This window comes from Mytilus californianus, unplaced genomic scaffold (assembly GCF_021869535.1).
Source record: "Mytilus californianus isolate M0D057914Y unplaced genomic scaffold, xbMytCali1.0.p SCAF_2, whole genome shotgun sequence".
NCBI lineage: Eukaryota > Metazoa > Mollusca > Bivalvia > Mytilida > Mytilidae > Mytilus > Mytilus californianus.
Genome location: NW_026262668.1, coordinates 58,458,642 through 58,530,730, shown reverse-complemented (window position 1 = coordinate 58,530,730; position 72,089 = coordinate 58,458,642). Strand labels below are relative to the sequence as shown.

General features: G+C 32.6%; 2 protein-coding genes across 3 annotated transcripts; one reads left to right on the top strand and one right to left on the bottom strand.

Moving 5' to 3' along the window:
* Nucleotides 1-11,138: 11,138 nt before the first annotated feature.
* On the top strand, nt 11,139-25,281 carry LOC127730117 (alpha-(1,3)-fucosyltransferase fut-5-like). The gene is made up of 3 exons (XM_052238251.1): nt 11,139-11,188; nt 20,226-20,282; nt 23,920-25,281. The coding sequence occupies exons 2-3, from the start codon at nt 20,249-20,251 to the stop codon at nt 25,026-25,028; spliced, it is 1,143 nt and encodes a 380-aa protein (XP_052094211.1). The 5' UTR covers nt 11,139-11,188; nt 20,226-20,248; the 3' UTR covers nt 25,029-25,281.
* Nucleotides 25,282-35,084: 9,803 nt separating this feature from the next.
* On the bottom strand, nt 35,085-71,230 carry LOC127730115 (pyruvate dehydrogenase (acetyl-transferring) kinase isozyme 2, mitochondrial-like). 2 transcript variants are annotated; one of them, XM_052238248.1, is made up of 12 exons: nt 70,903-71,230; nt 63,500-63,641; nt 62,283-62,354; nt 58,553-58,616; nt 57,816-57,930; nt 56,993-57,079; nt 55,349-55,426; nt 54,392-54,468; nt 53,822-53,920; nt 52,945-53,055; nt 40,324-40,437; nt 35,085-39,559 (listed from the first exon to the last, which is right to left on the bottom strand). In XM_052238248.1, the coding sequence occupies exons 1-12, from the start codon at nt 71,003-71,005 to the stop codon at nt 39,395-39,397; spliced, it is 1,227 nt and encodes a 408-aa protein (XP_052094208.1). In that variant the 5' UTR covers nt 71,006-71,230; the 3' UTR covers nt 35,085-39,394. The 2 variants fall into 2 exon arrangements, with proteins under 2 accessions (XP_052094208.1, XP_052094207.1); XM_052238247.1 differs by lacking the exon at nt 70,903-71,230 and adding an exon at nt 70,407-70,631.
* Nucleotides 71,231-72,089: the final 859 nt, after the last annotated feature.

The window sequence follows — 72,089 nt, the reverse complement described above, 5'->3', positions numbered from 1 at the left end:
CGAACGAGTTGGGATATATAAACACCGTGAGACGATGCCAAAGGAACAGCACCGTCCAAAAAAAGGAAAATTAACAATAGGGAAAGAAAAATCATCCCTTTTGTTGTAAATATTTGTGTAGAGTTTCTGGTGTAACACTGAAATATCTAAATCTAGGAAAGGACAGTTATTGCTGTTAATATTTGATTAGTAAGTTTCCTTTGGGTAAATTTCAGCAGTATATTTAGAGAATTCCTGATTATTCAACGAAAAAATATCATCAAGATAACAGTAAGTGTTGTTGAATTTATCAATTAAATGGAATTTAGACGGTCCTTTACTAGTCATAAACTGTGATTCATAACAGTATAGGAACAAGTCTGCTATTTAATGAGCACAATTGGTGCCCAAAGGAATACCAACAACCTGTCGATAAACCTTATTTTCGAAACGTACATAAATTTTGTCACGGAGAAAATTTACGGTCCAAGTTGACTTGTGTATAAAAATATGGTTGAAAGGACTTTTCACATACCGTATGATTCCTAGTGAGGTGGGAGGGATCGGTTTAGCTGTGCCAGATGTATAAATACGCAGTCAGGTCTGATCGAAATGGAATCATTACATCTAATGCTTTGTGTTGGGAGGGGCCACTCGTTCTACTAGTTAAAGAATCCTTGCAACAACTTTTAAAGGGTCAGCAGATGGTCTGTTGCAATGCAAAACTAATTCTTCTTCCCAACATACGCTCTTTTTCAGTGGAAGTAATATTCCCATCTTCTACCCCGATCAATTTAATTTCCGAAACTGCTTATATGCTTCATAAATTTGTCTAAAAGTGCATCAGCTATTTGTCACTGGACGTTAAGCATGCAATCATCAATCAATTGCCATTTCATACCTGTTATAGCACATAGTGACATCCTTGCTAAATTGTTCAAAATTTTGTAATCAATAACTTTTTTCTAATTTTACTAGGAAGACCCTTTTATATGATATAGCGGTCATATAGTTCGGGCAAGAAACACTGAACATTCTCTAATTTAAACCTCTTTCATTATGCTAATAGCAGCGTGTCTGACCCTGCAATCAACCAACGTTCTATGGAGACAGCCGAGCTTATTCAGAAACGAATACAGTATTCCTTCTGTCAACAAATATGGCCACCATCGTACTACGATTTCTGCAAAATTAAAGATACTAATACATCGCTAGATTTGAAAGTAGATCATCGAAGTCAGTTGAAAAAAAAACAATCGTCCAGGTACAAACAGAGAAACAAAAACATGAAAATTTATGAAATTTACAAATGAAGAAATATAGTAAAACAATGGCTTCAGAAATGCTGTGAATAACTGCACTCTACTAGGGCAACAAGACAGGCGACACATGTGAAGCAGGATCTGCTTAACCTTTCAGAGCACCTGAGATTAACCCCAGTTTTTGGTGGGGTTAGTATTTCTCAGTCTTTAGTTTTCTATGTTGTGTTTTGTAGACTTGTTTGTCTTCTGGTCGTTTTTCGTTTTTTTTGCCATGGCATTGTCATTTCATTTTTGACTTGGTATCTTCCGTCTTTCTTTTCCAACTCCCTCATGCGAAGACCTTAGATGAATTTGAGTATTCTTCTTATGTCCGTTTTTGTCTTTTAGGTCTTCGAGCATTATGCATCTTTGGCTTTCAATTTTGGATTTGAGCGTTCCTTGTGAAAGTTAACTGAGAAAAGCGACTTGGGCACACAACATTTATAAAATGATTTGCAGTAATTATAATTTTGCGACAATAGCTTGTCTACACTCTACACTACTCTACCGTATTCGCAATTGTAAGGTCGTCTACATCTTTTACAAGAATGTCAAACGAAGATAACGAATATATGCACATATATAAAGTTGAGAACAAAATGATTTTAGTTTAAAAAGAGAAACACGCTGATTTCAATTACAATACACCGAAGTAGAAATTGAAAAAAACATGTTGGACTTTTTGATTGACAACACATGCATTTAGATGGACTGATATTCAGAGAAAATGAAAATACACTTAACTCTATGATACCGGTATAAAAGAAAACAAAAAGACAAATTTGTGGGGTTCGTGCTGCCCAGTCTTATTGTGTTTTATATAGAGTTTTGTGGACTGTTGTTTGTCTTTTCGTCGTTTTTCGTTTTTTTTGTGCCATGACTTTGTCCGTCTCTCTTCGTTGATTCTCCCCTTGGTATCGTCCGGCTCTTTTTTTCAAACACAATAACTATACAGTACAGAGGAATAGTCGCAATTACTGGAAGCAAGTTAAAGTATTTAACCAGTAGTACCGAAATTAACCGATTGCGACATTTTGACCGATTGCGGATTCGTGCATGACTGTGGGCGTCCATATTGGGACAGTACCGACCATAGCCTTGTTCTGAATTCAATAGCGGGTTTTATGAATATTCATTGAAAAGGAAATATGTCAAAATAATCAATACTCTTACATGTAACATATTTCAGGATTATATAAGAAGGCGTACTAAATTCTTCCATAGATACAAAGATTTGGTTTGGAAGTTTGACTGTACCTGTAGAAAACTTATTACAAACGGGATAGCATATCCTAATTTTTAAGGTGATGTTGTTTACCGAAACCGTAAATTTAAATACGATCCGGTTAAACTTATCGATCTTTTAAATAAACTTATTCTAAAAGGTTACCAATTCAACACTGTAATTAGACCTTTAAATATCGTTTTAATAGGTGTCAATATTGATTTTGTTATCAGTAAATCAAAACCAAGCTAAATATTCTTGTTAAACACATATGTGCATTTAGTATTCTACAATCTTTCGATACCTATAAGATATTATTTTGACATTGCACATCTATGTCTTTCTCTTACTGCCAGTAATGACGTCTTTACACTAAATCCATTGGATGTTGGACGTACGCTGATTGATAGTTTAGTCTTAGACACATGATTTTTATTAGTTGTTGTTGGCTTTGAACTTGCGTTTAGTAACTGCTTGTACTCTCAGATCTGTACTTTGTGTCTTTTGTGTTTTTGTTACGGTTTTAATGTGCTTTGTATCCATGTGATGAGTTAAGACCTTTCCAACTGAATTTTAAAGTTTGTTCTTATGTTGTATTATTACACCACTGTCTCAGCAAACATGTTTAACCCCGCCTATTATGTATGTACCTGTCCCAAGTCAGGCGCCTGTTATTCGTTGGTTGTCGTTTGTTGCTGTAAATCATATATGTTTTTCGTTTATTGTTTTGTACATAAATTAGGCCGTTAGTTTTCTCGTTCGAATTGTTTTACATTTGTGGTTTCGGGACCTTTTATAGCTTTCTATGCGGTATGGGTTTTGTTCAATGTTGAAGGCCATACGGTGACCTATAGTTGTTAATTTCTATGTCATTTGGTCTTTGGTGGAGTGTTGTCTAATTGGCAATCATACCACATCTTATTATTTTTCTTTTCATATGGCCACTGGAATTCCAAAAATAGCGAATCTTTAATCTTTAATCTTTTCGAACTATTATATTGTTTATAATTATAATATAGACACTTTAGAAAAAATATGGTGTCTTTGCAACGTCATAAGTATGTAGAAATTGGCATATTTGACCTGTTTCCATTTGACACAAAACAATAGCAAAATAAGATATAAGACAACGGCTCACCCAAATAGATGTCTTAACGACATTAACAACGTTTGTATATATGACTTTGTGTGCCTTTGATTAAGACCTTGGCTAACATCTAAATGTTAATTAAAAGGTCTCAAAACGAGGCTTGTTTTTGAAGTTTGGCAGTGCAAGCATGAAGTTTGAAGCTCTGAACAAATGAGTAAAAAAATATCCTAAAAATATAAAAATAAAGGATATATGGTATGTTTATCAATGAGACAATTATCCAGAAAATAGCTAAATGTAAGCTACAGGTCACCGTACGGCCTTCAACGATGAGGAAAACCAATGCATACCGTACAGAAAGCTATTAAGGCCCCGGAAAACCATATAAAACAATTTTAAAAATCACATACCGAGAAATGCTGACAGTTATTTTCGTTATAAGCACGCATAACCTAACAACTTTACATTTTCTAATGATAGAACATTAATGTTATACATTCTTTTCAATTATTTAGGATAAGACAACGAATACAGCATTCCTTGTTGCACTATAACAGTCAATTCATTTAACGGTAGCTTAACTGTAACTACATCACGCAACTGACAAATAGTAAACTTCATGCATATATTATATGTAAGATAAATAAAAAGTATGTTTCCAAGAAAAATAAAGCTGTAGACAGAACAAACATCCGACATTTTCTGCTTCTGTCGTCTGATGGCCGACATCATTTCTGAATATTTTGCAACTTTTGGTCAAACAACGGTGTGCGCAAACGCCTAATTACAAGGAATTTATAAAAAAAAATAACAAACAGACACAAAAAGGGCTGTTCAGATCAAAACATGCAAGTATAAACAACTGATTTATATTAATCAAGTAACTGAGCCTTGAATGATTCAAGACTTTTAACCATTTTATCAGCGGGTAGTGCATTCCAGTCTCGAATTGTCCTTGGATATAATGATTCCCTTCGAGCAACTATGCTGTAAGATGGTACTGGGAAGAATTAAATTGCTATGCATATTTCGACTATAATCGTGTTGGTGTGATTAGTCTATCAGATGCATTTATGTGGTTAAGTCAATTTATGATTTTGTACATTAGTACTAAGCTTGATTTTTTTTTCTTCGTTCTTCGAGTGGTGTCTATTCTTACTTCTCTAGCATGTCTGTGACGTATGTCAACCGATTAGTCCAAAAGAACAAGTAAGTAATGAATTACTGACATTGATGCAAGCGCGACAACTAAGATTTGATAGTGACCTGCACTTTAAGTCTCATTTATTAAAATTTTTTTTTAATTTAATCTTTAATACCATGTTTCTATGATGATATTTTAATTAGCATAATATTTATCAATCGAATATTTTCCGTTTATGTTCCATTTTTACTGGGACATCATATTCATTATATATATTTACATTATTTTTTTTGTATTAGCGACAAAAAATATGCACATTTTACATTAGGACGTCGCTTGCAAAGACAAAATAATTCAAATCAGTGCTATAATGTTTAAGAAAAAACGCTCGTGATAAGATCGAATATCACAGCCCATGCTATGTGTAAATTTCCAAAAAAATTTTATGGCTTCAATGAATTATTTCGATTCTAATAGGACAAATACGGTAATTTAAAAAACTGAAGCGAGGTTGGGTGTGCCGTGTGAGGGACATTTGTCATTTCGGGGCCTTTTATAGCTGATGTTGCGGTATGGGTTTTGCTCATTGTTGACGGCCGTACGGTGACCTATAGTAACTGTTGTTTTTTTATAAATTTACTGTTTGCAAAAGTATGAATTATTCTAAATACTAAGGATTTTCTTATCCCAGACATATAACCTTAGCCGTATTTGGCACTACTTTTTGGAGCTTATGGTCCTCAATGCTCTTCAACTTTGTACTTGTTTTGGCTTTCGAACTTTTTTGATCTGAGCGTCACTGGTTAGTCTTGTGTGGACGAAACGCGCGTCTTGCGTATTAAATTTTAAACCTGGTACCTTTTGTAAGCTATTATTCGTATGTTTCTCTGTCCTATATGTTCTCCCATTTATTTGTATTGTAGTCCTGTCATGTAATGTTGTCATTTTAATGTTAAATTTAACATTGCCATAAAAGCGGGAGGTTTGGCTAGCCACAAAACCAGGTTCAACCTACCATTTTTTTCTTAAAATGTCCTTTTATCAAGTCAGGAAAATGGTCATTGTTATATTATATTTCTTTTCTATGTGTGTTACATTTTAATGTTGTGTTTCTGTTGTGTCGTAGTTCTCCTCTTATATTTGATGTGTTTCACTGAGTTTTAGTTTGTAACCCGGATTTGTTTTTTACTCAATCGATTTATGAATTTCGAACAGCGGTATACTACTGTTGCCTTTATTTGTTAACTTCTATGTCATTTGGTCTCTGGTGGAGAGTTTTCTCATAGGCAATTATACCACGTACATCTTATTTTTATAGAATGTATTAAGAATTAATAGTAATAGACTTGCGTTTCCCGGCAGATAGCTATCACGCACGATCAGCAAGATTTAAAAAAGCTCAATCCAGGTACTTTCAACCGTTTTATAGAAATCCAATTCATTAACTGATTGATTTATTTTTATTTGTTAACATTTTGTCAGAGTCCAAACGTAATTATGAGTCTGGAATTGTTTGTTCGTATATTGTTAAATGAAATCATTAATAATTAATTTGAATTCCATTTGTTCCCGACAACGACCTATTGAAGCAAATAAAACACAAAATACTAGTAAGAGGCCTATCGTATAAACAGGATTTCATCAACTCAACTTCGTAAATCGTATAATCATTTCTTGTGAAGTAAGAAATAGGATAACTTAACTTGTTTGGATTTGTAGCATGGGCTGGAAGAGAATACTTCAAATAAGGCAGGTTCACAGTGTTATGTGTGTGTAAGAAAATTGACTTATAAACTTCATTCGGCATCAGTCATTACACATCACAATTTAAAACAGTACATTAGTTGTAATATATTTAAGGTGTTTTTAACTGTTTTACAACATATCTATTAAAGTTTACCGATGGATAAATCTCATAGATCGATTAAGAAGACAAATCAAGGTAAAAATAAAATCTGAGGAAATCGAATGAACTACATATGAAGCGAGATCGGGTGTATCGACAGGGTAAGCATCTCCCGGGTTGCGTTCAATATCGTAGCAGTACCGCCGCTATGTCTTAGATATCTATCTATGATGAACGGTATGCTACGTATAGATAGCCTATCAAAATGACATCATGAGTAATAACTTTTCTGACGCCATTTATTTTGGATTCTCTAGATAGCATGAGTATTTGGGGCTATCCAGATCTGTTTAGCGAAAAGGCTATCCAGATCGGTTTAGCGAAAAGGCTATCCAGATCTGTTTAGCGAAAAGGCTATCCAGATCGGTTTAGCGAATAGGCTAGTCAAATTCTACGTAGCCCTACGTAGCAGCTACGATACTGAACGCAACCGAGGTGCTATGCGGCATGCTGCATCACCCGCCATGAGAATCCACACAGTCTAGATCAAAATGTCACAATCAGGAATAGGACAGAATCGGTAAATTTACAGAGTATTCTACCTTTTAAGAATTTAATTGGCTACTTAGCATACCTGTGATGTCACAATCCGTTGTATAGATGATGTCCACGCATTGAAAAGTTAACTATTTAATGAACATGGAAAAGATAATGCCAAAAATTCAATAAAGTCTGCTCGGTATCTTAAAATTCATCTAAAATTGACAGTGAGAATTACTTGAGAACTAAACATTACGACAAAAGAGATTACTTATAAACTAAGGGTTTAATCAAGTCACTTTAATGTCTTCAGGCAAAGTTGAGGTTATATGAATTTGTCTATTCTTTTTATGTCCTTTTTGGTGTAGTATCTCTTTACATGTCTATGTTTTTGTATTCCCGGCTTTCACATGTTTATGTTTGAGCGTTCCTGGTGATGGTAAATCCAGAAAAGTTCTGAAGACGCATGCATTAATAAAGTGTGATTTACATTTAATTTTCCCTTCGTGACCCATCAATTTTATGTAGCAACACTCCAGCAGCTCCTGCATACAGAAAACATATCTTCGAGTTATTTACATTATTCATATGAATTTCATTTCCGATTATGAATAAATTTGCCTTGATAGATTTTTGTCGTTTTGAAGCTACAAAACCATAGGTTAGTGAATGGTATTGTTGTTGAAAAAGTCTTTTCGAAAGTTTTACCGACTTAATCATGCGTTTGGTTGACCGTTATTGATATATCGTCGTATGAATCGTATAAAGATGTTTTTCCCATTTGGTAATGGTGGTAAAAATCTAAATTAAAGTATGAAAGCGCAATATCATAAATAGCTGACTGAGAAATAAAAAGTTATATAAGAATCAAATTTACGTACATGATGACAAACTCCTTGTTCGATTGTTTTTTTTTAATAGACTTTCAACTTAGCTAAATAAAGCATCCCCTTTTTTGGAGATAAAATTGAGAATGGAAATGGGGAATGTGTCAAAGAGACAACAACCCGACCAAATAGCAGAAAACAGCCGAAGGCCACCAATGGGTCTTCAACACAGCGAGAAAATCCCGCACCCGGAGGCGGGCTTCAGCTGTCCCCTAAACAAAAATGTGTACTAGCTCATTGAAAATGGACGTCATATTTAACTCCAAAACATATAAATGAACTAATAAAAATTAAAAATAATACAAGACTAACAAAGGCCAGAGGCTCCTGACTTGGGACAGGCGCAAAAATGCGGTGGGGTTAAACATGTTTAGTGAGATCTCAACCCTCACCCTATACCTCTAGCCAATGGAGAAAAAAACAAACACACAGCAATACGCACAATAAAATTCAGTTCAAAAGAAGTCCGTGGCCTATGTTAGAATAGGTAACAGAAGAAATTAAACAAAATGATAATAAGCTATTATAATCCAATGGGAGTGAGGAGATGGAACAGTGTACTTCTGACAAAAACTCATAGAGTGTAGAAATCGCGTATTATAGTTGTATAAGGAGATAGACCATTGCACTTTGATATCAAATATATAGCTGTCTCCATTTTTATAAAAAAAGAATGAACATTTAACACTATAAGATTCACATGACGATATGCGTCTCATATATGACCCCGCGGAATTGTTCAATTGTCGTAGCCAAAATCCCGTCTTCCTTCCCGTGTCACCAAATGTGGCTTATCACTAGAGTAAATGCTTTTCCTTCAGGGGCAACGAGTTGAATCGATTTTTGCTTTGAAATTGTGGTTCGGCGATAGTATATTTTTTTTGAAATTTTCATAAACTCTTACTCCTATCGTTTAAATTAAAAAAAAATGAAATTTAAATGCTACTGAATAGTGGGATATTGCCTATTATTATACTTCATGTCAAAATGCGGGATTCTGATTGGTTAATACGAGGGAGATAATTTACTCTAACCCATGGAAAAAACTCTTTTACCCTTCGCGGAGACGCTTGATCATTTGTGCGCTTTACTAAATAGGGATGGTTATTATGTACAAGAGGTCTTATTTTATTACTTTGAATTGGAAATTTAACAGACAGTATTAACAGAACATTCAGTATTATAAGTAAATAATACATAGCTGAGAGGGTGATAGAGCAGATTGTTACCCCTCGAAATACATTGTCAACCTTGGCTTCGTCGCGGATGACAATGTTTTCTCGGGGTAACAATCTATTCTATCACCCTCTCAGCTATGTGTTATTTATATAGTGAAAACTGGCTATATATCGTTTGCATCCCTTTCAGTATAATCCAAACTCATCACATTTTCAATACCTTCTATAAGTTTCTAGCGATCCTTCATATGATTTATTAATTATTAAGATAAAACTATATACATTTGATAAACATAAAAGTTAGGGCAGAAAATAAGGACCAGAGAAGATTCTGGAAATATATTTATCAGGGTGAAAACGCATAAGCCAGTCCCGCTCCCATCTACCGACTGCTTCTAATTCAGACTGTAATTTATGATTGTCAACTGGTTTCTTTCTTCTTGTAAATAATGCTACCGTCTGTAAATGCTTTTAATGTGCTCTGTTTGATATATTCTGCTAAATCGTTTATATAAATTGAAAATAAGAATGGTCCTAGTATTGTTCCTTGAGGTACTCCGGATGTTATTTTATGTTTCTCCTTCAAGACCTACTGTTTGTTTGTTCTGTTTGTTAGTAAATCTCGAATCCATTGCAATGCATTGCAATTCATACCATACAAAAAAGTCGATTTTATACATGAGATGAGAGTGTGAAACTTTCTCAAATGCTTTGCAAAATGAATTAAAATGACATCAGTTTGAATTAGTTTTATTAATAGAATTGGCAGGGTCTTGAATAAATCGAGCATATCAACTGTGTTTCACAAAAAGGGATGATCGAAAATTATGTTGAAAATTATATAGAATAATTTTTTCTATGTGCTTCATTATTACTAGTTACAACATGTTCCAAAAGTTTGAAGCAGATAGAAGTTAACGAAAGTTTTATTTTATAGAATCGTGTTTGTTACCTTTTTTATGCAGGACAATACTTGCATGACGCCAGTCATCTTGGATTTACCCAGTGTTAAGTGATGTTTTGAAAAATGATTGACAAAATTGGAGTGAAAGATGTCCTGTACTCTTTTAAGATTTTGTCATGTATGAGATCAGACCCAACTGCTTTGTTTATTTCAATATTGTTAAGAAGCTGTTCTATGCCTTGGTCTCTCACTTTAATATCAGGCATCTGTGGACTTCCTTTCTGGGCATGTGTCATCTGTTACAGGACTAAATTTACATAATATATAAAGTTAAAACAGTCTAACAGTAAACACTGTAATCATGGTTATAACCTTTCACGTTGTTGTGATTGTATCTAAATACTTTTGGTTTGTTTTCTATGCTACCAATATCTATTTTGTAACCTAAGAGGGGAACATTTTTATACCAGTATACTGGAAGATACAGAAATGCTCCTGTTTAGATTTTTCTTCGCTTTGTTACTTCTTTATATTGTTTGTTTTCTTAAGACTTGCTAAAAATAAAATTTTCCTTCGAGAAATATAAGTGAACGCATTCAGACCCCCTAATGGTTTTATTTTATAAGAATCCGTGTCGGATACATTACAGTTATAATTCCTTAAATGCTGAGATCCAATACAGGTGTGGATCTGGGATTGTTGCTGGAGAGGGGTGCAAGAGCCTAGTATTGATAATAATAATAATTATGCAAATAAAGTAGCTACTCCCTTTGAATCCGCTCCTGCATATGATTTAATACATGTCAACCCAGCTACAATGCAGTAGATAGTATCTATAAGAAAATAGAATGTAACATTATTTAGTTATTCCATCATAATTCCATATTTCAGTTATACAAAATACTTTTTTGTTTTATTTGAAAATGTTCCATTGTCGTGTCGGAAGGCAACACTTCATAGAATGAAGGAAGGAAATAACATTTATCAGTGAACTTGACATTAATTGCATTGCTTGAAAATAATATTCTAGGGAAAACACATTTGTCAATATTCACATCATATCTAATCAAGGAGAGCATGCTATAAATTGTTAGGTGAGGATTTTTTTTTATCAATAGCCTTATAATATGCATGAAATATTATCCACTGGGCGTTACGCAAACAACACTAAATCAATAAATCTTAAATCATTAATTTTTATAAGGAACAGAAATATAATTTCGAAAGTGTTAGAAAAATTAATAGTGATTTATTTATACATTGATATATAAGTACATGTACATGTTAATATATTAGTAAAATGTGTTTATTTTACGGAAGTATTTTTCTACACTTTTGGATTAAACTTATTAAAGTGCTATTGCACTCATCTTTTTCTCCGCGGTTACAAAGCTCGTTGTCGAAATCAGCATTATTTTGAATTTTGAATAAGTAGTCCACAACTCCGACAATAAAGTACATAACTCTTTGATGTTGATACAAATACATATACCTGTAACAACAGTGTCCTAAAACTATGACAATGTCATTTTATAAATTACATTGTTTAAAGCATCACCGTACGTCAATCTATGTGCGATAGAACAGTTGATTGGATACTAGCATAAGTCCATTACTAGAACTTCCGATACTAGTGACAGTTTGACATGCCTACAAAGAATGATGAATTATCATGCAGCGACATGTCGACGTACTCTTAATATGCTTATTATAATATGTTGTAATATAGGTCTTTCTTCGAAAAACAAAATTTCAAATGAGTTCGTAAAAATATTATAAAGAATCAGATCACTGTGTGTGTAAATGAAGCTGTGCGAAATTGGACTACGTATTTTCACGTCAAACAATCTTCCTCTTCCATGTACTTCATATTCGATTTAGTATTTTCAAAAGGGAGTGGAATGCCCATCGATAGATAAAGTGGGACAATAAAAATTATAAAATTAGTCCATTACATAACGCGATCTCGGATGCAATTATCTTTCTCTAAACATGATCATGATATTTAGGATATATGTAAATGAGTAGAAAACAGAATTTTCTTACAAGAACACAATCAAAGGTTGATAACTACGCTTTTAATGAAGTAAAAAATAAAGTAATGAAAATAGTTGGCAAACGCATAAAGTACTATGAAGATAACTATGTAGAGACAGAAAATCAAAAGCTCTCTTTATCTAAATTTTAAAATATCTAAACAAAGAGAATTTAATAGTAAATATGTCATTGTACCAGCTGATAACGCAGCTTACAATGTTGTGATTTTTACATCGGATGTGACCTTGAGAGGTCATACCGGTGTTATGTTGCCGCAGAAATTTCCTTGCCGTTTGACTGATAACCGAACGTATTTCGTATAATTGCGCGGATATTATCGAGTGCAAAATAACATTCCTTATCGCTTGTTATATATTAATTTCTTCAATAAGTATTCAAGAAGATAATTTTTAAGAACATAGATAAATGTATGAAAATGTTTTGTCGTGAGAAATATAGGAATCTGATTACAGTAGTTGTCGTCTGTTTATGTAGTTCATACGTGTTTCTCGTTTCTCGTTTTTATATAGATTAGACCGTTGGTTTTTCCGTTTGAATGGTTTTACACTAGTAATTTTTTGGGGCCCTTTATAGCTTGCTGTTCGGTGTGAGCCAATGCTCCGTGTTGAAGGCCGTACCTTGACCTATAATGGTTTACTTTTATAAATTGTAACTTGGATGGAGAGTTGTCTCATTGGCACTCATACCACATCTTCCTATATCTATATCAATAACAAATCATGGATACCGAAAATTTGTGTTAACACACGTGGAAGAATATCTCGATAACGTTTTGCAACAAAAGCGGGAAAATATGAATGCCTACTCAAATCCAATCTATTAGAAAAACGAATTATTACAGAAGAGTGTCCACCGTGCACTTGCACTGCACTATCATTAGAATAGTAGAAGAGAATGATATATAAATGGATAAAAATTTGCCTGTAGAGTTATTAAAATTATCTGCTATATATATAACTGGTAAACAAATATTATTCTAACATTACGTTCAGGGGCGTAGCTACCCGGAGGCACGACAGCACGTGCATCCTCGTCGTTTTCACACAAAAAAAAAAAAAAAAAAAAAAAAAAAAAAAAAAAAAAAAAACAGAAAGAGAGATAGAGAGAGAGGGACAAAGTTAACATATAGGAATTGGTCTTTCTATGTAAGCATTTTAAAAACTACCCAAAGAATAAAAGCCAGAGGAATACACATGCAGCGAAATTTTTAATCCTGTAAGACATGTATACATACAACTGGTGTAAACGTAGCGGAACTTTTTATATTACGGGGCATTGTTTAGAAAATACCAGCTACATAGTTGTCGGTACCACCACCATAACGTATATACTCGCCTTGAGGGCAAAAAAAAGCATAATCCTTTTAGGGTTAACAAAAAAAACCTTTTAACATTATTATTTTCTGCTTCGCCCCAAAGCACACGTCTTACTAGAACGAAGACTCTTCAACTCGTTTCGATCCGGGAATAATGACTGTTACCTTGTGAACTAGTTCAAAATTTACTAAGTATGTAGGTTTTGACAACACGAATAGTTCATTTTCACATCACGTCAACGAATTCTCGTCCTGGTGTGCATGTAATATTTGTTACCGGACATTAATAACCATTCAATCAATCAATAGTTTCTAGTAGATGAGAAGTTGGAACTGCTGTTATAAAAAAGTACACGTACATGTATTACGTTTTTATTTATTTTACGAAAGAAGCATTTTGTATATAGATTCGTAATTCGACATATGGGCCGGTGTCTATATGGCCGGTAATACAAATGGTTGATTGTAAAAGGATTTAAATAAATTGTTAATTCTAACTCGTTTTACTGGACTATTTGGTCATTCGATTTTATAATGAATTCTCTGTCCGAGTCTGACACTAAACTTGATTTTTGTTCGAAAGATACACCAAACTTTTAATACACGTATCTTTACTGTTACCATCTAGATATTGCCTGTTAATTAACAAACTCAGATCATGAAAAAGATCGTGGTCAATATAAAGTACCATTCCCTCTGAAAAAGTTCATTAAGTTCAACTTCGAGAATTCCTAACTGCGTAAAATTAGAAATTCCCTTTTCTCTCTCTTGTAGAGTTTACCCACAAATGTTTTAAACATCTAAATACATATGTTAAGCAAACTTTTGGAGAATATGTCCACCAAGTATTTGGTATCCAATGGGTTTATGCTAACAGAAACTCCACATATAGTATTGTGTTTATGTTTATTGTTTGTTTTTTTATACAGCTACTTTGCTCAATACAAAAACTAGCATGTGGAACAAATCTCCGTGATTTTAAAAGCTCTCACGGCGTATAATAAACACAAACGGCAATGTCTAGTTTTCATTCGAAGTTAAACAAATAGATGACAAAAAAACCACAACAAAAATGTACAAGTTTTATTACGGTTGTTATTGTTTTGAAACACTATATACTAGTATGGGGAGCTTCCAGAGGGGGGGGGGGGTTCGCCCCCTACCCCCTACAAGGGCTTTGCCCTGGACTTACTGGGGGCCTTAAGCGACCCCAGTCCCCTCGCCCTTCAGTTTGTGACTCCACTTTATTAAGAAGGTAGTTACGCCCCTGACGTTCTTCAAATGCTTTGAGTACACACCCGTGGTAAAATATAAATATATTGTTTGGGCTGTTCCGATCGTACTCCCGCGTCATATGCTTTTTTATGAATGAGCTACCCGACGTCATAGTACGATGACGTAAGAATATAAGCATTTTACGGGAAAATACACGCTTGCGAAACCGAAAATCATTACAACAAGGAAACGTAAACAAACGATGCTAAATAAAAATGTTTTATATAAGCCATTTTTTGTATACATATAAGACATATAAGTACAATTATCATTTAGATTCATCCAAACCTATCTAAATATGTTATTGCAAATAGTTTAAGCATGTCATTTATTCAGTTTGCTCCGGTCTTTTACGTCAATTTAATAGTGCGTTTATTTATGGGAACGGCAAATAATGCCTTCATCTAGAGCACTTCGATCCAAAACATGCCGTATTTGTCCTATTAGAATCAAAATAATACATGGGGGCTTGAATTTATCGTGATTTTACCACGGGTTGTCCCTTTATGCCGATATTTTACCCCTCGCTATCGCTCAGGGTAAAACATTTGTCATAAAGGGCCAACCCGTGGTAAAATCACGATATATTCAAGCCCCCATGAATTATTTCTTAAATATAATATGTAACAACAAACCAGGGTATACTGATAACAAATGATTATATCACTACAATATAATAATTATTACGGTGAGGTTGAATTCCCTGTCATTTATTCATCATCCACACAGGAACTTGTCTCAGAAAAAATATATCTATGTACCTTAACCTAACTTTCAGGTATAGAGATGTGATTTTTTTTCTGAGACAAGTGCTTGTGACCATCCACCAGAACTTGTGGTCATCAGGGGCGTTTCCAGGATATTTGAAAGAGGGGGCGTAAACTACATTCTTCCGCCGTGCGGAGCGAGGCGAAAATTTTTTTGGACCTTTTTTTGGCTAAAAAACATAAAATAATTGTGAAATGCACTAATGTAACGGTTCCCGCGGAGTGACTTGGAGCATGTATATTCTATAGTTAAAGTGTCAGGGTTTGATATTTTTTATGCCGAATTCTCTCCATTAATTGTCTATGGTATATTAAAATGATTGGATGGATCTTAACAGCAGTAGACCAATAACGAGAAATTCCAAATTCTAGGGTATAGGGCGTTTACTTACTTTACATTTCAATAGTCCTAGGCCAGGATTTTATGAACGGGAGGTGTAATTCCGGTTGCCCTGGTATAGGGTCCATGGGGAAGGTCAGAAGCTCCTGGATTTCAACAATTTAGCATCAAATTATGAAGTATTATAACAGACTCCATGATAGACAAATTGGTGAAAATAGTCTGCCTTCGGATCATTCAAATTATGTATTGATTAACATGTGGATATCAAATCTTTGGAAGAAGTTGTAAATTCAGTTTAAAAGTTAAATGAAATGGGCATGATAAATGAAAAATAAATCTTTAACGATAGCTTTTTCTGAACTTTTGATATATATATTTATCCATACCCGACCGTTTTTTTAAAATATTCCTTTTCACTGTTTTGGTCTTTTGGAAAATTTTGTTTGTGCTGTATTTAGACCCCTTTACCAAGAAATTTGTTTTGCATGCACACGTATAAAGATTGCGGTTTTTATCCAACTCAATCATAGGTTTGAACGTTGTTTTCAATTTAGTAGATATAAAAAGATGTGCTATGAGTGCCAATGAGACAACTATCCATCCAAGTCACAATTTATAAAAGTAAACCATTATAGGTCAAAGTACGGTCTTCAACACGGAGCCTTGGCTCACACCGAACAGCAAGTTATAAATGGCCCCAAAAATTACTAGTGTAAAACCATTCAAACGGGAAAACCAACGGTCTAATCTATATAAGAAACGAGAAACACTTATGAACCACATCAACAAACGACAACTACTGAACATCAGATTCCTGACTTAGGACAGGTGCAAACAGTTGCAGCGGGTTTAAACGTTTTAATGGTACCAAACATTCACCCTTATCTGAAACAATAGTGTAACATTGTATTTATAATACCCGTTCTAGATAGTCAAATCTGACCCTTTCCAATGCAAGGCGAAAAAAACATAACCCCATTTCAGACAATTTAGCTGAAAATGCAACCCCGTTTGTCGGAACATACCCGGTATCATATGTATAGCGAATATCCCCCGGGTAGATGTAGAATGGCCATTGGGGAAGTGTCACACAAAACAACCATTTCATGTATAGATTTGCTTACTGCTTTGGTTGTTTAAAAAAGGTGTCCAAGTCACTGTGACCCATCGGATGGGGGAATCAGTATAAAAAGAAATCAGAGTATGTGTTTAATTAATGAATATGATAAATTGCCATATTCAATACAATATAAGCAGATAACGATAGTTTTTTTTTTTTTTTTTTTATTTTTTTTTTTTGAAAAGGGGGGGCGTACGCCCATTACGCCCTTACCTGGACCCGCCCCTGGTCATCCGATGTTCAGTACTTCAGTACTTTGATTAAGTCAGTATTACGTGAAGGTTTTCAAAATTCTTGTAGTAATTATAATATATGGTTACTATGCGGTGTGGGTTTTCCTCGTTGTTGCGGAAGGCCGTACGGCGACCTATAGCAGTCGGAAAGCAAGCCCTTAGAAACAACCGTTGTTGCTACTTTCGTAAGACAACAATGGGACTGATATTAAAGCCTGCCATTAATTTCGCGGAAAAAATAATTTGGCGGCAATTTGGAAAATTTTCTATTTTCTGTTTCTTACTTGCCATTGGGGGCAGAAATAGATTTCTTTCTATCTTTTAAGCATGTGTCTTATTATTAAAGAAAATAATACCTAAATTGGCCGTCTTTTAACAATTACGTTAATAGATTATGCGAAATTGTCTGTTATTTTTTCTTCTTTTTTTTCACAGATAAACAAAGATTATACTATATAACAAATCAATAAAATGTATCTTAAAGTTAAAAAAAATTCAAGTCTCACGTTCTGTCACCCCTTAGGAAACCCCGTTTGAACTAAATTCCAAAAGAAAGACATTTTTTGACATTGTAGTTTTTTTGGTCTTACACATCGATGTCAACATGCATCTGAACATAATGTACACACATTTAGTGTGTTTGTTTGAAAAGAAATGGCGAGTTCAGCTGTGAATTTGACTGGATTAATTATTCTCTTTAAGTTAAATGTTTGACGTTAACTAAAACAATACACCTTATCGCTATTTGTCCGCCATTACTGGCCATCACACAGGTTCCCGTAAAATTTTGACGTCACAATACAAAATATCTGACGCCACAATGGAAAAGTGATTGTTGTATGACGTCAATAGTTCAAGCGTGACAGATTCTCGGGTCAGCCGGGAATAGCGATAAGGTGTATAAGGTAAGGAAGTTTTATACTGTCTGTGCACAACCTTAAGGTGACAAAAAAAAACTCATTCACAGTACTGCTAAGTTTTCATGAAGCAAAAAATTGTAAAGATCAAAGAGAAAAAAACAATAGATCAAGAGAAAATGCCGCCAAATATGCATGAAAATGCGTGAGTCTCACGCTAAAAATTGCGTGAGACTTGGCAGCCCTGCATGATTCATTGTTAGTATTTTTTTTTGTTATGAAGGAATCCTGCAAAAGTAAATGCAAAAGTCTTGTCCTTTGAACTTAAAACAATCTCTTTCAGACTTGCATTTTAATCACTCTATTCAACGCATTTTCATAATATACATGAAGCGTGACTTACATATGACTTGTGATCTAAAACATAATTGTTGACTTAGCACTCAGAAACTGCTCTGAAATACTTTTTAATATGCAAAGTTATTTATTTTTTTAAATAGAAGAAGAAAAATATGAGACCGAGCTTATTTATTCGCAAGTTCATGATTAGGCTATAAACCATTTAAATTATTATCCATTGGTTTAGGCTTTTTTTTATAATTTGAGTCCATTCATTAGATCTAGAATTGCATGGAATCAATGAGACAAAATGTATTGTTATATTTAGTTTAATCATACAAGGATTGCAAACCAATTTCCTTTTATTTCAAATAATGAAGAATTTACATTGAGAATACTTTGATTATTATTTCTTTTAAATGTAACTTAAATGAAAAAGGTAGGATCAAGTATCAATATTGAAACAGAATTCCTGTTTGTGATCAATTTAACCCTGTCTATAGGTCAAGTATTCATGCATATTTTGGCTACCCTTTGTCTTTATGTAGTAGAAATTTATTTCTGTGTTGATATAATTTGGTTACAGCAGTAAAAATATTTACCAAAATATAAATATTAAAGTTACCATGGTTACCCTTGTAATAATATATTATGGCACAGAGTAATATCAAAGCCCTATTTCAGTTCTGAAATTGTTGTAAAAGTGATAAAATGTGTTTACCTAATTGTTTTACATATGTCTTTAGTATCAAAATATATTTAGTAAAATTATTTTAATAATATCCACTTATAATTTAATTTTGGATGTAACGCGTCTTCCGATTGGCTGATGTTGTTTTGTTTATCAGCACATGGACATAATTTTGTCATGTGACCTTGACGTCATCAACGTTTTTTCATGATTTACTCCGGTTTAAAATGGAATTAAGAATTAAATTATAAGAAATGACTGTACTGTAATATTTTTTCTGTCTATTCGAAATAAAATAAAAAATGTGGTGCACACTGAATAACCCGCGTAGCGGGTTATTTTAAAGTGTGCACCACATTTTTTATATTACAGTCATTCCTTAAGTATATAACAGCATATGGTGCTTAATATAATAATAAATAAAGGCAACAGTAGTATACCGCTGTTCGAAACTCATAAATCGATAGAGATAAAAACAAATCCGGGTTACAAACTAAAATTGAGGGAAACGATAGATAGTACCCATAAGATTGTTCATGAAAAGTGTCAACAAAGGGACGTAACTCGTAAATTACTATCGGCACCGCTTCGTCGGAAATATCGACACATCGAAGTGGCACATTTGCGTATTACAGCGTATTAAGTGGCACAAATTTGACACAGGCCAGTTTATAAAAAGCCTCATCGCATATTTTAAATTCAGCATAGGTTCCCTAGAAGTTAAGAAAGAAATTTCAACTGATGTGTTGAAAAAACTTGACGCGACGAGTGACGACCTTTGATTTGAAGGCTTTGTATTTTAATTCAGTACCTTTAATCAAAACAATTTTTATGTGAGAACTTCTAAAAAGTATACACAATTGGCATTTGTAACGTACAGCATGCTTTGATTTCATTTGATATGACTTTTTGGAGGAAACAGAGTCGTTTCAGTTGTGGAAAAAATGACCAAAAAAATGCCCAAATATGGTAGTCACATGACTTCCATTGTTGCTTTAAGAAATGGGGTCAAACCGGGGTCAGCTTTCCGACTGATAGTTGTAAACTTCTATGTCATTTGGTCTCTAGTGGAGAGCTGTCTCCTTGCCAATCATACCACATCTTCTTATTTCTGTATTAATTAAATTTTCCAGAGTTGGTGCGAATAGAATTTAGAATGGAACATCTGGATACAGGAATGGCCAAAATAGGTAACAAATAATATTTTAAGTTTGCTTGTATCTCTTTTTCATATGTCTAACATAATACACCTTATCGCTATTTGTCCGCCATTACTGGACATCACACAGGTTCCCGTAAAATACTGACGTCATAATACAAAATATCTGACGCCACAATGGAAAAGTGATTGTTGTATGACGTCAATAGTTCAAGCGGGACAGATTCTCGGGTCAGCCGGGAATAGCGATAAGGTCACGGTATCAGATGACTATTTGAATAGGAGTAAAATACTCAAAACATTGGTAATAAATTATCTGCAAGCACTATGAGCAGTGGCAAATTTCCAAAATGTAATCATTTGTTAAACGATGTCCAGAGCATAATATAATTACGTATCTTATATTTTTCCAACGTTAAATGAACGTTCATTTCATTATAATTTAATTTTGGATGTAACGCGTCTTCTGATTGGCTGACGTTGTTTTGTTTATCAGCTCATAGACATAATTTTGTCATGTGACCGTGACGTCATCAACGTTTTTTCATGGTTTACTCCGGTTTAAAATAGAATTTAGAATTAAATTATAAGAAATGACTGTAATATTTTTTCTGTCTATTCGAAATAACATAAAAAATGTGGTGCACACTTTAAGATAACCCGCTACGCGTGTTATTCAGTGTGTACCACATTTTTTATGTTATTTAATGAATGACTATTATTTATTTTGAATTTATTGAACCATAAAATTAATTTTTGACTCTTCACAATGAAAATAAAGGTAATACTTTTAACCAATCAGAAGACAGTAAATACCCCAAATTTATTTATTTTTTCATAGACAGAAAAAATATTACAGTCATTCCTTAAATAATATAAAAATAAGGAAATGCGGTATGATTGCCACAACTATCCACTAGAGTTAAAATGACGTGGATATAACCAATTATAGGTCACAGTACGGTTTTCAACTTTGAGAAAATACCTTACCGTATACTAGTAGCTATAAAAGTGCCCGACATGAAAAATATGAAATAATTCAAACGAGAAAACTAATAGCCTTATCTATAACAATACAATATACGAAAAACAAATATGACAGACACGAAACAACGACTAAATTACAGGCTCCTGACTTGGGACAGGCATATGAAGAATGTGTTTGTGAGCGCTCAACCCTCCCCTAACCTTGGACAATGGTTTAACAGCACAGCATAAGAACAAAAAGTAAAAGTTTTAATTAATTTGTGGTAACGAATCCCCGACTTAATCATTTATCGGTTATGCATACATTACGTTCATTGAAATCTCGACTACAGATACAAGTAGAGCATTTGTTTCATTCTATTTATTCTTTTCATTTATTCATTTAGTTCATTTAATTCATTTTATTCATTTTATTCATTTTATTCATTTTATTCATTTTATTCATTTTATTTCATCCATTCGTTTATTTGTCTATTTATAATTCATTTTTGATTACGCTTATAGTTGTTTCTATAGACTGGTCACGTATTTCTTAATTATTTGCTTATAGTCGGCATAGTATTGGATATGATAGTTTGATGTATTTATCAAAATAAAATATCAATAAAATGTTTTTCAGTACATATTTTGATTTTATTTGGTTTATTTCCACGTCGGAAAGCAAAACTTAACTATTCAAGGAAGTGAACTTCAAATTATGATTTTTTTTCAGTTTCGGTCTATTATGAAAAATGTTATAGAATTAATAAGCACCGTAGTTCATCAAGAACTTCAAGTCCGTATAACACGATGCGATGTATAAAAGCAAATATCTTAAAGGATGTTTTTTCAAGAATTCACGCGAACAGTCATTAGTCCAAAAAAAAATACATATCTAAGCGTCGTGCTTTTTCGTTTTTTTTTTTTTAATTTGAAAAAAAAAAAAAAACAACAACAAAAAAATAAACAACATTTCGTTTTGGAAATTAAATCTATATTAAATCTCTCTCTATATATATATATTATCGTTTTTAATTGGGAGTGTACAATGCAAACACTGTTTCTATGTCCACTTATGATGGCAGGGCATTGTATTTTCTCCTGTCCGTTCGTCCGCCCGTCTGTCCAATATAAGATTAAAGTTTTTGCTTAAGGTAGTTGACTATGAAATTGTGGTCACGTAAGCTTGAAACATAGTGCACATGCTGTATATGGTGTAAACTTTTTAATATATATGCCGAAATAGGGTTTGATGCATGATGTTTTATCAGTTGTTATTGGCTTTGAACTAGCTGTCAGTAACTGCGAGTACTCTCAGATCTGTACTTTTTTTTGTTGTGTGGATGTATAAGTACCCTGTCACGTCCACTCTGTGTTTTTGTTAGATGAATTTCTGCTTTGTATCCAACTGATGAGTTAAACCCTTTTCAACTGATTTCTATAATTTGTTCTTAAGTTGTACTGTTACACCACTGTCCCAGGTTAGGGGGAGGGTTGGAGCCTTCAAATTAGTTTAACCCCGGCACATTCTGTATGTGCCTGTCCCAAGTCAGGGGCCTGTAATTCAATGGTTGTCGTTTGTTGCTGTATATCATATTTGTTTTTCGTTCATTATTTTGTACATAAATCAGGCCTTTAGTTTTCTTGTTTGAATTGTTTTACATTTTTTCTTGTTTGAATTGTTTTACATTTTTTCTTGTTTGAATTGTTTTACATTTTTTCTTGTTTGAATTGTATTACATTTTTTCTTGTTTGAATTGTTTTACATTTGTCATTCCGGGGCCTTTTATATAACTGATTATGCTGTATAAGTTTTACTCATTTTTGAAGGCCGTACGGTGACCTATAGTTATCAATTTTCTGTGTCATTTGGTCTCTTGTGAAGAGTTGTCTCATTGGCAATCATACCACGTCTTCTTATTTTTATGTTTGACTCAGATTTCACCGTACAATGTTCAGGTTAAAGTTTTGATTCAAGATAGGTTAACATTTGGTTTGAGAGTAGTTTTCCAAAACGTCGTGGTCGCATCAGCTTGAAATTTAGTAAATATGTGCATTATGATGTTAACTTTTATTATTTTATGCCAAATTGGGCAATTAACCCAGATTTTGTGGTTCTTTGAACATGGAAATGTGATGGTGCGACAAGGGAATAGTATTTTAGGGACACATTTCTTGCTTTTTTAGGCGAAGCGCAAATACACACCAACATAAACTGCATTGATTATCTAATGCTAAATAAAGTAAATTGTGTGGGCTTCTTTTGTAATTTCCATATGTGAAAGTTTAGAATTTATAACAAAATTCTATCGGCGCGTATTCCGCTGCCAATTTTTTTCAGGTACTTGTTTCACATCTTAACTTGCGATAACTACATGTAGCATTTATGAAATTATTAGTTATGACACTTGGTATATTTGTACTGCGCTTATTCGTTTAATAGGTAATATATTACGATTTAACATATATATATATATAAGTGCAAAAAGATATATGCGTGCGTGATATGGACTTTTAACATAATAAACACGTTTGTTTTGGTTAGTATTGACGAATACCCTACACCTCTGTTTATTCATACTTGAAGGTCAGTTTTTAAAAGTCTGAGCGAATTCTACTTATGGATTATGTAATTTTCGTTGGTGAAAATGTTATAGTTTATTGGATGCGTATAGTTATCAATTTTATTATTCTGTTTTCAGCGATTTGTATGAAGAAGAAAAAGTTTTTCGGATTGTTTTGCTTTGTATGTTTAGTTGCGTTAGTTATAGTTTGCATTATAACTGGACATCAGACAACATTTTATTATCTCCGATCATACCTCCAGGTTGTTGGAAGTTTTTATGTTGATAGTTCTACACTTAGTTCAAATTCCAGTAAGAATATTCCAACAATATTTATTCTTTGGTATGCTAAGCAAGGATATTTTAGTGGAAATGTAAATTTGACTGGATGTAGATTCTCAAACTGTATTCTAACAGAAGATAAGACAGTTCTTAATAAGAGTGCAGCTGTTTTATTTGCCTACCGTGATATGTGGAACAACGTGCCGTTTAAGAAACATGGTCAGATTTGGATAATTGTTAATATTGAAAGTCCTGCTTACGATATGGACTTAAATCATATTTGGGATAATAAATTTGACTGGAGCATGACATATAGACAGGATGGTGAAATTTTCTTGAACTACAAAACTTTTAGAAGAACTATTCCTTTAAAGAAAAACTACAGTGTAATTTTCAAAAATAAAACGAAATTTGTTGCATGGGCGGTAGGTAATTGTTATACACGATCAAAACGTGAACTGTACGTCAGAAAACTGCAAAAATATATAGATGTTGATATTTATGGTCAATGCGGTAAAACACTTTGTCCGAACCGGACCTTGCCTGGCTGCCATGAAGTGTTATCGCAAAAGTATAAATTTTATCTTGGATTTGAAAATAGTTTGTGCAAAGATTATGTTACTGAAAAGATATTTCATACATTCCTCGATAACAGTAATGCTGTATATGTGTATAGAGGTGCTCCGAACGTAAAATCCATTTTACCGCCAAAAACGTACATAGATGTTAATGATTATGAAAACCCAAAACTTCTTGCGGAATATTTATTAAGACTAGGGTCAAATGAAAGCGAATACATATCATACTTGAAAGAATCAGATAAATACCATATAGACAATGAAAACAATTACTATAGAAGTTTGTGTGATTTGTGTGAGTTATTGAATACTTATAAAACAAAAGACTTGAAATGGACTGGAAAAACTTTTAATAGTTGGTACCGTCAAAATGTCTGTGTTTCATAGAATGATATGGAGATTTTTTTTAACAAAGCTGACGTTTAAAAACTCGAATATTGTTTAATAATTTAAACCCAAATGTCGCGCGCATACCATTTGACAATAAAGATTGTTATACTTCACGTCAAAATGCCAGATTTTGATTGGTTAATACGAGGAAGACAATTAACTCTATCCTATGGCAAATACTCTATTACCCTTCACGGAGACGCTTGCTCAAGTGTGTGCTTGAATAAATACGGATGATTGTTATGTACAAGACGACATAGTTTATTACTTTGAATTTGAAATTTAATAGACAGTAATAACAGAACATTCAGTATAATAAATTAAATAACACATATCTGAGAGGGTGATAGAGCAGATTGTTACCCCTCGAAAAAAACATTGTCAACCTTGGCTTCGCCTCCGTTGACACAATTTTCTCGGGGTAACAATCTGCTCTATCACCCTCTCAGCTATGTGTTATTTATATACTGGTATGTTATCGGGCGTAAAGCAGCAATTCCTGTGAAACCGCTTCATCAGAACTCATTTTATCTGTTATACTGAAAACTGATATCTTATTTTTCTTAGCCAATCTCTCTCGCCTTAATATGATCAACTCATTGTGCCAAAATACTCGGGCGTTTGGGGGAGTAGACCTCCCCCCTTTTTTTGTGTTTTATCTTTTATTTAGCGAATAGATTGATAAGAGCAAGAACATTTTTATTATTGAAAATAGGTTAAAATTTTATAGAATATTTACTAATTAAAATTACAAGGGGGATCCATTCCCCATGCGCCCGAGTCAAAATAGTGATCACAGCAGTCGTCGTCTGTTTGTATATAATTTAAAACCAAAACAGTATATTACACGTAACAGCTCCAGCTGACATACTTAAACTGATGTCGCAAATAAATGTTGACACAATAATGATACTATTTTTAAAATGTGGCCTTACAGGTCAGCCAACATTGATACAAAAAATAATTCCATCGTTGCAACTGAAATATTCTATGCAATAATCAATTTTTGTAGCGATTTTAACGCTGAAGAGGACAACTGATACAGTCATTTGATTCAATAAACTATGAAACAAAAACAAATGTAAGAGGTTACCAAGTGTGCAATCAATCAGGTAAAATTAGGACAGACAAAACCAAGACCACCGATCCCCAACAAAAAAATACAACAAACAAACAAGCAAAAAACCCGAGTCCACAGGCTTAAATGTCTCGTCTTCTTTACTGACCATGATTGATTTTATTTCGATAAAGTTTGACTACAAGTATCACATTAATTCAACGTTATCAATGATACATGGCAATGAGGTCAAGGTCAGATAAAACCAAGACAGACGGACATGTACGCCTTAGGGAGCTACCATTTGATTTTTAGGGGGGCTAGGATGAAATTTGAAAAAAAGGCAGGACAGGAGTTTTGAGTAAAAAAAGAGGCAGGATGAGCAACTTTGCCAAAATAAAGGATGACAATTTATGTAAAAAAAAAGTCAGGATAAACTAATAAAAAAAAAGCAGGGCCGAATAGAGTGAAAAATAAAAAGGCAGGACAGAGATTACAACTAAAAAAAATGCAGGACAAACTTTTTCATCCTAGCCCCCCATAAAAATCAAATGGTAGCCCTTACAATCATTCCATACATTAAATATAGCTCACCTAGTGCTTATAGTATACAAGTAACAGACCAAGTCACGAAAACTATTAAATATTAATTAATGAACCATGAAAATGGGGTCAATGTTATTAATACAAATATTGCTGACGTATTGTTTATAGTATCTAAGAAAAAGACTTAACTATGAAAACTTAACATGGACCAATGAACAATGAAAATGAGGTCACGGTCAGATGATACATGCCAGACAGACAAGTACACCATACAATTATTCAATGCACTAATGGTAGTTGACCTGTAGTCGCAGGCGAGACAAAAAAAAAACCCGAAAAATATATGAACATGTATAAATCAAGTCCACAAAAAATCACACAGGCAACTATTACATAAACAAAATCGTGGAGTGAATTTGTAATAGGTATGACACATGATTTTTTTAACACATTCCTTCCATAATATAAATGCTTTCAACTTACAGAGCTCATAAAAACAAAGAAAATGGTGTTTAAAATGTGAAGATACCTTTAGCGGTTCAAAAGTTATGACCAAAACAAATTTAAAAAATAGCGATATTTTCTGCCACTTTTGCTATATTTGATACAAAAATGATAAAATCTCTATTTTTAGAAGGCTTTTATCTCCACATTTGTTGCTAACAAAACCTAAATAATCTCTAAATCTTCTAATTAGGGATATATTAGACTGGTATGGTCTTTACTAGTTACATAAACCCAAAGTTTCCAAAAATATAAACACCACAAATAGGTCTTCAAGCACCCTCGGAAACGTGTCCGAACTGCAGAAACGACAGAGTCCAGCATTTTTTCTCTTGAATTGGCTGTAATTCCTTTACTATTTGCATTACCTCCTTACAAATTTGGCTACCAGGGTAATTTGGCATGCTCTTTCATTTGGCATTGTCAAAATTGCAATATCTTAAGTGGAAATTTGAGTTTTGTTACCATGGTTACCATTTTTTTCAATGATCTAATTTGAAGCAACCATCGTACAACCCGTTAAATATTCAATTTCCAAATTATCTTTGCACACATTTGTTTTCTGAGACTTTTTGGCATGCTTTTTCTTTTATCAATGTTAAAGATATATTTACTGGTCAGGACATGATAGTTTTGTTATCCTTAATTAGTCAATTACCATAGCAACAATTAACTACAACTTTCCACAAAATATATTGGATACTTTGAAATTAAAAAATTACTGTTTTGTTTCAATGTTTTTTTTAAAGGAAGACCATGTAATTTCTAAAATGTATATGGTGTATCCTTTCAGGGAAAAACAACCAAATGTGTTTATTTCAAATATGTCTGCAGTCATGGTAATGTGAATCTTTAAAAGGTTGGTTTGGCCAAAAATGATATAAAACAGTGGAATATGTAATAATTTAAGTAACAAGATAAAATAACAATTAACAGTTACATGTAACATTGAAAATAAACATTTTCAGAACAGATTAACAATTTTCAAAGTATTTTTCCACAAATTGTTTATGAAATATTTCAATTTCATCCATGTCGGGAATGAGCCAATGTCTAAGCCCCGGAGAGGGCATTATTTCAAAATCAGAATAAATTATAAATTTTTCATTAATACTATCTATATCGTCTTTGTTTGGCCAAATAAAAGTATTTCCTCTCATACTTTTTCGTTTTAAAAACTTTACAATGTATGCATTGTCAATTATATCAATAATTTCCCCTGGATACCAATTATCCTCGTAGGATACTGCAACCCATATCCCTTTTTCTAAAACTTTCTGTTTGTCAATTTTCAAAGTTAGTGTTAAAACATCTTTCATTTGGTTAACAGTGTTTTTCCACATTATGCCTTTTTTATCAACATCTAAATTCATAAAATGTTTACAATAAAGTAACTGATTTCTGAGTTTTTCTTTCTTTAATCTGATTGTTTTAGACGATTGTAAAAGACAGTCAACATCCTTCCTAGATCGCACTATACCACCCATTAGCCTCACATTTAGTTCAATTTTGTTTATTTCCATCTTTTTCTTTTGTTCAAGCTGTTGTTTTTTCTTCTTTATTTGCTGTAAATGTGTTTTCCTAGCTTCCATAACACTCTTTTCATATGCAATTTCTTTTGACTTTAAAGATTTAGCACTTTTTCTAGCTTTTAAAAGTAAAACTTTCCTGGAATTTTTAGTTTTAGTTTTTAGCCATTGTATTGTTTTATTTCGTTTGAGCATACTTATTGCAGAATGATGTCTTAAAGTTGCATTTGGTTTTCTTTTGAAATAAAAGTCTAGATCTCCAAACAAATTTTCCGCGGGTATATTTGTTAACTTGCTATGTGATGTTCTTGATTTCAGATCTGGATCAGGGAGCGATCCATATACTCCATTTTCAAGGTGGTCATTAAGTTGTCTTTTTACAATTGTCAACATGGATGAACATATAATTTTAAGAATGTCATTAGTTTTAGGTTGTATCTTTGCCTTGTTGAATACCTGTTGAATTATGTCATGTGGATATTGTTCATACAAACTAGGAATTTCGTCATAATTAAAATCAAAAACATTGAAATCATTTGAGCTCCAATCAACCAATCTATCTCGTAAAGGTATAATAAATTTGTAAAGATCTAAGTAATGTTCATCACTGTTAATTACATTCCAGAATGGTTCAGCTAAAATCATAGATGCTATGGCAATGGCGGAAACATGGGAGAGAACATCAGGACATTTAATGTCAGCAAGAACAGATTGCAATTTATCATTTGGGTTTTCTCTATAGTTCGAAATAAAGTCAATTATGTCTTCAGAATGGTTCAAAATAGAAACAGCACCTGTAAACAAATTGTTGAACCTATTCCCCCTGTAATTTATAATCATGGAAGATTTTTGTTTTAGAGCTAAAAAAGCAAGCCACTCCTGTCTTGCACCGTTCTTCTCGTCACCCCTTGGACCTAAAACTTCTGAAGCCATACGAATTAATCTGATGGATGATGGCTCAGAATTGTGTTTGAAACGAGCAAATTTTGGCAATGAATCTCTTCCAATAGGTGGAGTCTGTTTTGCTAATTCTTTAAGTGATTTTGTTATTTCATTGTGGAAGCCTAAAAGTACATGTGCACTGCAATAAAAGAAATTAAGTTTTGATATGTCGTTCTCATTTAAATCTTCTGTCAATTTTAATTTTCTCCATTCATCAATAATTTCATTTGTTTTTTTCATCACGCTTGAACGATCACTCATCATAGCTGTAAGTTGCAACAATAATTTATTAATAGATATGCTTTGAAGATCAGCAAACTCATTTAGAGAGTCTTTAATTGTTTGAGCAACAGTATCTGAATCCTCCCTTGCCACTGATTTATATCCTAATGATAATGTACCGGTTTTTGTATGTACTCCTAAATCTATTATTTTTTTTCCTTCACGACCGGTGCCATCTGAGAAAATGTCAAATTGCTGACAGTTTGCCAATGTTTCACTCACATGATGTTTAGCTAAAACATGTCCTTCATCACATATATTTGAACTTGTCGATCTACATGGCAAATCTGATGGTACAGAGTCAAACAAGTTGTTGCTTACAATATTTATAACTTTAGAAATTTTGTTTGCAGAAATATCACTGCCATGGAGATCCATAATGCATGTTCGCATGCTATCAGTGTATCTGAAACCTTCCTTTGTAGATACTTTTTTATTTTGATTTTCTGCCTCAATTATATCTAACTGATCATTTGCAACACTTAACTCTCTCTTTAGATTTAATGTTTCAATTTTTTTATTTTCTAAATCAACATTTTGGCTGTGTAATTTCTGTTTGAGTTTGATATTAAATTTCTTCGCATGAGATAATCGGTTTGACAATCTGTGAATTTTTATTTTTTTTTCATTCTTTTTTTTGGCAAAATCTGATTCAATAGCTCTTATTCTTGCATTTAGACCACTGTTTTCTCTGTTTAAAGCTTTATTCTTCTCTATTATTTTTCTTTCTTTCTTTTCAAGCTTTTTCTGTTTTCGCCTTAATCTCTTACAAAAATTTTCCTTTTTCAAAGAAGTCAAATTTTCTTTTAAAGATTTATTTTCTTCTTTTAAGTTTACATTTGCCTCCTTTGTCAACCTTAGTTTTCTAAGTTCCTGGTTTCTTTTCACTGATTCAGATTCATTATTCCTGATGTTTTTCTTTTGTTCAACAATTTGTTCTTTTAACACTTCATTTTCAAAACACAACTCTTGATTTTCAGTCAAAACTTCTCTCTGATTTGCTACAAGTTTTAAACACTGCCTTTTTAATGAACTATCATTTTTCTGCATATCTGTTTGTAATTTTGGTTGTAAAGTACTATTAAGAAACTTAAAGAATTTGGATGATTTAAAAGTGTCAAGATCTTCATTTTGTCTATTTTTCATGTAACTTTGAAAATTGTCATTAATTTTCTTGTATAAATATAGAACTTTATGTTTGTTCACAAGCATGCCTTCTGGCAACATATTGTTGGTCCATTCAGCCACATCTGACCATGTATAGGAATACCGGTTTTTGAAAAGACAGATTTCATGGAAAGCTTTCACAGTTAAAAGAGAACTTGATAAATTTTCCAGTGGATAGAGCAGAGTTGACCGGCGTATACCTAATGCATCACATACATTTCCTATACTTTCATTATTAATAGTTGTAGGCTTTTCTTGAGGAGTTAACTGATAAACAATATTCTTTAAATTCATGTTTTTATTCACATTGTTCATTACACTTCTGGTGACATTGGCCCATTTTTTTGGTACTGTAACAGCAGGCATGGCATAACGTAAAACATCTTCAAGGGTTGCATATATAGGACACTCCATTTCCTGCACCATCGTGAAAAGTAGGGCATATTGTACATTTGTGATTGACTGTATTCCTACAATAGAAAGTACATTTATATAACAAGTATTAACTAAATCATCAGAAGATGCTAAAACAAAACAGCAGTTACCTGTATTGCATTGTTTTATTAGTACAATTTTAGACCCATCTATTAAATAAGATCCAAATGACTTCTAAGATTTATATATTCAGAATTTATAAACATGGTTTTTTCTTCCATTCAATAATGTATTAGATATATCATTAATTCCCCAAAATTGTATCTCTACAGAGAGAAAAAAATAAATCAGGCTATGAATGACGACGAAAAAATAAACTGTTTGTCTCAGAAGTTTTATCCCTCTTTCCTGCTGCCCCCCCCCCCCCCCCCCCCAATAAGCCTGGGAAAAAAACTAAGTCCAGACCTGGGAAAAATTTGAGCAGCACTTCCCCTACAATAGACAATTTTAGTTTCAACCCCCACCCTATTTCACCCAGGCCAGAAGGGAGGAATATATTTGCAAAAAAAAAAAAGGAGAAAGAATGGGGGGCAGGTCTCATTTATCAGACATGAGACCATCCAATTCTCTCTTTTTCAATATTTATTATCATTTCTTACATAAAAATATATAATCTTACCTGCTTTTATCTTTTTGTTGATCAAATCATGTAAAAATTCCTCATTCCAGTCACTCAAGTCCATTAATTGTTGACGTTCCATTTTTTTTCTGAAAATTTTTGACGTTGACGTAACGTTTACTTTTGTGGCGTCGTTAGTAACGGAAGAGTACAAAGGTCATGACCGGCAAAAGAGCCAATTTCGTTAGTTTCGAACTTTCAACTGTATTTTGAAGAAAAAATTCTCAGCTTTCTAATGATACATTTTTCAAATATTAAATTAATTGGGAACCATTTGTTAAACTCAAATTAAGACTTTAAATATATTTTTTTACCGTAAAAAATAAATTTTCTTCAAAGAAAAATATATCATCTCAAAATACGAAACTGCCGCTTTTAAATGGACCATAGATTATATGCAAATGGCGACTGGCTCATTTACCGGCGAAGCCATGAAATTCACCCTTTTTATCAACAAACGCAATTTTTTGACCGTGACGTCGGGAAGAAATTCAATACTCGCTGATCGGACCTTTTCAGATAAACAGGAAAATATGTAAAAAACTTCTTTTGCAACGAAATTTGGCAGAACTAATCAGTGGGTTACAGTTGTTTACAAAATGTTATTTTCAATATCTTTTTCAATACAACCTTTTCTGCAGGGAAATTTGAAAATTCGATTTTATTTCATGACCACCAATGTACGATGACAAAATGGCGTCATGTGTCATACCTATTTGTAAAGCAAAATATTGTCCTATGAAATATTGTCCCTCAATAGTCCCCCAAGACAATATTTCCTGACTTTGTATCATGAAATTTTGCCACTATCTATGAAAAAATGTCAAGAGAATGACAAATTTCCATATGAAAATTTGTCCATATACAGACAATAGTACATAGATGAATAGAATGAAATTTGTCTTGTTAAAGGGAGGTTATCCAAGGTTATATATTGTGATCATTGAGACAATATTTCATAGGTGGATTGTCATGGAATTTTGTCTCATGAAAGGGAGGTTATAAACATTTAAGGTAATGATATCATTGAAGAGATTTATTTGATTGATATTTTCATAAACAAACCTGCATAGTTAATTAATGCAGCTATTTAAGGTTACAGGGACTAGTATACAATATATTATGTTCCAGGTTATACACATACTTTTCATGAAAATTTTTTTTTTTTAAATCCAGAAACGCCACAATTTCATGGCAGAGGATTTCTAAGGGAGGACATAATAAGATTAAGAAATTTTTCATGGACAATATTTCACTGTCATTTCACAGTGAAATATTGTCATAGACACAATTTCGCAGTGAAATATTGTCATGGACAGTATTTCATAGTGAAATATTGTTCAGAAGAAGGAGACAAAATTTCATAGACAAGGACATTTTTCATTATGAAATAGTGTCCACGGACAATATTTTATATGAAATTGTCCAATGGACAATATTTCATGGGGAACATTATTTTATGTTACAAATTCAGGTGCCCTAGAAGAGTATGCAATTACTGATCCATTAGTTGCATCTCTCATGTGACTTGTATAGATAAAAAGCAGGTGTTTTTGATTGTGGAGTTGAGCCAAAAACAGGAGAGAGAAGATACATTGTGGTTACATAGTGCAGGTGAAGTCTTCTTTGGGGAAGATGTTCTATGTTGAAAAAAAAACTTGTTTCTCATCATTTTTTTTTCACAATGAAATAAGTTTAATCTTTAATAAGTGCAGATAATATAACTGAAAGAACAATTCATCAATATGCGGAGAAAGGAGAAGGCATAACATAAATAATAAGGTTTTAAACAGTGACATCAATTCTCATCAGTGTATTGTGGATAGCAAGGTCCTTACTATTTTCTGTGTAGGTTTTGAAAATATATTTTAGATTCTTTTCCATTGAAACCTGTTAAGATCAAAATTAATTCAGAATTATCTTCCGATTGTTCAATAATCCTTCCAGATAATCAAAGTTGTCAAAATTAAAATTGTTTCACTTGGTTCTGTTATACAATTTTCCATGTGTTTCTGGAATATCCTTCATCATGTTCGCTTGAGTACAAAAGCACAAAAAGACAAAAACAAAATGTCAGAGAGCACAACAATCAAAAGGACCTCAACAGACCAGCTGTAAAAACCTATGGTTAAATTCACATGAGGGAGTTCCAACCTTAGCTTAAGCACAATCATATAACTTTAAAAGCTAGAAAAACTGACCAAGAATATTATTTGAATCATGCCAAAACAAAGCTATGGCTAATGGATGAATGGTACCCGCACTAAAAAACATACACGAATATACGAAATACATAGTCAAAGAAAAGCCAGAAAGGTTAAAAAGTCAGCATGAAAATATGAAAGCTGAGAAGCAAACATCCTGAACCTCAAACTCTTTGTCATTTGATGTTTTTACTGTTTATGAAGAGCATGGTTTTAGAGCTTATAAATAATATATAGATTCTGGCATTTTTGTTTTTGATACTGACTTTATCAGCAAGAATATCAAGGAAGCCCCGCTAGGGCAAGCTAATTTTTGAGCTGATGAAGTACATATCAAAAAATAAAATGTCTTTATTCTTTTTATCAGCAATTTATCTTAACAATTGGTTGAGAACATGAAAAAGCTATTTATTAGTTAATAAAACTAGTTTTACGCGTATTAAACATTGTGATAATTGTTTGGTTATATGAATGAAGTGGCGTACATTCCATTGATAAATTGACATGACTGGACATGAACACACCAGGTTGCTGCACTGATTCGTGACGTCGTTGCCTAATATTTTTTGAGTATCAAGTCCTTTCCATGATCTTAACAAATATTAGGCAGTAGGATCAATGGAAAAATGTACAAATTGGTGATAAAGCCCATTACTCATTGTTGGAGGAGCATTACTTCACATATTTGCTCTGTGGCCTTTTGTCTGTAGTCATTATATTTCCTTTTTCCATTGTAAATTTAAGCTTTAAATTTCAATAACAACAACATTTATAGGGAAATAAAGTTCTTTTAATTTCCACCAAATAATGATAAAACTAACATTATTCATATGACTATTGAAGATACATGTAGTAACTGGCATTTTTTGACATACCATTTTATAATTTACAAATACAAAATATTTAAAACAATTTTCTCAAAAAAATAATAGTGATTAACTTCAAGTTAACAAGCTTTCTTCATTCACACATGTATTACTATAAAAAATAACTTTCCATTGATGTAACTTTTTAACTTGTTGATGCAGCATATTATTGGCAGGTATGTAATTTCATGTTATCATTCATCATACAATAAGTGCATGGATGAATATTTTAAACTGGTCATAGTTGGGTTAAAAAAAAACAACCTATAAATCATCATTTTAATAGGTAGTATTTTTCATGCTCTTGTAAGTGTCATGAAAATAAAATTAATTCATAACCAAAATTGCCATTTTATAGATTGTAAAACAAGATTTTAGTTTTACACCAGACCAACCAACAGGAAACTACATATACACACTAGCAAGATGCTACACATTCAAACTTCCATACACAAACACACATGCTTATATATTACAAAGAAAGTACACATTCACATTCATACACTAAACCAGACACATAAGCAAGAAAATAAACATTCACACTTCCATATTCCAAAACACCAACACGTTATCTTGAAACTACATTTATACACCAAACCATACACATCAGCAAGAAAATAAGCATTCTGAATTTCACACTTCCATATTCCAAAACACAAACACACTATCAACAAATTACAAATTCACATTTATACACCATAACAAAATGCAGACTTTTCCTGAAATAGATTTTATTGTATGTTTCTCTCCCTTACCCTTAAAATTCCACTGATTTAAATGAAAGATTGTTGAAAAAAATTTGTTTTAAAACCCATCACATATTAAAATGTGTCTGAAAAGTCAAATACCTGGTTAGTGGTTGTGGTTAGTAGTCTTAATGTTTTCTGTTTTGTAGGGAATTTTTTGTTTTTATATCAGTTTCTGTTAATTTATTCACAACAGAAAAGAACTCTAGAAGGCAACATATGGTCTTCATCTATAAACAAGGGTCTATACCAAATGGCAAGTTCATCTGGTCTAGACAAATTGTGAATAAAAACAAAGGCTACCAATGGTATGGAAGAGATTAATTGAAGTTTGAATATTTATAAACACTTGTTGAATAGAAAAACTGAAAAAGACCTCAACTGAATGTCTCAAATCTAAGATCACCCAATCCTGAAAAGATCTTCGGACAACTTTTCCACACATCTTTTTAGTTGTTATTTAAAAAGTTTTGCATTGTTTCTGAGATCTCATAATTAAATACCAGTAATTGCCTTTAGCAGCCAGATCTTTCATTCTACCAGCAAGAAACACATATTTTACATGTATATATGAATATCTGTTACCACTATAAATGCCATATCAATGAGAGAAGTCTTTATGGTTCTCTACATAAATCTTAAAAAATGCTGTTGTAGGTTAAAAAAATACCCGCATAATTTTGTTAGTTATGCTTCAATCTAAACTTAACAAAATGTAAAATCTTTATAAAGGACTGCTCATACATCATTCATTCAATATATATACTCTTTTCTTCTGTAAACTTTTAAAACAATTTGGGTAACCATAGATGAATACCTGTATAAAAGGTAGAGAAAAATATTGACCATTTTTGTTGGAATAAATTAATGAAAGACAGTAAGATGCAAATACCTTTATACTTTTTCTGACCTGGTTAGCTAAATATTCTAATGAAGTACGAGTCAAAACTTTACCAAAGACAGTTGTACATATTTTAAATTTTTTTTGTACAGCTTTTTTCCCAAAAATAATATTGCCTCTCACCTTTCATACGTAGAATTAAAATATAATATCATTTACAAAAGTATATGTTTGGTTTTTATTTCGAATCTGATTAAAATATAATAAATCTAATTCCATATGCCATATCAATTAGAAAGAAATAACAACAACCTCATTTCAATTGGGAAAAAAAAAAATGCTTTATAAATACACAAATGTCTAATTTATTCAGTCATGATTGTGAATTGGAATTCAGAAATATGTGATTTGAATGAGTTTTTATTAATCTGAATATTGTCATGAAAATTTCCTCCTGCAAATTATTTATATGTTGTAAAATTGATAGAGTTGTCTGAATCAAATTTATCATTTTCCACTAGATTCAACTTTTTAGGGATTTCGGAGTACAAGAATAAAATGGATTTCATTTCTTTTTATAAAACTTAACTTGGTACTCATACATTAAATAAATACATGTTAACTAGTTATCTAATAAATAAATGATACATTCAAACAATTTGATGTTTTAAATGTCCCTAATTGGATAAGAATTAAATAACAATGAAATCAGATAACTTGAAAATGCCCAGTAAACCAAGAGTGAAATATTGCCTTTATAAAATAAAGATATTTAAACTTGATTCCTCTAATTTGCATATCTCCAATGCAGGGGGAAATGCAGTTAACAAAAAATAAAGGTTTTCTTAAATAACAAAAATTGAGACACTTCTGGAGGCCTCAAATAACATGTACGCAATAAAATGAAGTGACCTTGATTACACATCATACATATTTCCAACCTATCAAAGTACTCAAAATTTTTAAAGACCAGTTATATTATAACATTTTTGTCCAGACCTAGTGAGTCAGAAACACAGCTTCTTAAATTCAACATAGAGAAAAGAAAATTTGAGATAACACAAGATGGCAACAGCCCATACTGGCCATTTGATAAAACAGTAACAAAATCAATTCTCCATTGGCCTTGATTTCAAACAAAGATTAGTTATACACCTAATAAAATGTAGAAATGTTTTTATTCTATATAGAGTGGGTAACGCATATTCGCCGCAAAATTCGTTTATTTCCAACTACATCCGACCTACATTCGAATATTTGAAACTTTTTATGTAGGTTTCAGAAAGTTTACTATATGAAAAAAATGTTTGATAAAGGAATTCTCTTCAAAACATTGGTTAAATGTTTTAAAAATGAACGCAAACTCAAGACTGGAAATCAAGTTGTTCTGACACATTTTCGCCGCGATGTATGATATGACCATCCTCATTGTCCCTGTATATTAAAAACAATTGTTTGCAATTACATGAATTAGCTTGAGAGATCATTCCGATAGGATTCTTCTTACAAATATTTACTTTATGACTGCACATGCGTGCCATATAAATCTTACATAATTGCCAAAATCGTTCAAAAACACCTGCATATTTCTTTATATGTGCGAATAACATTGGAAATGGGGTAAAGAGGAATATCAACAGTTCGAACATTACAAACAGCGTTTAGTATCTATTTAGGCAAGTATTGGGTAAAGGCACACAAAATTTACAGAAAAAATTGCAAAAACGGCAAAAATGTGTCCACGGCGAATATGCGCCACCCACTCTAGAGTTTATTCAAAAAGTAAAATAACAAAAATACCACAAACTCCAAGGAAATTTCCAGAAAGTCCTTTATCAAATGGCAAAATCAAAAGCTCAAACACATCAAACAAATGGAAAACAACTGTCATATTCCTGACTTGGTATAGACATTTCCTTATGTAGAAAATGGTGGATTAAATCTGGTTTTATAGCTAGCTAAACCTCTCACTTGTATGACAGTTGTATAGAATTCCATTATATTGACAGCAATGTGTGAGCAAAACAAACAGACATAATTCATTTATCAAATCAAATATCAGTTACCGTAGTGACATTTGATCTGCATGTTTGCATGAAATTGCAATGAAAATGAAAAAGACAAACATATAACATTTAAAAACAAAATGCTGTTTTATGACCCCTCATTTCCTAAATGGAAAATATTTAATATTAAAAACAATTCTTTAAATGACTAGTGTTGTACAAGTTTGAACTGTTTTCATTTTGCATGGTATAGTAAAATATTATTAGTATGAACAATCTATAGTGAACACTTTCGAATACAAAAATTCACATATTATAAAAAAAATCTTACTACATAATTAGTTTAGCAAATATATTACAAATATTGTAGCACCAATATATACCATTTTTTCTCATCTCAGTCAAAATATCAACATGATTACAAAACTTTACAGATAAATACCCAACATATATAATGTACATTCATTCCAGTAGATGAAACACACTACTACTCTCCTTACAAATATCATTTATATGAGAATAAGCTGACCAACTATTATCAAACTTCTACTCTGTTAATGCTGAAAACTGGTTGTTAGTGATGGGAAATTTCTGGGTTTCATTACAGAAGATCACAAAATCAAGTCCGTGGCTGATACGTTCTAGAGAGAGTTGAAAATGTCCGGGAATTCTGTGGACTTTTTGGTGGACTCGTCCAATCCGAAACAACAACATCTGATTCATACATTCTAGCTGATGTTTTGTTATATATAGGTAAACACTCATTGGCTTCATTTGATAAAACCTACAATGAACAACATTTTTATTTATTAGTGTCTTGTATATTAATATATTAAAAATATAAAATCCATAATATTATGAAAAACAATTGAAATTCTAATTTTCATGTATTTTTCCATGGAAAACATGCTATGAAAATGATATTTTAAGAATTCAGTCATTTTTGTGGATAGAGGAAAAATTGTATTTTCAATTTTCAAGGATACTTTAACTTTTAACATGTAAACTAAGCAAAACTTTCAAAGTCAATAGACCATGACTGAGGGGGGGGGGGGGAGTCACATAATCTCCATGGAAATGAGATGTGTCTATGTAAATACAATTGCCTACCAATATCATTGACCTACCACTATTGGTTCCCCTTCAACTGACCTAATCACAAACTCATACATTGTTGACGCAGCTGCTGTTGCTGGAAATAGCAAGCCCAAGTCTTGCTTTTTCAACTTCATCAAGGTGAGACAATAAAGCAAACAGAAAGTGAATGCAAGGCAGCTCTTATATATCAAAATCCATGCCAAATATAAAATTATTCCCTCTCATATAAACCAAAAAGCATTTCATGTTCTTTGGGTATCATTAAACTATCAACAAATAAATTGCTTCACCTTTTGTGATATTGAACCTTATGGTAAAATTTCATAGAGATCCATTCACTTAAACTAAAGTTATTGTGTGAAAACCAATGTGTCTTCGGACGACAACGCCAACGTCATACCAATATACGACCGCAAAAATAACAAAAAGGCATACTGTAAATAGACAAACCTTTAGATATATATAAGCATCTGTACCAAATCCATCCACTGATGAGATAACTAAATCTCCTTGAAAATACTGGGCATATAGTCTTGACAACGGTAAGCCATATCCGTAGCCAGCCTACAAATAAAACAGTAGATGTAAATCTGGTAACAACATAACTGCTCATTCAATATATACTATCTAATACTTATAAGTAGGTCAAACTTTAATTTTAAATCCATTTTTGGATGGGTACAAAATCTATTTTTGGTATCATTTGTGCTTACAATACAGTTAGGGACTCTGTGGGACATTACCAACCAAATTTTGATGATTCTTTTGTTAACATTATGAATTTGCAGCCCTACTTTAACTTACACATCACTAACTGAAGAATATTTTGCTATTCTATATACACAAATAAGAAAAAATAAGAAAAACATGATATTTAGCATTTTTTGCAATATAAAATCGTTAACAACAGGTATAAAATCCTATTAGTGGTTTTAAGAGCAAAATTGTGTTTTTATTTAAAATTTATTGAAAACAAGAGTGCACACGCTGAAATGTCTTGCCTTCTTTACTAATCATTGATATTATGTTGAGAGTTCTAAATATAAAGCTTTACTACAACTATCACATAAACTAAACATGGTCCAAGAAAATGAGGTCAAGGTCATATAAACCAAACAAGAAATACATGCACACCTTACAATCATTCAATACACTAAATATAGTTGACCTATTGCTTATAGTTTCTAAGATACAGACTTAACCAAGAAAACTAAACATTGACTAATGAACCATGAAAATGAGGTCAAGGTCAGATGAACCATGCCAGGCAGACATGTACAGCTTGCAATCCTTCCATACAACAAATATAGTTGACCTATTGCTTATAGTAATAGAAAAACAGACCAAAACACAAAAACTTAACAATGAGATATGAACCGTGAAAATGAGGTCAAGATCAAATAAAACCGGCCAGACTGACATGTACATCATAAAATATTTCCATACACCAAATATAGTTGACCTATTGCATATAGTATTAGAAAAAAAGATCAAAACTCAAAAATTTAACATTGACCACTGAACCATGAAAATGAGGTCAAGGTCAGAAGACACCTGCCAGCGTGACATGTACACCTTACAATCATTCCATACACCAAATATAGTAGACCTATTGCATACAGTACAAGAAAAACAGACCAAAACACAAAAACTTAACTATAACCACTGAACCATGAAAATGAGGTCAAGGTCAGATGACACCTGCCAGTTGGACATGTACATCTTACAGTCCTTCCATACATCGAATATGCTAGACCTATTGCTTCTAGTATCTGAGATATGGACTTGACCATCAAAACTTAACCTTGTTCACTGATCTATGAAATGAGGTCGAGGTCAAGTGAAATTTGTCTGACGGGCATGAGGACCTTGCAAGGTATGCACATACCAAATATAGTTATCCTATTACTCATTATAAGAGAGAAATTAACATTACAAAAAATCTTAACTTTTTTTTCAAGTAGTCACTGAACCATGAAAATGAGGTCATGAAATATGGACATGTGACAGTCGGAAATTTCGTAACATAAGGCATCTATATACAAAGTATGAAGCATCCAGGTCTTCCACCTTCTAAAATACAAAGCTTTTAAGAAGTTAGCTTACGCCGACGCCGCCGGATCACTATCCCTATGTCGAGCTTTCTGCTTTTGTCGCAGGCTCGACAATAAAATGCTCCGCAGGGTGCAGCTTGATACGACCGCAGAGGTCGAACCCTGAACAGTTGGGGCAAGTATGGACACAACATTCAAGCTTGATACAGCTTTGCATTTGGATTGTGATTAAATATTTGACACAGCATAGGTTTCTGACACAGAATGAATGTGGTCTAAGAACTTAAAAATTTTAAATTGGACATTCACCTATTATGGTCCAATATCCAAAATCTAAATACATGGTTAGATTCAGCATATCAAAGAACCCCAAGAATTCAATTTTTGATGAAATCAAACAAAGTTTAATTTTGGACCCTTTTGACCTCAATGTGGACAAAGTTGATAACAGGGCCCAAAAATCAAAACTCTAAATACATGGTTAGATTCAGCATATCAAAGAACCCCATATATTCAATTTTTGTTGAAATCAAACAAAGTTTAATTTTAGACCCCAACTTGGACCAACTTGAAAACTGGGCCCATAATCAAAAATCTAAATACATGTTTAGATTCAGAATATCAAAGAACCCTAAGAATTAAATTTTTGTTAAAATCAAACTAAGTTTAATTTTGGACCCTTTGGACCTTAATGTAGACCAATTTGAAAACGGAACCAACAATTAAGAATCTAAATACACGGTTAGATTCGGCATATCAAAGAACCCCAATAATTCAATTTTTGATGAAATCAAACAAAAGTTTATTTTTGGACCCTTTGGACCTCAATGTGGACCAATTTAAAAACGGGGCCCAAAATCCAAAAACTTAATACACGGTTAGATTCAGCATAGTAAAGAACCCCAAGAAGTCAAGAATAAAACCCCATTGAAATTGGTCAAGAAATAAGCAATTTATACGAAGTATCTTCTTTTGCACAATACTGTGCAATTAAATATTTCTTGCTATTGCGCAATACTGTACAATTGACAATTTCTTGCTATTGCGCAATACTGTGCAATTGAAGATTTCTTGCTATTGCGCAATACTGTGCAATTGAAGATTTCTTGCTATTGTGCAATACTGTGCAATTGAAAATTTCTTGCTATTGCACAATACTTATTATATAATAATTTACACATCCTGTTTGGTGTGTATCTCCAACCATATCATTATTATTTGCTTTTAAATATAAATCAGAAATAACCAACTTAAAATGGAAAATTTTAAAAGAAAGAAAAAGGAAAAAAAGAATAAAAAGGAAAAAAAAAAATCCCCCCCCCCAAATTTTTTGAACCCCCTTATGATTCATCACCCCCAAACTCAATCCCAGCCTTCCCTTTGTGGTATGGTACCTTGCAGTACAATTTCAGAGAGATCCATACACTTGAACACAAGTTATTGTCTGGAAACTAGAAAAATGCGTTTTTTTACCCTTTTTGGCCCCAAATTCCTAAACGTTTAGGGCAATTACCCCCAAACTCAAACCCAGCTTTCCCTTTGTGATATGAAACCTTGTAGTACAATTTCAGAAAGATCCATACACTTACACACAAGTTATTGTCCTGAAACTAGAAAAATGCTTGTTTTTTGCCCCTTTTTGGCCCCTAATTCTTAAAATATTGAGGCAATTACCCCCATCATCAATCCCAGCCTTCCCTTTGTGGTATGGTACCTTGCAGTACAATTTCAGAGAGATCCATACACTTGAACACAAGTTATTGTCTGGAAACTAGAAAAATGCTTATTTTTGGCCCCTTTTTGGCCCCCAATTCCTAAATTTTTCGGCAATTACCCCCCATCACCCCCAAACTCAATTCCAGCTTTCCCTTTGTGATATGGAACCTTGTAGTACAATTTCAGAAAGATCCATACACTTACACACAAGTTATTGTCATGAAACTAGAAAAATGCTTGTTTTTTGCCCCTTTTTTGGCCCCTAATTCCTAAAATTTTGAAGGAATTACCCCCAAAATCAATCCCAGCATTCCTTTTGTGATATGGAACCTTGTTGTACAATGTCAGAGAGATCCATACACTAACACACAAGTTATGTCTGGAAGTTACAAAAATGCTTATTTTTGGCCCCTTTTTGGCCCCTAATTCCTTAACTGTTGGTACCATAACCCCCAAAATCAATCCCAACCTTCCTTTTGTGGTATTGAACCTTGTGGTAAAATTTCATAGAGATCCATTTACTTAAACTAAAGTTAGAGTGCGAAAACCAATGTGTCTTCGGACGACGCTGGACGATGACGACGACGACGACGCCAACGTCATACCAATATACGACCACAAAAATTTTTTTGCGGTCGTATAAAAACTAGACATCATTGAGATGAGAGCCATCTCTGTTGGCCCCGCTGTGAATAACGTGTGGTAAAAAATTTGTATATTTACCATAGGACATGGGGCTGTCAACTGAAACCAAAGTTTTTGACACCTAGGAAGTTGTACATACATTATGACACACTCTCTGGTGTTGGTTAATATACATGTCAAGTAAAAAGTATCAAATTATAACGGTTCTCTAGATATAGAGGGGACATAACATTATGACACGTCCTCTGGTGTTGGTTAATATACATGTCAAGTATAAAGTATGAAATTATAACGGTTCTCTAGATATAGAGTGGACACAATTGTTACGGAAGGACAGACTGATCACTAGAGGGCGACCCGCCATTCGGCTGGGCCCTTATTAGGCTTTTGTGGAAAATTTTGTACTTTGTACCAGTCCATTTCAATCCTACAGATAAAAATAATGCAAGTAATGACTGTTTACATGGGTTATTTTTATACAAAATGCCCTTTCCATTTTACAATTGGTATATCACTAAAAAAAAGGATTGCGCCATCTATTTTTATCACGATTATGCACCTATTTATACCTAATCAAATGAAAAAAAGAAAGTAGCATTGATCATGTCAATTTCTAGCATTTCAGGAAAGCATGGTGCTAACCTTACTAAGTAATAACAAGTATTAAGTCATGTGAAATCAACAGCTTGATATACAAGCTTTGAATGCATTTATATCTAGTTTCTTTTAACAAAACACTTTTGGTTAACCTATACAAACTGATTAATTTACGTATGTTTGTGTGTCACCCAATATAAGTAGTGAAGAAAAACTGCTTGGGAAAAAGTATGGCATTGTTATTTATTTTTTCCTATGATATAGCAGAGACAACAAAGAGTTTGAGTGTATGTGATATTATTTTTTTACTTTTTCCCAACTTTTGTTTAAAAGCTAGGTACAAATGTTGCATCAAGAGACCTACGGTACTGTAGGGGGTCAGTAGTGAACTGTATAACGAGTTTATTGCAGAGGAACTTTCCCTGTCAAGTTTTTTTTATAAAAATAAACAATGAAACACAATTACATTAATAGGTGACGTAACTATTAATAGTAGATGTGATGTCATGATACCCCTATCTACAGACCTGCTACAGATCCATAGGGGTCACCATGTGACGGCATTAAACCAATAATACATCACTAATTTACCTGAGGTGCGATATAAATATTTATTTTACAATAAATCAACATTGATGACCAAGCACGCATAATACACCTTTATTTTGCATATGTGCATATGTGCATATTGAAATTATTTCAAAAGTTAATAGGATATTTAGAAGGCATTTAATCAGAAACAAATTAAATGGCTCCATAGAAAACAAAACTTGTATGAGGATACCCTTAGGCATATTAGTATAATGACAAATTATTAAAAGTCCCATAAATCTGGAATTACCCGAAAATTTTCAAAATCAAAAGAATCTTATCCCAATCCCAAACAGTGTTAGGTTTGTAGCAAATTGATCCAAGCATATTATAGCTAGTGCATGACATTTAAAAAATGCCTTTTATTTATCTGACTGTCAAAGTCCCAAAACTCTGGAGTATCATATATCGAATGGTGTGTTATGCACTTGAAACAATTATGTAAATTTGTCAGCAAATCAATCCAAACAATCTCAAGTTATGGTACAACATGTGAAAAATTTACTTAAATCTGACAATTAAAGTCCTATTACTCTGGACGGAAAAAAACAGAAAATTAAAAAAATTGAAAGGGAGCTACTTTTTATCAATCCCAACAATAATGTAAAGTCTGAGGAAATCAATCCAGGCATACTGGAGTAAGTGTGTGATATGTGAAAAATTTAATTCATTCAAATGGTTAAAGTTCCATAACTCTGGAAGACATTAAGCAAAAAATTTCAATATCGAAAGGGTGCTTTCTTCCGTCAATTCTAATGTTGTGTTAAAATTACATGAGAATTGGTAAAAGCAAATTTGAGTTATAGCACAAAGTGTATAATGCTATCATAATATAAAATGCGAGTTTTTATTTTTGGGAAACTTACCCAATCGCAATTATCGCAATACTAAAAAATCACAACAATTTCTGAATTTACAGTTTTAATTGTCATTTGTCACATATTTCTTTAAAATGTTATTAGTTTAGAAAAGTAATAGTCTATAAAGGTGAACATTTTTAAGTTGCTATTGTAAATTCTGATCTAAGACTAATAGTTTTCGATTTCCTGATCATTTATCTTTGTACTTAATTTGCACTTTGCCACAACAAAATTTGAGTCCTGTGATTGAAAAATGTCATAAGTCTTTCGCCTTCTGTATGTTTCATAGATGCACTGTTTTACCCTATTTTGAATGACTGATTAATTGACGGGTGCTTTATGTCCAACAGCAACTATTAAAGGCATATTCAATATCTTCTGCTAGAAATCAGTAATAAATAAAATGCTCCGCTGGGGCGCAGCTTGATACGACTGCAGAGGTCGAACCCTGAACAGTTGGGGCAAGTATGGACACAACATTTAAGCTTGATACAGCACTGAATTTGGATTGTAATTAAATATTTGACACAGCATAGGTTTCTGACACAGAATGAAAGTGGTCTAATAACTTAAAATTTTTTAATTTACCTATTCAAACCATATCATTATTATTTGCTTTTATATATAAATCAGAAATAACCAATTTAAAATGGAAAATTTTAAAGAAAAAAAAAATCCCCCCCCCCAAATTTTTTGAACCCCTTTATGATTCATCACCCCCCTAACTCAATCCCAGCCTTCCCTTTGTGGTATGGTACCTTGCAGTACAATTTCAGAGAGATCCATACACTTGAACACAAGTTATTGTCTGGAAACTAGAAAAATGCTTGTTTTTTGGCCCCAAATTCCTAAACGTTTATGGCAATTACCCCCAAACTCAAACCCAGCTTTCCCTTTGTGATATGGAACCTTGCAGTACAATTTCATAAAGATCCATACACTTACACACAAGTTATTGTCCTGAAACTAGAAAAATGCTTGTTTTTTTGCCCTTTTATGGCCCTAATTCCTAAAATTTTGAAGGAATTACCCCCAAAATCAATCCCAGCCTTCCCTTTGTGGTATGGTACCTTGCAGTACAATTTCAGAGAGATCCATACACTTGAACACAAGTTATTGTCTGGAAACTAGAAAAATGCTTAATTTTGGCCCCTTTTTGGCCCCTTATTCCTTAACTTTTTGGGCAATTACCCCCAAACTCAAACCCAGCTTTCCCTTTGTGATATGGAACCTTGTAGTACAATTTCATAAAGATCCATACACTTACACACAAGTTATTGTCATGAAACTAGAAAAATGCTTGTTTTTTGCCCCTTTTTGGCCCCTAATTCCTGAAATTTGGAGGCAATTTCCCCCAAAATCAATCCCAGCATTCCCTTTGTGATATGGAACCTTGTGATACAATGTCAGAGAGATCCATACACTTACACACAAGTTATTGTCATGAAACTAGAAAAATGCTTGTTTTTTGCCCCTTTTTGGCCCCTAATTCCTAAAATTTGGAGGCAATTACCCCCAAAATCAATCCCAGCATTCCCTTTGTGATATGGAACCTTGTGGTACAATGTAAGAGAAATCCATACACTTACACACAAGTTATGTCTGGAAGTTACAAAAATGCTTATTTTTGGCCCCTTTTTGGCCCCTAATTCCTTAACTGTTGGTACCATAACCCCCAAAATCAATCCCCACCTTCCTTTTGTGGTATTGAACCTTATGGTAAAATTTTATAGAGATCCATTCACTTAAACTAAAGTTAGAGTGCGAAAACTAATGTGTCTTCGGACGACGATGACGACAACGCCAACGTCATACATATATACAACCACAAAAATTTTTTTGCGGTCGTATAAAAAGGGATATATATGTGATTGCTAAATGTCAACATTAAAGGGTAAATAGGTAAAATGTAACAAAAGTAAAAACCAAAATTAGACAATTTTGAAAGATGTGGTTTATTGATATGAAATGAGTAGTTTACAAGTGACATTTAAGTCTACCAAGAAGTGGAAAACTAAATACGTTAACTTGATCAGTCTATCTTATTGTGTGACAGGTTCTAAAAGGATAGAAAATAAATGGGCAATGTGTCCATGGGACACAGATCAGTGATTTTCCTGCCTTTATTTTAGGTCCGAATATCGGCCCCGTTCCCAATCAGAAAATACCTAAAATTTTTCCCAATTGAAGCGGTAAAATTCCCAATTCAATCAAGTTGTAGCGGAAAGGTAATTGATAATTTTATTGTTCGTATAATTTGGTTCAAAATATAGGTTGTTGTACTGTTCCCAGTGTAATCACGTTGAATATATAGACAGGTAACTATCATATTTCGACCGTAAACCAGTTTTAACAATGGGTAAAAAGTAAAATCACAAAAATACTGAACTCCGAGGAAAATTCAATCGGAAAGTCCCTAATCACATGGCAAAATCAAATGACAAAACACATGAAACGAATGGACAACAACTGTCATATTCCTGACTTGGTACAGGCATTTTCAAATGTAGAAAATGGTGGATTGAACCTGGTTTTACAGCGCTAAACCTCTCACTTGTACGACAGTCGCATCAAATTTAATAATATTGATAATGATGCGTGAACAAAACAAACAGACACAATAGGTAATAAAATGCTTCGCTGGGCGCAGCTTGATACGACCGCAGAGGTCGAACCCTGAACAGTTGGGGCAAGTATGGACACAACATTCAAGCTTGATACAGCTCTGAATTTGGATTGTGATTAAATATTTGACACAGCATAGGTTTCTGACACAGAAAGAATGTGGTCTAAGAACTTCAATTTTTTTAATTTACCTATTATGGTCCAATGTCCAAAATCAAAATACATGGTTAGATTCAGCATATCAAAGAACCCCATATATTCAATTTTTGTTGAAATCAAACAAAGTTTAATTTTGGGCCCCAACTTGGACAAACTTGAAAACTGGTCCCATAATCAAAAATCTAAACACATGTTTAGATTCAGCATATCAAAGTACCCCAAGAATTCAATTTTTGTTAAAATCAAACTAAGTTTAATTTTGGACCCTTTGGACCTTAATGTAGACCAATTTAAAAAACGGGACCCAAAATTAAAAATCTAAAAACACGTTTAGATTTGGCATATCAAAGAACCCCAATAATTCAATTTTTGATGATATCAAACAAAGTTTAATTTTGGACCCTTTTGACCACAATATGAACCAATTTGATAGCGGGCCTACAAAATAAAAAATCTAAATACATGGTAAGATTCAGCATATCAAAGAACCCCATATATTCAATTTTTGTTGAAATCAAACAAAGTTTAATTTTGGACCCCAATTTGGACCAACTTGAAAACTGGGCCAAAAATCAAAAATCTAAATACATGTTTAGATTCAGCATATCAAAGAACCTGAAAATTTCTTGCTATTGCACAATACTTATTATATAATAATTTACACATCCTGTTTGGTGTGTAACTCCTACCATATCATTATTATTTGCTTTTAAATATTAATCAGAAATAACCAACTTAAAATGGAAAATTTTAAAAGAAAAAAAAAAGAAAAAAAAAGAAAAAAAAAGAAAAAAAAAAAATCCCCCCCCGAATTTTTTGAACCCCCTTATGATTCATCACCCCCAAACTCAATCCCAGCCTTCCCTTTGTGGTATGGTACCTTGCAGTACAATTTCAGAGAGATCCATACACTTGAACACAAGTTATTGTCTGGAAACTAGAAAAATGCTTATTTTTGGCCCCTTTTTGGCCCCCAATTCCTAAACGTTTCAGGCAATTACCCCCAAACTCAATTCCAGCTTTCCCTTTGTGATATGGAACCTTGTAGTACAATTTCAGAAATATCCAAACACTTACACACAAGTTATTGTCATGAAACTAGAAAAATGCTTGTTTTTTGCCCCTTTTTTGGCCCCTAATTCCTAAAATTTTGAGGCAATTACCCCCAAAATCAATTACAGCCTTCCCTTTGTGATATGGAACCTTGTGGTACAATGTCAGAGAGATCCATACACTTACACACAAGTTATTGTCTGGAATTACAAAAATTACAAAAATGCTTATTTTTGGCCCCTTTTTGGCCCCTAATTCCTTAACTGTTGGTACCATAACCCCCAAAATCAATCCCAACCTTCCTTTCGTGGTATTGAACCTTATGGTAAAATTTCATGGAGATCCATTCACTTAAACTAAAGTTAGAGTGCGAAAACCAATGTGTCTTCGGACGACGCCGGACGACGCCAGACGACGACGACGACGACGACGACGACGACGCCAACGTCATACCAATATACGACCAAAAAATTTTCAATTTTTGCGGTCGTATAAAAATGTAAGGTAAGCTTAGTTCAGCATCTGGATGACGTCTGGTAGTTAACGGTAAGAATATGGAATGATATGAAGTGATGATGCTGTGTTATTATCTGAATAACATTGTAAATACATGCCTACATGAAAAACTAAAAGGTTTTCACTATTTTCTCACACGTAAATGTTTTTTGACAGGCAATGTCATACTGAGCAAAGATTTGCCAGTTTGGTTTATTTTTTTTTGCTGTGAATTGAGCATGCCCAAACAGACAACATGTCCTCTCATTATTCAAAATATTATGTTTGCAAAATAAAAGAAAGACAAAGATGCCACTGATTGTAAAAAACTTGTTGAGCTTTAAAAAATCCAAAATTAGTACTGAAGATACTTCAGGGACTGATATATTTTGAATGAAAATGTTTACTTTTACGGATGTAGAACAGGATGAAGCCGTGGTTGTGGCGGATAAAGGCACATAAGCAATCACCACAAACCCAAGTACTAACACTAAACAAATTGTTTCTAACCAAACATTTGAGCATAATTCACTTGAAATGAACTCTGCTCATGTACAAAGAGAGACTGATTGTCAATCTCACTCTGAGTGCGACCATAATCAGTGACAGTTGTCGACTCTAGCTCAGAACTAAGCACTGAAAACATTATACCATGACATATAAGTGTCGGTTAGAGAAATCTTACTGACAAGAAAACTTGCAATAAATCTCAGGGTTGTATGACTGAGTTGATATGTTTGAAAATTGGAATTTTGAAATAATAAATAACATGTACAAATTGTGACTTGGATGGAGAGTTGTCTCATTGGCACTCATACCACATCTTCTTATATCTACATCCTTAAAATATGTTGAAACACAATGATTTATTTTTTCCCAATTCATACGTTATACGACACATTTTTCCCAATTGCCTAGGGCCCAGGCCCCATTTGAAAAAGGGTAGGAAAATCACTGCAGATGATGCCCCCGCTTGCATATAACATTATAAAAGAACGGTAAAAGTGACACTACCCAAATTTGTACTTGATCTAAGTTTTGTTGTAATAAGCATTGTGTATAACATTTGCTTGAGGCAAACTAAAGTTAGAAAAGAAAAACGAAAAATTCAGCAATTTTTCCATTTGTAAAGGAGCATTACTCACTAACAGTAAAAGTGAGGCCACCAAAATTCAAACTTGATCTGTGTTTTGAAGTAATAAGCATTACACATAAGTTTCATAACATTTGGTTGAGGCAAACTAAAGTTAGAGAACCGAAACGAATATTTCAACAATTTTTCCATTTGTAAAGGGGCATAACTCTAGAACAGTAAAAGTGACACCACCAAAATTCTAACTTGATCCGTGTTATGTGGTAATAAGCATCGTGTTTCATAATATTTGGTTGAGGCAAACTAAAGTTAGAGAACGGAAACCATTTTTGGGATGTACGGACGGACGGACGTACAGACAGACAAGGGTAAAACTTAATGCCCCCTCCGCTATGGTGGGGGCATAATTACAAAGAACATGTACAGTAAGTATTTTTATACATGTATTGAACATTTGAAATACCACAAGTACAGATTCCTCCAAAAGATTGCTTGGAATTTCCATAATTTTTATGCTTTCAAACAGGCATATTTTTCATCTAATTAAAGATGTTAGTCATTATCAGAGGCCACAACTTTCCATTCCTTACAGATGTAGTGTAATATTTTGTTTGTTAGAGGCTTATATGACTTAAAATCAATGCATCAAGGATATTTGCCCTGTAAAATTTCTATGTATATCTGATTATGCTACAATTCGGTCATGTTATAAAAATTGGCAGATAAATTTGAAAAGGGCAATTACTCATTGTAAAACTATCCAAATCACATTTCCCCAAGCCAAAATGATTTTTTTCAGTTTTGCTTCAATAGATCTTTTAAAATGATGTATAGTTTTAAAAAAGGTACGTTGAAATTCTGTCTAAAAAGAGTCCCTAGAAGCAGGTCATATCTTATTGTTTAAATCCATTTTTAGATGGGTACAAATTCTATTTTATTTCTTCAAAAACATTCTGTGTTAAGTAGATCAAACATCAAACCAAGATAATAAAAAAATGATATTAATAACTTCAGTTTAAACATTACATTCCAGTACACACTTCCATAAACTATCTTCTGCAATTCTTGGTATCATTTGTGCTTACAATATAGTTACACAATGTGATTTTGTAAGCGTAGACCGAACATTTTTTCCTGCCATGAAATTTTCAAACAGCAGATGACTTAAATGATTAGAACTTACCAGTGGAGCAGATCCTGAATTAGCACATGATGGACTTGGTGCAGTAGAATACATATACTCAAATAATTTGTTTATATTGTTATAAGGTATTCCACCTCCCTGGTCACACAACTGTAAGAAAAAATAAATAGTGTTCATGTATGCATTTATATACAATTAGTTTGAATACTTTCAAGTTGAATGTTGTATAAAGTGAGAGAAAAAATAAACAATCCAAATAAATTTTGTGCAAACATTTGATGCCAGACCACAATTTTATTGTATGATTAAAATGTTTTTTTTTATAGTATCTATACAGTGCACAATGTATTATCATATACCTATACATACATCATAAAATGTCACAAGAAAATGCAATTTAACCATTAAACCTCACAACACTTAAGGCTTTTTAAAAAAAAAATATAGTGTATTGGGATAGAAGGCTCTTCGTTTGGAATCTGATGGATATCTCAAATGATCATATCCATGATCATTGGTCTCAATCTGTATAAATATTGAGAAAAAAAAAATATTAGGATTTCACCGTTGTTTTATTCTAAGTAGCAGCAGTCACTTTGATAGGTCGTCAGAAAAATCAGCAATTATTTCATTGGAGACACCCTAAAGTTTTTTTTCTAATTTTGTTCTAATTGATCTAAAGTTTGTTTAGAAACATATAACAGACCAAGGACTTATAATAAATGATGTGCATGTAAGCTAAATGATAACAATAACTCATATTACCTCAAGGCCAGATGTGATAAAAAAAATGCCCTCAGATACCCCTTTAAATTTAACAGAGACTAGACCATCATTACCTCTATACAAAACCACATCAATTTTATTGAACCAAAAATATGTGTTTGTTTAGCTTCTTTTTCATATTAATACTAACCTTAATAGTTAAGTCTTCCTTTCCTTTACATACATGAACTTTTAATTTTGGCAAAGTACTATCTACAGAGAAATTCTCTACAACTGCTCTTAGTGAATTCTGTCAACAAAAAAAGAAAAAAATTGAAATTGAAAAAAAAATAACACAGTATTCAGGTTATCATCAACCTTGACAATAATCAAATACTTGTCAACTGACCCAATTTTTGTTAGAGTGACCCAGAAATTTACCAACTCACCCAAGATTTTTTTATGACCCATCTGTCAACCAAAAAGTTTACATATGTATATACCTGTCTCATCAAATCAGTAATATTCCTACACAGGCCAAACACTTCTATAAGTGTTGATGAAATTTTTCATCTAGACACAATTTCTAGTACTAAATACACTAGTCATGTAACAAAATTGCTGTTAAAGTATGAATAAAACTTCATTGAAAAGTTCTCTGGATGAGTCCATCTGTACATTTATATAAATTTTTCGACTGAGTCACAACTGCAAGATTAGATGAGTTAATAGTAATTTATTGCCATGTACATCAAAAGCTCATAAGAATTTGAAAACTTACCTTAAACAATTCAAACAACATATGATACAAATGTGAAGGGACATACACTATTGTTATATCTTCTTCATTATCATGTTCTAAAATAAAAGAAAAAGTGTTTTATGTTTATGAATTTATCTTTATTATAATTTATTTAAAATTTTACATTGCTGTTGTAGTCACTATTGGAAGTAAGGGTAAGGTTGAATGCTTATTAATTAATTCAAACCCTCCACATTCCATATGTACTGGTATCTATCTCAAACTATAAACATTTATTTCAGTGGTGTTAACGAGTTGTTTTTCATTTATTTTCTAGAAACTTTCAGTTTTCCGCATGTTATGAACAACCACTGATTGTTGAAGCTCTTTAGATGTTATTTTTTTTCTCTGTGATCTTTAGTATGTAACAATTAAGACATATCACCTTATTTTTATATAAAGTATCAACTAAATCTAAATAGCAAAGTAAGTTTTACAGTTTTGGGAGACACATTTATGAAAGTTTTTTCCAAACTTGTTTCTGAATCCCATATCTGAAATTTATGTATAACTGTACTACTTCATTGTTATAATTTTTCATTAATAAATACTGTTTAAAGTTTACAGATGAAGCTTTCTGTTGGATGTCTCCAAAGATTTCATTCTTTAAGACACAATAAATAGACTATACTGAAAATACTGACAAAGATCTACGCCATTCATAAAGTCTTTGACACAATTTATATAAAAATGAAAAAAAAACTCAAACTAGTATTGTTTTAAGAAGTTTCCTTTTGTGTTAAGTCTGATGATACAAGTGTCACCCCTTTTTGTTTTTGTTGCTCAGTCTTTAGTTTTCTATGTATTCTTTTGTGGACTTGTTTGTTTTTTCCTTGTCTTTCGTTTTTGCCATGATTTCAGTTTCTCTTTAACTTTTGAATGTCTCCTTGGTATCCTCCAACCTCTTTTATATCCTATTTGTTTCAATATACTTACTACTATGTGTTATTAGTTCAAGTTCAGGTGCTGTAAGATAATACTGTTCACAAAGAAATCTAGCATTGGCATAGGCATCTGAAATATAGATATCATTCAGATAATATTGTCATATGCATATGAAATATATGTATCATTTTCATAGCATTGGCATAGGCATCTGAAATATATATATATATGTCTTTCTGATACCATTGACATATGCTTGTGAAATATAGATATCATTCTGATAATATTGTCATATGTGTCTGAAATATATGTATCATTCTGATAATATTGTCTATGTGTCTGAAATATATGTATCATTCTGATAATATTGTCTATGTGTCTGAAATATATGTATCATTCTGATAATATTGTCTATGTGTCTGAAATATATGTATCATTCTGATAATATTGTCTATGTGTCTGAATTATATGTATCATTCTGATAATATTGTCTATGTGTCTGAAATATATGTATCATTTTGATAGCATTGGCTTATGCATGTGAAATATAGATATCATTCTGATAAGCTTTGCATAGGCATCTGATATATAGATATCATTTTGATAACATTGACATAAGTTTCTCATATATAGAATTATAGATATTCGTCTGATAACATAAGCAAAGGCATCTGAAATATATATATAGCATACCATTGGCATAGTACATGAATGAAGATATATTCCTGGTATATTCCTGGTTAAACACTGCAAATAGCAGATTTATATGACATGTTTCGCATAACTAATAATTGTTGTTATTTAAAAAAAAAATTAAAAAAAATAATAATAATTATTTGTTAATTGACCGGATTCAGTTTCTCTATTTATTTTGTTCATCTGCTTCTGACACGGGGAGGATTGCGTTTATTGCCTATCGCAATCAACAGTATATCCTAGAGCACCGTCCCTTGGTGTCTCCTGCAGATGAACAAATTTCCATCTTTATAGATAATAAGTTAAGGTTGATCAAACTTTATTATTAATACTTTTTTTATTATTTTTACACTGCTGGACATAAGGAAGGAAGGAAAAAAAAAAAAAAAAATACTCAAGAGTACTTTTAATGTATTTTTGTTATTAATACTATTTTCATTGTCTATTATAATATCTGTCACGTTATATACTGTACAATGTCTCATGTTTGTTGCTTCTACTATCATAATTGTTAATTGTAAATGCCCCCTGTGGGACCATGATTGGAATAATAAATATTTGATTTGATTTGATTTGATTTATACTATCTATATGAATTGTTATAAGCATGACCGTTATGGAATATCTGTTTCTCAGATGACGACAGATATGTTCCAATTGTCGTAACTACAATCCAGTCCTCTTTTCCTGACCTACAGAATTAGACTTATCACCGGATTTGTCCTTACATGAGCAACACGACAGGTGCCACATGTGGAGCAGGATCTGCTCACCCTTCCAGAGCACCTGCGATCACTCCTAGATTGGTGGGGTTAGTGTTGCTCAGACTTTACTTTTATATATTGTTTTTTTTTGTACTGTTGTTTGTCTTTCATGGGTTTTTGTTTTTTTCCATGGTATTGTCAGTTTGTTTTCGACTTATGAGTTTGAATATCACTTTGCTATCTTTCGCCTCTCATTTATTTTCTGTGATAACCCTAATATATAAAATCAAGTTACCTTTAACAACTTCTAGTACATTACATTTAGGATCTATACAACCTATATGTCTAGGGTGGTTGGCTAACTGAGAACCATATAATAAAGCTGAAATGTCAAAAAAAATTTTTAAGTCAATCATTTTGAAATATAGTAGTATTGTATTTCAATAAAACACAGAAAGATTTAAAAGTTAATGTCAGCATGTAATTTACAACCAAATAAGACAGTTGATAAATGTTTCAAAGATCTATAAATATGTAACATATTAATTCTTTCACAGTTTTTCCAGGCATTTTTGTGTGCTCTGTTTTATTATTGTAGAAAAAGTGTCTGATCTCTCCTACTTCTTATGTATACTGATGATTAACATTAAAACATTGTTCAGGAAATCGTGGTCAACATTGCTGTCTCTATTAAAAGCAAACTCTGCAAAAGGCATGTGATATCCCTATCATTGTTGAATTTGTCAATCAGTCACGCTTTCTTCTTAGGCGTCGTAAAAAAAATCATTGCAAATGAGAATTTGTCCACCATGATCAGGATTTTTACAATTCTGACATATGGACAGAGGAATTGCAACTCAAAATATCCAAACAAGTTCGAATCTTTGCTTGTTTATAATGCCCCATTAATCAAAGAAAAACATGATCACAGGAAATAAAGATTTTGATTGGCTAATTATCACTGACCACCAATGTATCCCTTGGGAAAAATCAAAAAATTTGGAACCAACAAATTTTCATATAAATTTTCTCAAAATTATGTTTTTAGGCTTTTTTCATGATTACGATCGTGCAATCAGAACAAGGTTTCAAAATCTTGTAGTTCAAAGTTTACTTACCATGCTGGTTAATTAACATTCGTATACTAATTCTACTTGTAAAGAATCTGTTGAGGAAGTACTGTAATGTATCCATGTTTTCTTCTCCATACCTATCCTTTAATTCCATAACTCCCTGAAAAAGATGTCATAATTTTCTACTTACATCAGCATTAAAGTTTACTGTTTTAAAAGTCCATTCAGATATGACAATGAAAGAAACATATAATAAACTTTAAATAAACCTATTCTAATAGGTTATTAAATCTTTGAATATTGTTTTTATTGATATTTATATTTATTTTGTTATCAATTACTTAATACCCAACTAAATACCATTGTTATACACATACGTACATACACCGTCCTACAATCTGGCAATACCTATATTTTGGCATTGCACAAGGTCATGTTTTCTCTGGCTGTTAATGATGTCTTTACACTAAATCCATTGGAAGTCGGATGTGTATTGATTGATATTTTAGTCTTAAGATACATGTACATGATTTTTTTGTTAGTTATTGGCTTTGAACTATCTTTCAGTAACTGTGAGTACTCTTAGATCTGTATATCGTGTCTTTTGTGTTTTTGTTAGTTTTTGTGCTTTGTAACTATCTGATGAGATAAGTCCAACTAAGAACAACTATTCAAATGATACAAATATCCATTAAAGGTTTTTTAATCTAATGCATATTTTTCATTTTCTAATTTTAAATGAGTATTCTATAGTTACTTAGATTCTTTGTAAAACTACATACCTGCGCCATTGTTTCAACCACATTTGCGTGCCGATTTCTGATTACTACAAGAGTATCAGCAAAACTGCAATTAGACAAAATCTTATTGAATAGAAGTCAGGAAATTGAAAGGGCTTCTTCAGAAATAATGTAATGCTGTCCAAGTACTCCGTCTTAAACAAAATGTTGGATTGATGTAAAATATGGTGAATAAATTGCATGCATATATTGGTGATTTTGAATCTGTTCAAAGTTTTGATTTTTCTACCCTATTTACCACATTGCCTCACATTCTCATTAAGAAAAAATTCACACACCTAATTAAATGGGCATTTAAAAAGTCAGAATGTGAATATATATGTTCAAACTCTTTTAGGTCATTTTTTAGTAGCAATAAACAAAAAAACTATGTCAATTGGACATGCTTTGATACTATATATGCCCTTGAATTTTTACTAGATAACATTTTTGTTGGCTTTGGAGATTCCGTATATCGTCAGGTTATCGGAATTCCAATGGGGACTAACTGTGCACCACTTATTGCGGACCTTTTTTTGTATTGCTATGAGTTACAATTTATGACAAAAATCAGTAAAGACCCATCGAAACAACATCTGATACACAAATTTAATAATACTTTTAGATATTTGGATGATATTTTGGCTCTCAATAATGACGACTTCAGTATGTATACTAAAGAAATTTATCCTGTTGAACTTACTTTAAATAAAGCTAATACTAACAATGACCACTGCCCTTTCCTCGATCTTGATATCTATATCATTAACGGAAAGCTTAATACTAAAATATATGATAAAAGAGATGATTTTTCATTTCCTATCGTTAATTATCCATTTTTAGATGGTGACGTTCCCTTGTCACCATCTTACGGTGTTTATATATCTCAACTTGTACGATTCGCTCGTGTATGTAACAATGTTTTAGATTTTAACGAGAGAAATTTATGTATTACTGAAAAATTATTACACCAGGGTTTTCGATATCACAAACTAGTCAAAACATTTACTAAATTTTATCATCGGTATAAGGACATCATTCGTAAATATAGCTCAACATGCAGACTTCTTATACGTTCAGGTATTTCACATCCAATTTTTTATGGAAATATTCTTTATAAAGCACAAAAATGTCAGTATTCACCTCTGAAACTAACAAAACCTTTAAATAGACTTATGCTGCGTTCACACGTATTTCGAATTCGATTCGCATTAACTAATTCGAATTAGTTTAATTCGCATTCGAATCGTTTTATGTCCAAACGTTAATTCTAATTCGAATTGCAATACGCGTCAAATTTGCTTTACTGTCCGAACGACGTTAACTTTTAATTCGTATCAACAAAAACGGATTTCTAATGCGAATTGGTTAATGCGAATTAGCCAATTCGAATCAATTCGAATTAAAAAGGAAGAGTGTGTGAACGCGATTACCGAATTCAATTCGAATTAAATGTACGTGTGAACTAGGCATTATTAAGAAGGGATATAGTTACGATACTGTTGTCAGGTCATTAAAGATTGCATATTTTGGAGTTAATATTGATTCACTTATAGGGTCTTTGCATCGGCACTAAACACATTTATTTAAAAACCAGTTGTTGGCATGACACAGGTTATGTTCTTCTCATATATGTTATGATGGTGTGATACTAAACCCCTAACGGGAAGGATTGTGCCTGATATTCATATGATGAAGACATAATCTTTCAATCAGTTTAATTGAAGTCTGGAGCTGGCATGTCAGTTAACTGCTAGTAGTCTGTTGTTATTTATGTATTATTGTCATTTTGTTTATTTTCTTTGGTTACATCTTCTGACATCAGACTCGGACTTCTCTTGAACTGAATTTTAATGTGCGTATTGTTATGCGTTTACTTTTCTACATTGGCTAGAGGTATAGGGGGAGGGTTGAGATCTCATAAACATGTTTAACCCCGCCGCATTTTTGCGCCTGTCCCAAGTCAGGAGCCTCTAGCCTTTGTTAGTCTTGTATTATTTTTAATTTTAGTTTCTTGTGTACAATTTGGAGTTTAGTATGGCGTTCATTATCACTGAACTAGTATATATATTTGTTTAGGGGCCAGCTGAAGGATGCCTCCGGGTGCGGGAATTTCTCGCTGCATTGAAGACCTGTTGGTGGCCTTCTGCTGTTGTCTGTTCTGTGGTCGGGTTGTTGTCTCTTTGACACATTCCCCATTTCCATTCTCAATTTTATTACAAATATTGCAGAATGCATTATAAAATTAATTAAAAACCTTAAGTGAGCAAGTTCACATAGCCCACCCCCATATATAGGGGAAATTCTTATAGTGACCTAACGTCAATTTTTTTTCTATTTTCTCTATGGATAGGAATTTCCTTCTCATTATATGTGACCAAATATTCAAATAAGGTTGCAATCTCATATATAGTATTTGATTTAGCATCTGGAAACCATTTTTTCGCACAAAATTCAGTCAATTTTTTTAAACTGACCTTGACCTGAGGTTTTGACCTTAAAACTAATACAGATTTTTCTTTTATTATATCTGACTGCATATCCAAATAAAACTGCAATCACATATGTAGAATTTGATTTATCATTCCCAAAACCTCTTTTCTGCACAATTTCAGTCTATTTTTAGTAACTATGGCCTTGACCTTTAATACAGTGACCAATAAGTCAATAAGGAACTTCCTCTCACTATATGTGACCTTATATAATCCAATATAAAGTTTTTTATTTAGCATCAGGAAACGAAAATGACTGACAGGTCAAAACTATGTACTATATAATAAAACAGTGTAATAAACGATGGAAAAGCTAACCAAAGATCAGTTTTATCCTTTTCTAAAGCTTGTACAGATAAATCTGGCATTGCATTGACTTTTAACAATAAAGTAAGTAACATACATAACAGTATTTTTTATAAAAAAAAATGTTCATGACATTTCTTTATTCCAAATAATAATGCCTTGGGAATCTTTAATATTTGCTGTGACACTTTCCTGTCTATGATGGATCTAAAAAAAAAACTGAAAATGCAAGTCTCCACAGCAGATTTCTCTCTTATCTTGACTACTATGCATACTTTTAAAGATTGTTTAGGGTTTTTTTACGGGGGGTATCACCATGTCATGTATGTTACCTTTAAGTAGTACACCAAAATATATTATGCATCAGCATGACATTTTAATTATTTTAATTTTAGAGCTGATGAATTTAACTGGTGTGCTCTTACACAGTGTGTTTTTACTATTGGTTCATACATAATACATGTAAATGTATAAAGCAGTGAATCCATTTGGTATTACTTAACTGATAGATGGAGTCTAATGGAACCATGCATTTTCTATATCATAGAACCATTAATCACTTTTTAAAAAGTTTTTATCTATAAATTAAGTACAAATACAAATATCTACTAATCACAGTTCAGTGTACTTTTAAAAATTTCTCAGTTGTAACATTTGACATAAATGGCTAGTTCTAAGAATTAATTCTCATTACAAAAAAGTTCAGAGAGAGGTATGGGTACTACTAAATCGAGACAATTGAAGCATTAATTATCATAAAATAAAAAGTTATCTTAGACATGCCTCATAACAGCATGAGGAATATATGGAAAAGACACAGCAAACTCAAAGGGACCTTTGAATGCAGATTGAAGTCAGATGACGAGCCTTCACCCAAAATCTAGTCCAAACTGAAATTACTTTTACCAAAATTTATAAAGAAAAGAAATACTTACGTTGACAATGTATCTAGGTCTTTACCATCTGAATTCTCAAAGCTTAAAATTTCAGCAAAACTTTTTTTATACCTGTAAAAGATAAACATATATTTGACTTGGTTTTATAACACATGTAGCAAAGGTAAATAAATGTAAAACTGTTTGAAATTTTCGCTTTGGATTGGTTAATGCCACAAGTTCCAGGGTATCAAATGACTGGTTGACTGAAATTGTGTGTGCGAGTGGAGATGTGTAAATCATTTTGAAAAGTATGATTTATCAATACTGTATTTGAAGATTTGCTGGCATATCATGCATCAACTGGCAAATTAATGGCCATAAACATTCATTTACTGGTAAGCAGATATTTGCAACCATGTTGTTTTGCCAGTAAATAAATATTTGTTACCATGAAATCGCTAATATATGCCTACAAATCCTCTAATACAATACTGTTAACTCCTATTTATATGAACTTGTATGCACTACCTATACAGAGAAAGAAAGGATGATTGGGTGAAAAACCACACAAATTTATATAGTTAGCTTAATTACTTTTTGTAATTAAGTTCCATGTACACTATGATTGCATTGTTTGTTTGTCATTTTTAAATACTTTTACACTTTATGTACCGTATGTGCTTCATGGAGATGTATTGTTATTGTGATAACTATCAAAGTAGATTAGTCATACTGGTAGTGCAAATGACTTTACCTTGCCATATTGTACCAGATATTTAAGTTATATTCAACATGAACATTGTATGTACTGTATGGTGTGTTTGGATTTCCTTCAACATTTATGCAACACAATTTTCAATTTATGCCAGTGATATAGATAACATATAATATAAAAATAAGATGTGGTATTATCACCAATGCAGGTGTGTGGAAATGTGATGCCCTACTTGCCCGACTCGTACATTTAAACACTTAAACAAATATCACAAACATCATTTATATTGTGATACAAAACAGTTTTAAGAATCATACAAGCTTACAGTAAAATACTTCAATAATTATTGGGAAATTCATGGCAAGCAACTTTTTAACGGACAGGTAAAATTTACAATTTTTCTTGCCCATAGACAAGAGCTCACAACAATTTCCACACCCCTGCAATGTGACAAGTATTCACAAGAGACTAAATAACATAGATGTGAGCAACTAGAGGTCATTGTATGGCTTAGCTTTACAAGTTAACTGCATGCTTACATGGAAATTGACAAACTTACCAGTTGCTGACCATTGTAACTGATGGTACATTTAATAGAGGTTCTGGTAACTGGTTCATCTCCATCATTATATTAGCCAAGCGTACTGGCAATTCTCTTCGTAAAAATTCAAAGGATGATTGTTCTGTACCGGTTTTTGTCCCTTTAAATAGAAAATGTAATGAATTAAGACCAAAAAATATGTACTTCCTATCTTATCGTTAAATTAAATTTGTCTGAAACATTTATTTTTATTTATATTGTAGAGAAAAAATTTCAACATATGACTGTCTCAAACTTTAGAAAGTGCATGACATTTGAATATTTGACTTCTAAATCTAACAGTTTATAAAGTCTTCTTACAATTGAAATGTTGACTTCTAAATCTAACATTTTATAAAGTTACATATCTCTGGAACAACAACCCAATAAATTCACAAAATCTATTTACATGATTTAGGGAGCTAAACAAGTGGCATAGAAATGGAAATATTCTGTATTCTCATCTATAGAAAACTGTATTTTGAACTTTATTATTTATAAGTAATATCGTTGATCCAGTGTTTTTTAATGTAATGTAAAAAATACATTGGATCAACGATATTACTATAAGGATATTACTTACATATAGTCAAATTCAAAAGTTCAAATTTTCAACTTTATATAAGTAATATCCTTGATAAAGTGTTTTGATACATTTTTTACGAACTTTAAACTGTCTAATCTTTTATTTATTTCTGACCAAAATAACTCAAAAGGTTCTGTCCAGTTAATGAGATAATAGTTTACATTTAAGATAGAAATGTTCAAAAGTAAATAATTCTGTCCAAAATTGAGTTCATTTTACACATTTTATAATAACAAGTCTTCAGTTGATAATACAAACATTTGAAATAGTTAAATGTACCTGTACATAAAGTGGGGCAACCCTACTACTGCTACAGGGGTGTTTCATGACCAATAAATGTCTCCCACCATCAGTACCTTACCTTCATGTAACATTACTTGCTTTTAAAGTAGTATAATATGATCAAGAAAATGCTTTATAAAGAAATAGAAACAAGTTTTTTTCTGTTCATACAAAATTCTGAAATGACAATCCAACTTCAAAATAAAAATTCTCTATTTAATTTTCTCGTCATTATGGTTTTTGCTGGTAGTTTGTTTGATTGGCAGCCATACCATGTTCATCTTTTATTCTTTTACATAAAATTCAATTGTAACTCAGCTTCTCAATCCCTAACCTCAATTCAAAATGTACTGCTCTTCCTTCAATATTACAACTACTTATACAACAGAGAAAAACAAAATCTGTTGGATGAGAAAATTTCCAATATAAAATTTGTAATAGTATGTTAGAGATTAATGTACTTGATCTAGGAAGAGATGCTCTTAAATAAACTACAAACTCCCTGTGAGATTTAACTTTGTTTAGAATAAGACATAAGTTGAACTTCTATTTGTTTACTCTTACAACATATTTTTTTTTCAGTATCGATTATGAAGCTAACAAACCAGGTCAGATATTGGTTACTTTTAAATTGAATTGAAACTAAAATCTTCTATTAGAATCAACATGATTAATACCCCATCTTCAGATAAAGTGAACAAAGGTTAGGTAAAATGTTTATCTGGCATTATTTCAGTAATTTCAACACATTTATCTGATACATGTTGAACTATATATAGTACCAAATGTGAACTTGAATCAGAACACATCTTCTGATAAAAGGCTAACCATTATGATTACTTGTTTCTAATAATCCAAAGCAATAATGGTGTTGACAAAACATGAATTTAATTTATTTATTTTTTACTTTGTGATCATATTCTAGAATCACCATAATAACAAAAATACACTATTTGTACACAGAACATCATCGTTACATGTACAAAATCATTAATTAAATGATGCAGAATAAATCAGTTCAGAAAAAAACCCCACATAGCACTATAATATCTACTAGAACACACCCGTGCCATCGCGCTGGGTCCGTGACTGAATTTAAGTACCTTCGTCTTATTTTTAGCTTGGATTTTTAGTATTGGTATTGTCATCTGATAAAGTCATGCTGATTATAAGGTGCACAGTTTTCTCTGCTTTCAAAAATCTTTCTTTTTGAACCTGTTTTATTGCATTGTACTTTTTTTTTGTTTTTGGGGAAGGTTAACTTTCTGGTAGTAAGACCCGTCACAGCCAGGCTGGGAAACTGGGTATAGACAAATGCTCACATTAAATCTGTACCGATACACTGTGTTAAATTTTCCTCTTTACACCATACCCTTGGTGGTGTTCCTATTTAAGGAGGAAGATACAGAACATACATACAACCGGAAACTACATGTAACATATACTATTGCTATCGGTATCGGACTTGACCTGGAACTTGTTAATTATTGGTATGATTAATTATGTGGAAAACAAAAGGGCATTAAATGGTGTAATTTTTAATCAGCACCATTGTCCTGTATTAATTATATATAAAGTTGAATTTTTTTATTCGTCTTTTTTACTGCATGCCAGCTAACAAATTGGACCTCGTTATTTTAGTAATATAGCTATGTCAAAGTTAACAAATACATTTTCCTTATAAAAGGGGAGGCTTGATACCAATAAAGGCCAGTATAACCCAACACATGTTCATGTGCCTGTCCCATGTGAAGAACCTTGTTAGTGTTTGTGAGACCAATAAAGGCCAGTATAACCCAACACATGTTCATGTGCCTGTCCCATGTGAAGAACCTTGTTAGTGTTTGTGAGACCAATAAAGGCCAGTATAACCCAACACATGTTCATGAGCCTGTCCCATGTGAAGAACCTTGTTAGTGTTTGTGAGACCAATAAAGGCCAGTATAAAACAACACATGTTCATGTGCCTGTCCAACATGATGAACCTTGTTAGTGTTTGTGAGACCAATAAAGGCCAGTATAACCCAACACATGTTCATGAGCCTGTCCCACGTGAAGAACCTTGTTAGTGTTTGTGAGACCAATAAAGGCCAGTATAACCCAACACATGTTCATGTGCCTGTCCCATGTGAAGAACCTTGTTAGTGGTTGTTAGACCAATAAAGGCCAGATAAACCCAACACATATATTATGTGCCTGTCCCATGTGAAGAACCTTGTTAGTGGTTGCGAGACCAATAAAGGCCAGTATAACCCAACACATGTTCATGAGCCTGTCCCATGTGAAGGACCTTGTAAGTGGTTGTCTTATGATATATAATGATATACTGTAAATTCAGAAATTATTGCATGCATTTATTATTGCTAATTTTGAAAAATGGTCAAAAAAGCAAGATTAATCATTGCGATTTCAGAAAAATCTGCATAGTTACAGATATAATAAATTGTATCATCTATGAGAATGTGAGTTCTTATTATTGCGATACTCACCCAGTCGATTTATTAGCAATAATAAAATGCTCCGCTGGGGCGCAGCTTGATACGACCTCAGAGGTCGAACCCTGAACAGTTGGGGCAAGTATGGACACAACATTCAAGCTTGATACAGCACTGAATTTGGATTGTAATTAAATATTTGACACAGCATAGGTTTCTGACACAGAATGAATGTGGTCTAAGAACTTAAAAAAATTTAATTTACCTATTCAAACCATATCATTATTATTTGCTTTTATATATAAATCAGAAATAACCAATTTAAAATGGAAAATTTTAAAGGAAAAAAATGAAAAATTTTAAAGAAAAAAAATGGAAAAAAAATCCCCCCCCCAAAATTTTTTTGAACCCCCTTATGATTCATCACCCCCAAACTCAATCCCAGCCTTCCCTTTGTGGTATGGTACCTTGCAGTACAATTTCAGAGAGATCCTTACACTTGAACACAAGTTATTGTCTGGAAACTAGAAAAATGCTTGTTTTTTGGCCCCAAATTCCTAAACGTTTATGGCAATTACCCCCAAACTCAAACACAGCTTTCCCTTTGTGATATGGAACCTTGTAGTACAATTTCAGAGAGATCCATACACTTACACACAAGTTATTGTCCTGAAACTAGAAAAATGCTTGTTTTTTGCCCCTTTATGGCCCCTAATTCCTAAAATTTTGAGGCAATTACCCCCAAAATCAATCCCAGCCTTCCCTTTGTGGTATGGTACCTTGCAGTACAATTTCAGAGAGATCCATACACTTGAACACAAGTTATTGTCTGAAAACTAGAAAAATGCTTATTTTTGGCCCCTTATTCCTAAACGTTTTGGCCAATTCCCCCAAACTCAATTCCAGCTTTCCCTTTGTGATATGGAACCTTGTAGTACAATTTCAAAAAGATCCATACACTTACACACAAGTTATTGTCATGAAACTAAAAAACTGCTTGTTTTTTGCCCCATTTTGGCCCCTAATTCCTAAAATTTTGAGGCAATTACCCCCAAAATCAATCCCAGCATTTCCTTTGTAATATGGAACCTTGTGGTACAATGTCAGAGAGATCCATACACTTACACACAAGTTATTGTCATGAAACTAGAAAAATGCTTGTTTTTTGCCCCTTTTTGGCCCCTAATTCTTAAAATTTGGAGGTAATTACCCCCAAAATCAATCCCAGCATTCCCTTTGTGATATGGAACCTTGTGGTACAATGTCAGAGAGATCCATACACTAACACACAAGTTATTGTCATGAAACTAGAAAAATGCTTGTTTTTTGCCCCTTTTTGGCCCCTAATTCCTAAAATTTGGAGGCAATTACCCCCAAAATCAATCCCAGCATTCCCTTTGTGATATGGAACCTTGTGGTACAATGTCAGAGAGATCGATACACTAACACACAAGTTATGTCTGGAAGTTACAAAAATGCTTATTTTTGGCCCCTTTTTGGCCCCTAATTCCTTAACAGTTGGTACCATAACCCCCAAAATCAATCCCCACCTTCCTTTTGTGGTATTGAACCGTATGGTTAAATTTCATAAAGATCCATTCACTTAAACTAAAGTTAGAGTGCGAAAACTAATGTGTCTTCGGACGACGGCGACGATGCCAAAGTCATACCAATATACGACCGCAAAATTTTTTTGCGGTCGTATAAAAACCTCACAATAATTTAAACCTCGCAATAATTTCCGAATTTACAGTAATATGTTTATTTTGATAATTTGGTGTTGATAGTAGATTTGTGAATGATTTCTGTTTTATTCATTAACAACTTTTTAAGCCTGAGGGTAATTTACAGCTTGACATATTGTACAGACATGTGTCAATTGATGATTTATAGAATAACTAATTGAAGAATTCAAATAGAGAAAAATATTCAACGAGTGACCGAACAACACATTAAATTGACGAATGCACGTAGCCGTCGTAGCGCATGAGTTAATTATCAGTGTTGTTCGGTCACGAGTTGAATATTTTTCGATATTTGAATTCTTTGATTAGTTATTCTTTTTATTACATTGGCAAATGGCTTTTCTTATGAAATTAAAGTAGAAAATGTAAGGAACTATATCCTTTTCTATGCATTCACAATTTGTTTTGATCATACAACCATTCCATGAACAGTCCAGAAAAACATGATCTTATGAAAATAAAATACCAGTAACCCAACTAGTTAATTTGTGTACAGAATTTGAAAACAGTAAAGACATTTGATCTAAACACTCAAGATGTGTTTGTTCTGTAAATAAGTTATTAAAACACTATCTGAAATTTTTAGGAATCTTCCTCAACTTGAATGAAAAATTGCAGACTTTCTGAAAAACATGTGCATTTCCCCACATTTACAAAATATAGATATGTCTCACAACAAATAAGTTAAAGAAATATGGATTTCAAAATAAGTAAAACCTACGATATATTATTTTTTTTCATATAGAATAAAAATATTTGTATTATTACATTGTAAACTTCTTCATAGAACCTTCATTACAATGGAGGAATCTGATAAGTAATATCGAAGGTTTTTTTCTCTCAGTATCTTCATATCTTGGGAAATGTTCATTTGTGAAAACTTTTAACTTGCACCAGGTGATGAAACATTTTGAATTTTTATGTTTGTTCATTGTGTACATAATAAGCTTACATGTAGTAATCATTTTTTATAAGGAGACAAATCCTGTTTTCTTTCTTGGGTGGGAGGAACTGATGATGATCACGATAAATAATGCACTTGTCTATCTACGTCGAATTCAAGTACATGTATACATTACGTTATTATACATAATGCTGAACTTTAATACAAGAAATTCTGCCTGAAAATTGAAGAACATTGTTTCAGTTATTAATCTTTACATAAAGTACGACCTATTCACCGTGTAGAAATAATTTGTGGCCAAATTTTAATATACTGACTTAATTTGGGGGGCTAATAGTGATGTACAATGTATAACAGAAATCAACAGAAATGCAAATTATTACATCCTTCACTCAAGGTTCGATTACAAAAAGAACCTGATACAAGTAACAATCCTATCAACAACTCATAAGACAGAACAGTTCTGGAATATACACTTAACATACTCAGATATACACAACAAAACACCAATAACTCATAAGACAGAACAGTTCTGGAATATACAAACTAAACATACTCAGATATATACAACAAAACACCAATTTCTATTTCCTCTTTATGAATATTGACCCTGTTGACATTGATGATAATGACAATGGCATTATTGAACAATGAATTTTTACTGTGATTTATTAACATACATGTAGCCATTGTGACATTGGAAAGGTATGGTAAATGCATTAATGATAAAGTCATCTATAATTTAATGTTATAGTCATCTATTAATGTACTGTCCAGGCTTGAACCTCTTTCAAAGGTAGCTTCGGTCTCATATTTAAATTTACGGTCCATGTCGAGCATTTGCAAGCATGTTGAGTATTTGTTCCTACTTATGCTATATATTTCACTTCTTAAGTTTGCATTGACTCATTGAAAGCAATATTAAATAACTTACCAAATAAGAACATTTCTTCCAAAGATAAGGGAGATGGGTGAAACTTGGCATATTTGTCAAAACCTTTTAAAGTTTGAAGCAATAAACAACGTGTCAAACGCATTATTCAGCTGTTGTTATTTTTAGTTGCAATGATCACCGGATAAAATAACTTTGATTCTCCTATTCCATCATAAACTTTTCCTTTTTTCGCAGTGGAATTATAATATTTGTACCGGAAGTTGAAATCTGTTTATCATTTTGATTGGTCTATCGTCTCACACCCACGACTTCTAGTTTACTTTCATTTTGTCTTGTTTACAAACAAACATAGAAACAAACTTTATTTGTTTTCATCCAGACAAAGAAACAAACTATTTTTTTCAATAAAATTAACTTATTATCAGAAAAGACAATTTCAAACTTTATAATGCATGTGTACATGCCAATATACACGACGCGACACCAGCTGATTGATGACCTAATATTTGACTTTAAAAATGTTATAAATGCTTACCAAAATCTATAAACCGCTGCATTGACAACGGTTGTGGACAATAGTGAGAATAAACATCCACCATTCGAGCAACTTGCTGTCCGCTTTTGACCGAAAACTTCATGTTGTATCAAAATCAAACTATAATGTGAATGTCGTCTGTTTTCTCTATATGGAAAATTACCTAAATAAGTCACGTGACATAACGAGTGTTTTCCCCAAATCAATAGTTTCAAAGAATAGGCTCATCCGCAAAAAAAAACTATTCCTATGATAAATATTCCAATGTTTAAACTCTTTAAATTGATCGATTGATTGTTTAATATTTGGTCAATTGCCAATTTTCTTAGTCAGACCAAGAACGAGGTGGTTAAATCCGCCCTTGTAATACTAATCGGTTGAAACTGGAATTGTCCTGTATATATAAGGAAAAGATACCCGTTGATTGTCTTATAACTGGGATATGGGTCAAATATTTATGACGTCTTGTGAGCTATAATTATTATTATTATTTTTTGTTGCAGTAACGCCTTTCAAAATACCTACAACGTCACAACAAAGTCATCTGGACTAGTGGACTAGGCTGGGACTAGAAGATACATTGTTTTGCCATTGTATTAATCAATATCACTGGACATTTCCCATGGGACACAGGCACTTGCCTCTGAAAAAATACCTTTATACTTTGATATAACATAGTTAAATTTTTTTTCAGAGACAAGTGCCTGTGTTACGTACAGGACTAGGATATGAAATGTTTGAATTTAATATCTTGGGGGTGTATATTATTATTTTAATTGTTACATGGGATACTCCAAATATTAGTCTTATATTTAGGGATTCGAGTTATCCGGTACACAGGCACTTAATTGGAGCATATGGAACCATATACAATATCAATATGTTTCATTTTGCCCCCCCCCTTTTTACACTTCAATAATTTGAAATATATATTTATGTTAGGTATTGACGCTTATATTTTGTTACAGTAAAAGGTCACGGGTTTATATACACTAACATACTTCGCAATGGCTTTGATTGAAAGTGTTTAAAATTATATGTTTCATTTAAACACGTACTCTGCATTAGAACGGTTTTTGGAAATTATGACAGTAATGAGCCCCACATAAATGACCTCCCTGATGCAGTTACAATCATCAGTCATACTATTCGCAGACGACTGCTTACTTCAAAGGGAAATCCACAGC

Bases quoted from the DNA above. Each gene is read 5' to 3' on its own strand.
- LOC127730117 (XM_052238251.1), top strand. From the start codon at position 20,249: ATGGAACATCTGGATACAGGAATGGCCAAAATAG. The intron at 20,283-23,919 runs GTAACAAATAAT...TTCTGTTTTCAG, and splicing joins TACAGGAATGGCCAAAATAG to CGATTTGTATGAAGAAGAAA.
- LOC127730115 (XM_052238248.1), bottom strand. From the start codon at position 71,005: ATGAAGTTTTCGGTCAAAAGCGGACAGCAAGTTGCTCGAATGGTGGAT. The intron at 62,355-63,499 runs GTAAGTTTGTCA...TATCTTTTACAG, and splicing joins GTTACAATGGTCAGCAACTG to GTATAAAAAAAGTTTTGCTG. The intron at 40,438-52,944 runs GTAAGTTCTAAT...TTTTATTTGTAG, and splicing joins ATTCAGGATCTGCTCCACTG to GCTGGCTACGGATATGGCTT.